Below are 70694 nucleotides of genomic sequence, written 5' to 3' on the forward strand. Positions count from 1 at the left end.
CTGGCTTTGTGAGGCACGGCAGTTGTTGAAGTGCCCCACGGGGCAGGACCTCCCCATGGCTCTCGTCTTTACCTGGCAACGGGAAAAAGGCTACGGAAGCTAGTTTGTGGAGTCACAGGACGGCTGAGGTTGGTAAAAACCTCTGGAGATCATCCAGTCCAATCCCCCTGCTCCAGCAGGGCCACCCAGAGCAGTAAAACAGTGTCTCCAAGCAAAACCTCTCGTAACACGATGCTCACAGTATCCCTCCGGGCTGATCCTTTTGTCTCTCCAGGGCAGAAGGCATCAGTGAGCGATCTGACGCTTTGGCTGTTGTAATAAAAAAATCTTTCACCCATATGGGAGCGGTTCCTGCGTGTCAGCCCATCTCAGGGCAGCAGAGCAGCACCGGCTGCCTGGCTGATGCTGTTCATTTGCTCTGGGCTCCCGCAGTCCCCAGGGCGCCGTGCTGCAGATTCAGGACCATAATGGGTCTCGGACACGCTTGTTCTGTTCTGTAAGCGAGCACGGCAAGACAAATGGTGCAAAATTTACCCCCGTGAAGCAGGCAGCTCAGATGATATAAGGAGTGTTTATTATATTTCACCATGCTCTTTCTCTGCTGAAGAGCACCACTGCCCTACAGACAGGCGCATCGCACATTTTCCCCTTTTTATTAACACCAAGTCCACTCCCAAGGAGGTTTGAACCAGGCAGGGCATCTCTACGGAGCCGTCCCTCCTCTTGCAGCCGTAACTGATGCGCTGAGAGCATCCCGTCAGGAGCTCTGCTCACAGGGGTTTGCACCCCTTCAGAAGGTTTGCAGTGCAAAGCCCGGGCTGCTCTCTGCTTTTTGGGTGACGTGCGCTGGGAACGTTGCTTCTGGCAGTAACTGGTGGTAGGTATACAGAGGGCTCGGGGCAAAGTGGCACGCACCGAGCTTTCTGGCTTGGCCGCGGTGAGTAAAAGACCTTTTGCTCGTTGCTGGGATTTTGCTGTGATCCCAGAAGGACAGAAGATATTCTTGCTCAGGTAGGACTCAGGGGCATTTCTGTGCTTATTTTTGCTCCTCTGGGGAATCCAGCCATCACAGTAGTGCTGGAAGCCCCAAACATCTCCTGCTCCTGGCTTTGCTGGCAGCGTGATGTCTCAAGCTCACAAGAGGTTCAGCTGGCACAGGCTCTTGGAAAAAAAAAACACCACCACGACAACCCACAGCCCTAATCACGGCGCTGACCTGAGCATCCCGAGCCCGCTCCCTGCAATTTCCATTAGCAGCCGTCCTCCGAGTGGTCTCGCAGCTAAATCAGCCGATGAGCCTCTGGAAAGTGATTTGATGAAAGCATTTTACAGCAATCGAGTGAAATGTCAGCTGGGTGCCAGCAGCGGGGGGGGGGCTGTCATGATTAATGAGCTGTTTAGGCGTTTCGTTTTGTAGGAGCTACCTGAAACACAATTCACGTCGAAGGTGGTTTTTAGTCCTGCTTTAATAAATTAATGTTAATGCTGGTTTTTTAATTATTCTTAACAAATTGGTTACAACAACTGCGGGGTTATATTTGGGTTGAACACATTAGCGAGCCTTTCAGAAAGCTCATATGCAAAAAAAAGGGTTATGTTTAGATCATTGCACATCACTTTTCTGATATAACATGACCCAAGAGAGGAGGGAGGGTTGAAATAACCTGTAATTTGTTGAATGCAAAGACTACTGCAGCATAAAGCTTTTGAGGATGATACTAAATCAGCATCCGTCCAAATATCAGGATACATCTTACTGCGATTAGAAGCACTGACATCCAATAAATGAAGGTAACTTCTTGCCTCTCTGCTGGCGAGGGGCCTCTCTTTTTAAGGGAACGGGAATAATAAAGGTATTTTAGGAAAAGGGGGAATGGCTGCGGGCATTCCTGCAGGGGATGCTGGCAGAGACCGGGAGCTTCCCCGCACGCTGGGGGCGAGCAGAGGTATGGGACCCGCAGAAAACTGCCCTGCAAAGAGCAGAAATAAAGCTTCGGAGCTGAAATAGTTGCAGCTTTCTAGAAAACAGAAGCGCTGATGATAACAGAGTTTTCTGCTAAGCCCGATGCGTTGTACTAATGAGCAGCTGGCTGGTTTTTGTCTCCGAGCATCAAGTCACAGGGCAGGACAGGGATTTTTTACATTGCTCAGGCGACAGAGAGAGTAAGTGGGATACAGATAAAAGGAGGTTAAATTCAGCTGGTGAAAAGCCCTCTGCTGCACAGCAACTTATTTTTTGCTGACCTTTAACATTTTTTTAGGTTCTTATGCATGCCTGGGATTTTTTACTCTTTGGGAAGCGCTTAGCCCCTGTTACATTTTTCCCTGGCATTCGTTTCTGCATGCTTTGTTGCTCGGCTCTTGCTGTTTCCTGGGGCTGAGGAGCGGTGCTGTGCAGCCACACGGGTGCTGGGCTCATCCTGACCTGCCTTCCGCCATGGTTTTGGGCAAGCGTAGCAGGGACGTCGAGTAAGGCGGTGGACCAGGGACATCAAGGAAGGCATTTGTGCTGGGCTCAGGCCTCCCTGTTGCAGGGGCTCGGACGTAACTCTGTACAGACCTTGTGGGAACGCCCCGGTAATTACTTGGGGCTGTGACACGTAGGAGCACCCCCTAGTGAGGCTGTCTCAGGCTGTGGTTCTGTCCTGCTGGACATTTTGGGCTCGGGATGGGAGATGCTCCTCAACCCCTTCGTGGATCTGCAGAGCGGCGGCAGCATTGCTCTGCCTGGGCATTGCTGGGAGGCCACGACAAAGGCTGGACGGGATAAGATCCAAAAATCCACCGTGATACCCGTTTTGTTTTCTCTCCTAAATACACACTGACTGTCTTTCGGTGCGTCAAAGGCTCTTGCTTGTTGCTGGGCCTGTGCAGGCCACCCGCACACCACGGGCACTGTCACAGGAGGGGACAATCCTCCCCCCTCCTAAAAACCCAGATAAAAGCATGACGTTCACCTTTTGCCCGTGCTGTGGAGTACTGAACTTTCTGAACAAGCTTGCAGAGGCGCACAAGCCCCGATAAAGGTGGAAGGAGTTGCTCTGCCAACCCCGTCTCACTGGGGCCCTGTGACACCGCTGCGGAGAGGAACGGGGAGGGAGGAGGTGCTCCCACATCATGTTAACTGCGAGGGTTAAACAAAATGGGGTGCTTTCCCAGTAGGAGAGGCAAATCCAGCATCTGGAAGGAGTCCAGCGGGGGGCCACAAAGATGATACGGGGCCTGGAGCATCTTCCCTATGGGGAAAGGCTGCGAGACCTGGGTCTGTTCTGCCTGGAGAAGAGAAGACTGAGAGGGGATCTCATCAATGTGTATAAATACCTGAGGTGTGGGAGGCAGAGGGATTTGGCCAACCTCTTTTCAGTGGTTTGTGGGGACAGGACAAGGGGCAATGGTCACAAAATGGAGCCCAGGAAGTTCCGCACCAACATGAGAAAGAACTTCTTCATGGTGAGGGTGACGGAGCACTGGGACAGGCTGCCCAGGGAGGTTGTGGGGTCTCCTTCTCTGGAGATACTCAAGGCCCGTCTGGACGCCTGCCTGGGCAGCCTGCTGTAAGGAACCTGCTTTGGCAGGGGGGTGGACCCGGTGATCTTTCGAGGTCCCTTCCAACCCCTACGATCCTGTCGTTCTGTGATCTCATCCTCCCTCTGCCCTTGTCCCCTTGCCCCGTACAGGGTCTGCACCAGGCAGGCAGGCTCGCGCGGGGCTGGAGCTGACGCGGGTGCTCTCTCGCTTGGCAGCAGCTGAGCCGGGCTCCGGGAGAGGATGGGGAAGCAGAACAGCAAGCTGCGCCCCGAGGTGCTGCAGGACCTGCGCGAGAACACCGAGTTCACGGACCACGAGCTGCAGGAGTGGTACAAGGGCTTCCTAAAAGATTGCCCGACGGGCCATTTGACTGTGGAGGAGTTCAAAAAAATCTACGCCAACTTCTTCCCCTACGGCGACGCGTCCAAGTTCGCCGAGCACGTGTTCCGCACCTTCGACACCAATGGCGACGGGACGATCGACTTCAGGGAATTCATCATCGCGCTGAGCGTCACCTCGCGGGGCAAGCTCGAGCAGAAGCTCAAGTGGGCGTTCAGCATGTACGACCTGGACGGCAACGGGTACATCAGCCGCGGGGAAATGCTGGAAATCGTGCAGGTGAGGAGGCTCTGTCTTTTATTTTATGTTCGGTGTTGTAACTTCTTGGCTTGAGACATTTGGAGCTGGAGACGTTCGGTGTGTGGAGCTGGGTCCTTCCCATGTCCCCAAGGGGCAGTTTGGGGCCACGATGGGACCGAGGAGGTGCAAAGGTCCTGAGAGACAAATGAGGCTCCATGCAACTGCAGCAAGGCCAAAGTCTTGCAGCTCTCCCTGAGGATTCCTTGGTGGGGTTTTGGTGGGGCCATAAAGACCTAAATGCGAATTCTACTCACCTGGTTAATCTCAAAATCGATACCACAGGCTCTGAAACTTCAAATCTGAGTCAACGTGAGCTCAAAATTAAAGACTGTATCATGTCTTCATCCCCTGAAGGCTGGGAGCATGGCCCCATGGCTGGCTCTGGGGCCAGTGGCACCTGCCCCGGCAGTGGGATGTTCTCCATCCCGATACACAGGAGCACCTCTGAACACCAGGGGCCACTTCTTACTGTGCAGGTGGCCGAGCACTGGAGCAGGTTCCCAGAGAGGTGCTGGGGTCTCCCTCCTTGGGAGAGATACTCAGAAGTCGCTTGGGCATAGAATCATAGAATAAAATCATAGCGTCATCTAGGTTGGAAAAGATCTTCAAGGTCATCAAATCCAACCATCAGCCTGACCTGCTGAGTCCCATCACTAAAGCATGGTCCTGGGCAACCTCTTGTAGGTGTCCCTGCTTGGGCAGAGGTAGGACCAGATGCCTCCAGAGGTCCCTTCCCACCCCAGCCACCCTGTGACCCTGTGGTCCAGCCCCTAGCTGAGGTGTGTCCAAACCAGCTTGGTGTCCCCAGCGCATTCCAATAGGGTAAAAGAGGTCTCATCTCCGAAAGCGGAGCCGTGCACTGGTGCTTTGCTCCCATATTTTGTCTCAGACCTGCTTGCACGTTAGCCTAAACCCCAACTTTCTCTTAAACTGACCCAGCAGCGTGGGTGCTTCTTTGAAGTGCAAGTGAACACAGGAAAGAAAAATAAAAAACCCTGCAGTCAGAAATTCATATTTGTTTTGGTTTATAAAGTCCCGCAGCTGCCTGCTGGGGTCAGCTGCCTTTTTTTATTGCTGCAGGCTTAAATTATTTTTCTCAGTCCTGATGCTTTGTAGTTTGGGTCATGTTTTTCCTATGTCCTTTTTTTTTTTTTTTTTTTAATACTCAGGCAATCTACAAAATGGTTTCATCAGTAATGAAAATGCCAGAAGACGAATCCACTCCAGAGAAGCGGACAGACAAGATCTTCAGACAGATGGACACAAACAATGACGGTACGGTCTCAGCCTCGTCCTGCTCGAGGGGGAGATGCTCAGGGGCGAGGATGTGGTTCTCATGCTGGTACAGAGACCTGTAACAATATGGCTTTATATCTAGAAAGGCTATTTCTGATTTAAGAGCGTTTCATGACAAAATATGCAGCAAAACCTGCTCTGTGCATCCTCCATCTGCTGCACCTTGTCGCTGAGATAAAGTCAGCTTGTTCCTGGTAAAATATCGCCCCGTGAGCCGCGCGCTGCCAAACAATAAAATCTGCACGGGGGAGAGGTAACAGAGAGAGGCTGGTGCAGGCTCCCACGTTAGCAATGCTCGCTCCCTGCCAGGAAGCCCAGGGAGCCAGGGATGGATCCCCCGCTCCTCTCGGTGGCTTGAAATGCTTCTTCTGCCCCACTCAGCTGTGGGGCACGGCTAATAGCTTCTCCTTTGTGCGCTGCTTTTAAGCATTGCGAGGAAAGGGAAACGCTAATAAACTTCCTGATAGTTAGGAGTGCTCTTTTTCAGACTGACAAAAAGTTAAGAAAACAATTTTTTTTTTCGGAGACGTTCGCCAGAAACTAGGATTGAACCCTGAGCTAGGGGGTTTAATGAACAGCAGAGAGGAACCCTCAGCATCTCCCACAGCTGAAGCCTTCCCTTTGGGATGCCCCTCGCACTGTGTAGGTATCAGAGCTCAGCGAAAGGTTTAACATCAGTGATGCTTCTGCATCAGGACACGGTGTGAGAGAGGCAGCAAACGCTCATCTCCTCCTTCCTGTGACACCCAGACACATTTTTGGGAGCGAGGAGCTGCATTTCCAGCAGGAACTGGCACGGGTGGGTAGGGTAGTAGTGGCTCCCAACCCTGCAAGCACTCACACATGGTTTCAGCAGCATCCCGAGGGAAGAGCTCTTGGAGCAGGAGGAAGGCAGCGAGGGGCTTGGAGGGGCAGCAGGGGCTGCCACTGCTCACACCAAGCCCCGGCGGTGCAAAGTGGAGAGATTCGGCACGTTTGGGTTGAAAACAGCGTAGCACTGTGAGCATCGCATGCAAAGCACACACACGTGCAGGTACCAAGCCTCCTGTTCATGTTCTGTGCTATTTGTACGGCCCAGTTCTGGGACAGAAAGCTGCTGATATTAGAACCATTGTATTTTTTATTTTATTTTTAATTTGGTACTGTCTTTTTAAATAAGAAATGACAGGTTTTTATGCTAGATTGTTTTGCAGAAGGAAGATGCATCCAGGCTTAAGGGCTTGAGCGGGATTTGGCTGCTGTGCGTGGCACTAAATTCCCCGAGATGCATTTGCAATAGATTAAATATACGTGCATTGTTTTTTGTAAGCTACAGTGAGCGGCAGCAATGAATGACTGTGGTTTTTTTTCCTCTTCTGTTTTGCCTTTCCTCCTTTGAAGGTAAACTGTCCCTGGAGGAGTTCATCAAAGGTGCCAAGAGCGACCCCTCCATCGTGCGGTTGTTACAGTGCGACCCCAGCAGCGCGAGTCAATTCTGATACAAAGCGGACAGTTTGCAACGAGAATCTCGGCTTGTCCTTCAAGCTTTGCTCGCAAATGGATGCCTTCTCAATCATTCCTCAACAGTTAGTGGATAAGATACCATTGCCAGATTGTGTGTGTCTGAGTGAAAACAGCCCTCGCTCCCCTCACTAACACCAGTGCAGCTCTCCTTCGGCAGCTCCATTTCTGCTTTCCAGTAATGTTTTGGTTCACTCTGCACGTGTTAACGGTAAATGAAAGGTATGTTTACATGCAGATCCGAAGGGTTCAGATTTCCCGTGAGATACCACTTCGCTTAGTCTGGGAGGAAGAATGGTGTTCCCGTTGTCCCAGGAAGACGCTAGGTAGGACTTTGACCCAACGTAGCAGATGGCAGGTAATTTATTTTGCTTCGGAAATGACTATGTTAAAAAAAAATAAAAAATGAAAAAAAAAAAAAAAGGTGGACTGAATGGAGTAGAAAGTTTAAAAAAAAAAAAAGGAAAAAAAAAAACAACAAAACAAAACGCAGCTTTCCTGGGCATGGTTCCAATTTTCTTTTTGAGGAAAATTGCTTGCACTTATCTAATGGTCTTTACTTTCTTTTAATATATATATAAATTATATATATATGGTGAAGTAAAATTTTAAATATTTAGGTCATCTATTTAAGGCATACAATAGAATTCAAGCTTTGTTTCTTCTAGTTGTCTGTGATTTATTCCGATCTTGGAGATGATTGTTTTTTGTGGTATTTATGCATTAGCCAATCGCCGTTCCAAAAGAGATGCATGACTAGCAGTTTGTGGATACTTCACTCTGTTTAATTACTGAATGCAAATCTTCGTTCGTTTTTACTGTCGGTTGTTCCAGCGTTACTGTATTAACGGCAGGCCTGAAAGGAGCAATCCTCATTTTGTATTTCTCAGTGGAGTCCTACTTTACGGTGGTCGCTGCGTTAAATGGCTTCTGAGTGAAATGAGGTGACGTGACTCGCACCGCTCTTCTCGACCTCGCTGCACCTCCTCCCTCTTGCTGTCGATACGTTACTAGTCTCGTGCATTCCAGTGTTATTTAATATCTGCCTAATGCCAAGAAATATCAATTGAAATAAAAGACTACTTTTCTTGTCAATAGCTGTCTTCTTTTCACCCCTGCAGCAAATCTGTGTCGTCACCTATTTGGTGGAAGGTGGAGGCTGGCTCCCTGTCTCTGCTCTCTCCAGGACACGTTTTGGCTGCTTTGAATTTCACTATTAAATAAAAAAAGATGTGTTTGCACTATATCCAAACAGAAATGCACCGGTAGGTCAGACCCAGCACAAAGTACAGCCTTATGTCAGTGCTGCCGAGCAGAGGAGCGCATTCATTATTTTTTTCCACAGAAATTCAGATTTGAGCCATTAAACCAACCTTCCTTTCAACTGCAACGCCCTGCGGATGAGCGCAGCCCTGAAAGCGGAGTTATTTGGGAATCTGCAAGCCAAGAAAAAAAAAAAAAAGGTATTGGGGAAAAAAAAAAACACACACAAGAAGTCTGGTGGTTGCTTTCAGCCCGTCGGCAGCCCCGCTGCTCATGCAGGGAAGTCCTGCAGCACTGAATTCACCATAGATGAGCTTCCACAAGCGGCTCTTCTCGCAGGGGATGGGTGGCTGGGGGTTGGAGGTCCCGGGGGGACCCCAGGGTCCTGCGGCAGAGGTACAGCGGCCACCCCGGGCTCACACATGTGGCCACGCTTGGGCGAGCGTGCGGAACCGTCCCTGCGCCTGCAGCGGGACCGTGCCCCGTGCCCCCGAGGGGACCACAGCATTTGAATCTTGGCAGGTCTGTGGGATCCTAAAATGAGTCAGGCGTATTTTTATTTGGGCGCTGCACAATGACCCCTTTTTTTGGGTAGCGAGGATGTTAAGAGTTGTCTCGATGTAGCATTCGGAAATACATCAGGTCTTTTTTCTCGTCGTTTGTCTGAGTCTGGGCGTGGTCCTTTTTTTCAGGTTTTTCTGCCATCTGTCCTCTTCTGGTTTCCGACTCTCTTTTTGAGAGTTTGAGTAACAGTCTGACAAAACCCAAACTGTTCTCATTTAAAAAAAAAAAAAAATCTCCTTACAAAAAGCTCATTTTGACTGGTTTTCGAGAAACAAAATGAAAGCTGACTTCTAGTGGTGAGAAAAAAATAAAAAAAAAGTCCTATTTCTTTGGCTTTACAGTTTTTGCATTAAAATGTGCCGAGGTGTCCGGGAGGGAAGGCTTGCGGCTGGCCGCCCCGTGCAGATGGGATCGTGCCCAATGCCTGAGTCCATCTGCCTGCACATCTCTCCACAACATGCATGGGTGATGCTCCCCAACATCTCCCCCAGCCCAGCTCCTTCTGCCTCTCACAGGATCGCAGGGGCTGAGGTCAGAAGGGATCTATGGAGGTGCCTTGTCCAACCCCCAGCTTAAGCAGGGCCACCCAGAGCAGGTTCCGGCCCCGTGTTTGGGTTTTTTTAGGCTGCTTCTTGCTTTTTCCACCACTTTCCCAGCCTTTAATCGGACCTGCTCCAGATGCTGGAGCTGGGCACCCACGGCCACTAGCTAACTTCGAACATCTCGGCTCTGCTGTGGCGAGCCCCTCTGAGGCCGTGAGTTTAACTGAGCAAAAGTGGAATTTGGCACAATAAATAAACAAATAAATAAATAAAAACCCATCAACAGGTCCATTTTTACCTCGCTTTAATAAGCTGTGTAATTATTCTCTCACCATGGAGATACCTGGCACTCCAAAAGCTCTGGCTAATTACCACATCAATTCAGGCTCTTCTGTACGAGTCGCAGGCCCTGTTAGGCTAATCCTAAATCATGGCCTTGCCTCCCAAATGAAGTTAGCGCCCGCCTGGTGGCCGCCCAGCTCCAGCCGGGGTGGCAGAGGCGCAGGGATGCGGTCTTGTGCAGCCCCTGGGCAGGTGGTGTTTGCGGAGCCGTCCCCGCTGCGTCGTGCAGGGCACCCTTGTATGTAAAGGTTAGGAAGCAGACGTGGGCTTTAATGGTCCAGTGGGCAGGCTGGCATTTTGAGGCTGCATGAGGTCAGAGAGGCTGCTGATGAACCCGATAATCACTGTTATGTCTTCTGAGATGGGGGGTGTTTCTCTGGAAAAGGGATAAAAAAAAAAAAGCGAGCAAAGCAAATCTCTACAAGCTTTGTTGCTGTAGGCGGTGCCTGGCCCCGGCCCTTGTAGGTAGCCCCTGCGTGTTAGGTGTGATGTTATGGGGTCTGCTGTGCTTCTGCATGCTCTCCTGGAGGTCCCAGCCACCTGCGGGTGCCTGGGTTCCTGCCAGCCAGTGTGGGGACAAGGCAGGAACCCCCGGCCCCAAGGAGGAGGCGAGGAGCTGTCCTGGAGCCTCGGAAGGGGTAAGTCCACAGCCAGCATGGGGGGTTTGAACAGACTGACGGCAGTTGGGCTTGTCCTGATGGAGAAGTGATTTATCCTAAATGAAGTCTTCACTGGTTGGGATGTAGCTGGAGGGAATAGTCTCTGGTCTGACGGCGAGAGGCAGGGTCCCCTCCTTGCTCCTGGTTGTTCAATGAAGTGTGCCAGGCTGCTACCCTCACACCGTCCTTCGCTGCCCCAAGCCCATACAGAGTCACAGAACCACCTAGATTGGAAAAGACCTTCAGGATCATCAAGTCCAACCATCGGCCTGACCTACCAAGTCCCATCACTAAACCCTGTCCCGTAGTGCCATGTCCACACGTCTCTTGAATACCTCTGGGCATGGGGACTCCACCGCTTCCCTGCACAGCCCCTTCCAATGCTTCACCACCCTCTCAGTGAAGAAATTCATCCTAATGGCCGAGCTAAACCTCCCCTGCTCTTTCGTTTCAAAGTAAAAAAATAAAAAATAAAAAAATACATAGCCAGCCCCTGTGGGGGTGCAGATTCAGCCTCCTCGTTTGCACCCGCACTGCCTTCCCCAGCAGGGAGACCCACGGGTTTCTTCTGGGCCTTACAGCACCTGCCACACATCCTTTGGCTTGTCTGCACAGGAGCAAAGTGCGACCTGCCGCATGGCCCGGAGCAGGCAGGTGGCAGATGGCACCTCCTGGCTGAGCTCTGTCACCTCAGCAGGACGCCGCGCTGCCTCTGGGAACTTCTCTCCGTTGGATGCCTTCCTCCCGCCTGGCCCCGCTCAGCCACGAGCCAGGTTGCTGAAAACCCTTAGGGTTCCCTCCTTCTCTTTATTCCTTTTTTTTCAATACTTCCCTGGACCCCTTTCTGGGGTAAATCACCGATTGCACGTCTGAGCGGCTGCCGCTGGCAGCAGGCGCAGCGCTGGCAGCTCGCTCCTTGGGGAAAGGTGAGCGCAACGCAGCTGCATTAATTTGCCATTAATAACCAGAAACAAAACACAAACACTGAACACTCTTTCCTTGGAGAAAATAAAATAAACTCGGCTAATTCAGATGTTAGTGTTGCGCAGCCATGGTTATCCCTGTGCTGTTTGCTGCCCTTCGGAATTATTGATATTTGCCAGCAAGGTCTGGTGCCTGCTGGGGGACGTGGGGAAGGAGATTTCAGAGCCACCCCTCCCTGAGATGCAGGTGATACCAGCCGCACAGCAGCCACACTGCCACGAGCCCAGTGTGCCCTCACGACCTGAGCAGGTCACCTGCTCCCCTGCCAAAATCCCAACATCACTTGGGACCGAGGCATCACAGGCTGCACCACTGAAAGCTGCAGGACTGATGAAAAAAAAAATGAAAAACAAAAAGTGTGTCTTTGTAAATGATTTCCTCGGCGTGAGAGGCCTTCCCGTGATGCCTGTAAGGGAGCTGCTGCCCACTCTGTGCCTCTGCACGGCCCCTCCTGCGCCCACCGCCTGGTACCCGGGTGATGCTCTTCAGGCAGCACAGGCTGGGGCAGCTTCAGTTGCTATGGCAACACCCAAAAAGGAGCAAAGGGTATTCTTTCTTTTCCACCCCAAGCAAAGCAACTTGCTTCTAGAAAAACCTTACTTTCCGTTTCGGATGACTTTGTAGCCCCCCGCCTCCACCTTTGGGAAGTCACAGCGCCTGCGCGCTGCAGGAGGTGTGGGCAGGGGGAACCAAAGCCCGCTGCAAATGCACGAGAAGTCAGCTTAGGTGGGGTGGCAGCTGTCCCTGCAGCATGCCCAGGAGCCCCGGGATGTGGCGATGGCACAGAGGACACCAACTGATGGCAATCCCCTTCCCACCCCAGCTGGATTTGGATTTCTTCTCTTGGATTTCTCTTTGGATTTCTTTCTCTGCAAGACCCCTTGCAGCTGAGCTTATCGTTGGGCATGGGGTGGTGGTGACGGCCGTGCGTCTTGCCAGGACAAAGATCTGCTCAGGGTTTCCCTCTAGACCATGTGGCAAGTTCAGACATACCCAGAAGGCAGCAAGTGGTGCCAAGGCAGCAGGAGTTAAGCCCTAGCTGCAGCAGGTGGCACTGGGACGTCCTCAGGACATCAAGCTCAAAGGCACGCAGAAGCAGGAGCACGACGGCTGGGGTGGGAGCGAGCTGCGGCTGGACCAGCCTGGCCTATTTTTGCCTCTCGCAATAGCGATGTTTGGCCATTACGCCACCAGTATGGAAGCGAGAAGCCAAGTTGCAAAAATTATTTCTTTAACCAGACATCCAGGTGGAAACAACGATTTCCCCCAGCTCTGGATGTCAGAGAACCAGCCAGAGCAGCCGTGCCAACCTGAAATGCCACAGGAAAGGTTTTACAGCAGCCCATTAAAAGGAACAGCAGCAAATTGCTAGGATCAGGTGGTATCCACCCGAGTGCACTAAAAGAGCAGGAAGATGAGAGTGTAACCTCTCATTTTTATCAGCCTTTGGCAAACACGATACCAGATTATTATATTTTTTTAAATGACTCCAGGGACAGTCACAGAAACTCCAGAGCCGTAAGCTTGATGTCTGAACCAGAAAAAAAAAACAACTGGTAGAAACTACAGCAAAGTGCAGACGTTGAAGATCCTGGGATAAATGTGATTTATTAGGGAAGAGACAAAATGGGCTTTTACAAATGAAGGTCTTGCCTCATGAATCTATTAGCGGTCTTTGCAGTAAGGCATCGTTAAATGATCTGGAAAGGGATGGAGAGGTGCAGTGAGACAAAGTTTTCCAGTGATACAGAATTGTCTGGGATAGCCAGAGCTGGTGGAAAGCTTGGTGCTGCTGACTGGACAGTGAAAAAATAGCCCTAACTGTTCGTAAACAGCAAAGAGGTCCAAATAAGCGTGATGTTGGGATCACCTTGGGTAGGTGTGAAAATATCAGCTAAATTCTCAGTCACAGAACCATAGGCCACCCAACGTCACCTTGAGCACTTCCAGGGATACACAGCTTCTCTGGGCAACCTGTGCCAGTGCCTCACCACCCTCTGAGTGAAGAATTTCTTCCTTATATCTAATCTAAACCTACCCTCTTGTAGTTTAAAGCCATCACCCCTTGTCCTATCACTACCCTCCCTGACAGAGTCCCTCCACAGCTTTCCTGTATGCCCCCTACAATCTATACCATGCTTGGGCTTTGGGGGAGCCTTTGGGTTTAGGATGTTATTAAATTGTGAACCAAGCATCACACAGGGCTGCAGTGGCCTCCGAAACCTCCTTCAGCTGCTGGGGCAGAGCCAGGGCTGCCCGGCCTGCCCCCATGGCAGTGTCCTGGGCCCTGAGCCTCCAGGCCTCAGCAGCTGGTACCCACGGCTGCTGTCGTGTCAGGCCTGTGCCAAATAGCTTCACAGCTTCTTCACACTGGCAGGGAACATTTCGATCCGCCTGTCTGACCCTTCGGGTGCCACAGGTTGGGGAATTTTTGCACCAGGCCGGGGCCTTCGGCCTGAGGGCGCTGAATGCACGTTGGTGGTGTGAGGGCTCGTTTCTCTTCAGCCCAGCGCTGCCTTGGCTGCTCCCGGCTCTCCCAAAGGCGAACAAGCTGCCATTTCTCAGGACAAAACATCTCACTATGCACTAGCAATTTAGCACTTAAAACTCTGGGTCAGAAATAGCGGGGCCAAGGAGGCTTTTTAATCCCTTCCCACTTGCTGTGCAGGCACAGGAGCCCCAGCCCCAGGAGGCACAGCAGGCTCACGGGGGGTCTGGGGAGCACAGGGGATAGCAGAGGGTGCTTTTTCTGTGCCGCTGGGCATTTCTGGGGACGGTGCTGGGGAGCCGGGCCTGTGGAGATGCGCTCTGCCTTGCTGCAGGCCTTCTGGCATCACCCCCCCAAAAAGCAGCGGGAAGCGCCCAGCCTCTCCCAGGGCACTTTTTGGGTACCAGCCCTCCTGGTGCCCCCTGCCCTCCTCCTCCCTCCCCACCACCAACAAAGCTGGAGAGGTAAGGAGCCAGGGCAGGTCAGCGTAGCTGCTGGCAGCACCAAGTCCCCTCCCCGTGCTGGGGCTGCCCAGGAGCCGGTGAGAGCAGGGAGCCGAGGCAGGCGGTCCCATGAGCTGCTGCTGCCACCTAGCCCTCGCTCCCACACCTGCTGCTGGTTTTCCCCTTCAAATCGCCGGTTTTCTGCAATGTTCCTCTTCTGAGCCACCAAGGAAAAAATATTTAAGGTCTAATTTTTCTGTTCTCTTCACCTCCTTTTCTGAGGTTGCTGCCTTGCTTGCTGCAGTACTTAGGGCCAGGGCATGGTCCTAGTAAAAGCTCATTAAGAGATGCTCCTGTGGATGTTAACTTGCAGCTGCTTTTCTCTGTGGGGGTTTGGCCTCCTCCAGCACGCTGTGGCTCTCTTGAGCCCACACGGGTCTCACCAAGGACAGGCTGCTTTTGCCAGCAGCCAAATCCCTTCCCCCAGGACCGTCAGGAAATGTGAGCGTGGAGGAGAGGGGTGAGCTAGTGACATGCCTGGATCCAGCTCTCCATTACAAGCTAAACTTGTGAGCTTGAGATCCCAGCTTAGATCCTCAAAGGGAGTGTACTGAAGATGCTGCTCATGGGCTGCTTCCTAAATCTTGAAGTGCCTCTGGGCATTCCCCTTCCAGTTCTGTTTTGTGATGAACGTACAGGATGTTCAACAGGCAAACCAGAGCAGGAGAAACCACTGCTTCCCCCTTTCACCATGGCCATGGGCTCAGATCTAGCCAGAATTTTGGGGCCATGATTGCTGAGCTGCCTCCTTCCACCCAGCACCTCGCACTCATGAGCATCCTAAACCTGAGGCTGGGGACATTTTTTTCTGAGCCATTCTCATCTTTTTGCTGAGCCATTTGCTCCCTGAAGCATCTGTAGCCGCCGTCTGACCCAGGAGGGAGTGGGAATGGTGTTCCCAAATCTCACAGGTGGCACATTCAGTTGGTAAAAGGGGAGAGTGCCATGGAAAGTGCTTCAGGAGGGCTCATCTCCACCTTGTGAGGGTCGGGGCTCCTGGGTGAGGAACCTTCGTGAGCCTTGTGTCCTCATGGTGGAGAATTCTGCCACCCAGCCCAACCACCGTGGTCCCAGCTTGTGTCTTCTGCCTCTTGGTTAACATCAGCTGTTCCCCAAAGCTGCACTAAGGAAGATGGCATGAGTCAGTACTTACCCCAGCAAAAAAAAACCCTGACGGCAGAGAGCCTAAATTAAGCCCAGGAGCAATAGAGGCGAATTAAAACATCTCTGAAATAACTACTGGCAGAGCCAAGCCTTGGGCTGGACTCCAAGCAGAAAGCTGGAAAATGAGGGGATACTTGAGGTAACAGCCTTAAACAAATAAAAGAAAAGTCACCACTTCTGAAGTGTCCTGATATTAAAAGTCCCCAAACCCTCTGTTTCCCATTTCTGTTAGCAGATGGGGAATTTTTGTGTGGGTTTGTGTTTTTCAGTTTTAGCCATGCAATGGCTTAATGACTCCTTTGTGTGCACTTTTTCCTTGTACTTTCTCATTTGTGTTTGTTCGCTCTAATGCTTCTTGCTCATGGTGCAGTCTTGCGTTGGGAGTGTGGGAGTCGGATAAAGCTTTCCACTTTCCCCTGCCTCCGTCAGACAAACTTTCTGATGCCTTTGGAGCCGAGCTCCATCTTGCGGGCTTTTGCTTGGTGAATTACTCAGCCCAGCCTTATCTCGGGGCGCTTTGCTCTCTGTCGGGCATCATCGCCCCGCGGGGGGCACAAAACACCCGTGGCACGGGCACACGAGCCCCAGCCAGCCCAGCAGGCTGCACGAGGAATTTCCCTCCCCCAAATCAGCAGGTCTCAGTGGCAAGCTGGGTTTTTCTTCTGCTTTTCACTTTGGTCGGATGCTCGAATGGTTTAATGTGAGTTTCAGCTGGGAGGAAGACGGACAGTCATTGCTGAGAAATAGTTACTGGGATGGGACTGTGAAATGCTGCTGCTGAACTATAATTAACAGTGAGGAAGAGGAGTTTTTAAGCAGGATTTTTTTTATTTAACCACATAATATACATCTTTTTTTTTTTTTTTCTTTTTGTCCTCAGAGAAGGAAGCAGCACCTCCATTACCTTACTGAAAACTGCATCCACACTATTGTGGTAAAGCATTGCAACCCCATTTGCTGCAATAGTGCCAGCATAGGGCCAATACCTTGTTGTAACCATGGAGCTGCTTCCCAGACAGTGAGCTTAGGAGACAAAGAGACAGGGGTGATGCTGAAGCCCACCAAGTGCCCATATCCAGCTCTTTTCCTGAAGCTGGCCGCTGCGTGGTAATGAAATGATACCCTTGAGTGTGAATTGAATGGTATAACCGGGAAGGGAAGCATTTTTTTTTTCTTTTATTGCGGGAACGCTGTGGGCAAGGTTGGGAACAGCTCCCTGAAACAAGGGAAAGAAAGAGGGGGGTTGGCTTCAGCACAGAGGACCACAAAGTCAGCTGAAAACCAGTAGCAAAACTTGCCCAAAAATAAGTCCCAGCCCCAAATGTGCTCTCTGTTCTTAGTGTGTTTCCAGTATAGTCAAATGTTGTGTTTTAAATAGCTAAGGATGAATTTATGCTGAAGGCATTTGTGATGTGGGCACTTGTGGGTTAGCCCCGGCAGGCAGCTCAGCACCACCCAGCCGCTCACTCGCTCTCCCCAGGTGCCATGGGGAGAGAATCGGAGAGGTAAAAGTGGGAGAACTCATGGGTTGAGACACAGTTTACTGGGGCAAGCAGAAACTGCCTGTGCAAGCAGAGCAAACCAGGGAACCCGTTTGCTGCTTCCCCTTGGCAGGCAGGTGTCAGCCCCTGCCCGGAGAGCGGGGCTCAGCGCGTGGAACGGTTTCGTGGGAAGACAAATGCCATCGCTGTGAACATCCCTCCCTTCCTCCTCCTTCACCCCGGTTCTGTCGCTGAGCATGACACCACATGGAGTGGGACACCCCTTTGGCCAGCCTGGGCCACCTGTCCTGGCCGTGTGCCCCCCGGCTCCCGGTGCCCCCCCAGGCACCTTGCTGGCAGGGCAGCGCGAGGAGCAGAACAGCCCCGGGCAGTGTGAGCACTGCTCTGCAACAGCTCAACCACCCCTGTGCTGTCTGCATCATTCTCATCCTAAACCCAAAGCACAGCACCATGCAAGCCTCTGCGAAGAAAATTAACTCTATCCCAGCCAAAACCATGACAATACTGAAACCACAGCAGAGCCGATGAGACACCAACTGCCTTCAATACCAGGTGACACATGGCCAAACCAGGGACGCTTCTGTGAAGCAAATCACTCTTACTTCTTCTGGCACCAGTCCGTGTTTATTTCAAGAGAAAATTAATAATTATTGCCATTGCAATTGCTGATGTCCTTTTCCTTTTTGACAGTCAAATAACATAGTAATCTAAGATCTTCACACAATGCTTTTGCGTAATGATTTTATTTTATTGGGGAGGGGGAAGAGGGTTGGTTTTGATCCGGTAAGGAAAATCTTTCCCTTTCAGTCTCACTACAAATTGATGCTGTGTTTAGCCGCGAAAGACCGCTTTAAATGGTAACACTGGCTGGTGGGGAGGTCTGTGAGGTGCGCAGCTCTCCCCCAGCCCCAGCTTTGTTCCTGGAGCCTGCAGGAGCCGTGCGGTGCCTGCCCAGAGCAGCTCTGCAGGCCCAGGGTGACTTGCACTCACCTACCTCTTGCCTGAAAGGCACGTGTTACGATGTGCAGCCCGCAAGTTAGCAGCTTAACTGTGAGTTAAGTGCTCATGCATAGCGTAAGGGAATTCTGCTCCACGGCACGCTACCTACTTGTCTCTTACAGTCTGCTCCCCGTCTGCTCCCTCTGCTTCAGCATTCTCCACCCTCGCTGACACGCTCCCACCGTTGCCTTTCCAGCTGCCAGGATGAGGGATGCAGTTTTAGAGGATGTGTTTCTCAACTATTTCTTTCTTTTTTTTAATATAAAACCACTTTTGCACCAACGGATGTCAGCTGACTCCGGTATGGGCCAGGCAGAGCCACAGGTGGGTTTATGGAAGGAGTCTCAGCTAGGCTTGTTTCAGACCTCAGGCGGCTTCACCACTCAGTGAGGAACGGGACGCTGAGAAGCCATGCCCTCATCCCAGGGAAATGGGTTTGTATTTCACTGAGGTATTGCCCCCTTCTTTCCAAGAGCGACCCCAAATGACCAGACACTACCACTGGTGTTTATGAGAGCAGTGACCACCAGGAACATTTGGAGCAGGAGAGCTGCGTTGACCTTTCATACTTGTTGAACTGCTTATAATACGCTTGCAGCTGACCTCAGGTTTTTTGGTACACAGCTCCTCCTTCCCTTCCGAATCAGACAGTTATACCTCCCCGGAGAAAGCCTAAGGTGTGCGGTTAGGACAAGCAGATTTTATCAATGGATGTTGCAAAATAGAGCAAAGGCTCTGATGGCTCAAGACTTGGGGAAAGGAAAGCAAAACAAACCCCAGCAGTTCACTGCAGATTTTGTTACAGCTTTGCTGTACTACGTGGTTTGCTGTAATAAACGTATTCCCAGTGTGGATGGTACACAGGTAATCCCCACAGTCAGGACGGCCTGATTTAGCACGCGACAGATTGCTGTCACTTCAGGTATTTTAATGTCTATAAAAAGTGGAAATGGAGCACTAAGATCCTGTGGAAGTTGGGCTATGGCTGCTGTGAGATCAAACAGACAGGTTTATACAGTCAGTACCTGAAAGCCCAGAACATCTGCTCAACACAATCCAAATTAAAATGACAAAGTTGTGTCCTGCTTAAAACCACACCACTGTTACTGTGAAGATTTATTATTTATTATTCCTACAAGTATTAGCAATAATCTAGTAAAACCCATTGATTTTTACATAAAAGATGCACAAGGAAACTAACAGCTTTTTTAAGCACTAGATATTCTTTTCCTTACTCGTGTCTCACAGAGCACCAGCTGAAGCTACGACGTACCTGTTGTAGAAGGTGGAGAGCTGAGGCCAGCTACATCTCTTCGAGGGAACATCACCAAGCTCATCAAAATGCTTAGCATGTTGCCGCTGTTCCGGCCTCCAGCAGAGAGAAGCAGATGGAATTTTGAGACAAAAGACATCGAAACAGCTAAAACAACTAATCAAGTTAAGTGCAGATCAAGAAACTAATTGGCAGCCTGACAAATTCCTCTCAGGCAGCTTACTAATTAGCTTCCACACCCTATTGTGTGCAAACTACCTGCTGGGAACAGTCTCCACTGGCTCAGAGTGGAGGAAGCCAGATTGTGCTGGCTGCCCATCGGGGCAAGCGAATGGATGCTGGCAGCGGCTGACAGCGCAGCTGTTATCACCTAAGGTCTCACAACAGCCATACATCTGGCTCTTCCGTCCCCGTTCCCACACAGACAGGCTTACCAGCAGTGCCCTCAGACACCTGCAGACCTTCCGGGAGCACTTTGACTATATACGTGCTGTTTTTTTCTCCGCAGTTCAAACACACTTACCTCTTACAGAGCAAGATTTAGATGTGAAATTGTTACAGCACTAGTTTTTGGTTACCATTCATTACTTCCGCTTTCACACTAGGAATCACATTTCTGTGAATCTGTAGAAGCTAAAATGAAAACCCTGGTTTGGTTGCGGGGAGTTTCTCTGGCATCAGACACAGGCCGTCACGCTCCTGTATGCATGCACCGCAGTTTGCAGAAGGGTATGTCAGTAGCCAAACAGCTGGCTCCTGCACGCATCAGAATTATGGCAAGTGCTATTTCAGTCACAAGGTTGAAGCTAGGAGTGAAGCAGCTTCAAAAAACGAAACATGACTTCAGCTCAGCTGCTTCAAGAGAAACAGGAATGAGTAACTTGCTCCCATTTACCCAGCTCATTCAGCTAGTGGAGAGTTGAGGCTCAGCTGAAAGCACAGGATGAAGATTAAACACAAGCTTTCACAGCTACCTTTAAGAAAACAGCTTTGTATTTCTTATCTTGCTAGATCCCCCGTTTATCAGGGATGCAACCCCTCAGCAGACCTTTCAAATTTAAGTTAACTTAACATGTTAAGGATTTACATACTGATTTGGTGAAGTTAAGGTTTTCCTTCACACTACAGGAGGCATTTGCTAAGGTATGCCAGCAGTCCAAGGCCTTCTGGCCAACAGCACAGACCTGGGACTGCAGAGCATGCTGCAATTATTTTACTGTTTTAGCCTAAGAAGTGGCATTAAACTAGCATCAAGTTAGGTATAAGTCAGAATGCTCTATTCCAGTAAGCAGACATACCCTATAATGGCTTTTACTGGTTACTACTTAGTTATCACATCTACTCTAAAAACTGACGCTTATGTATTTTCCCTGAATAATAAATATTATAAAATAAACTTCTAATTGTATTGCATGCACAAAGGACATAGTCTCATCCCTTGCCTATTTTATACTAAAGCCCTGAACAACAAGCGTCAAACACAAGTAATATTGTACTATAGTCAGCCACACAGTGGGAAAAGGTAAAAGGCTGAAACTATATTTTAATCCTTCCATATGTAACAAGCAACTTGTCAATGGCAACCAGGGAGCCTGTGCTGTATTCTCTCATTACTAACCAGATATGATGTAGTCATTATGTCTGGCCAAAGCAATTTATACCCGTTGTAGACCAATATGAATAAAACCTGCATGGTTTACTTGCTATACACTACTGTTAACCCTATGTTCAACAGCTAAAAACAAGTGTGATCCTATGGGAACTTGCACGATATTATGCCATTAGTCAAGCTTTTGAGGTCACATATAGGAAAAGAAACAAGCTAACTTCCCTACCCATTATGGGGTTTCCTTACCTCAGTAACATGGGGAAGCTTGGAGAGATGGCAGTTTTGTTACTCACAATCTCAGAGGCTAAGGGCTCACAGCATGTGGTCTGCCTTAATGTTCCTAGCGTGCTGGTTTAGAGCAACTCCCACTCTTTGTGTACGTGGCAAGAGCCATCTAAGAGAAATTTGCTGCAGATTAACCAAACGTGGCCACTTATTTCAATATACTTTATTTTAAAACAGGTAGGTCACAAAACACTAAGCTTAGCCCATTCTGCCATACACAAGCTACAAATACTTGTTTGACAGTTGAGGGTCAGTCTTTAGTAGCATACATGAAAAGTGAATAAAAATCCATATAAAACAATATTCAAATAGTTTCCATAGGAACACAGATAAATGTGACCCATCTCCTAGTCATTTTTGTTGCATTTATGCCAAACCTAAACTTTAAAAAAAAACACTTAAAAATTCTAGCAAGAATTAAGTTAATGGTCCCCCAAATGCCCTAAATTCAATGACTAAACTTGCAGTTAGTTACTAAATATTATCTATACATTAATACTAGCTGAAGCACAAGTCGCTGGATATTCGATTCCGCTTTCCCAGGCACAAGAGAGTGGCAGACTAGCAACATCCTGCTCCTCCACTTCAGCTAGGAACCCTTGCTCCTTAATCTGCTGCATTAGTTGCCTGGAAAGAAAGAACAGCAAAAGTCAAAAGTCTATTTCACTACAGCATGTAAAAAAGATAAGAAAACATTTTGGTTACTGACAGCTACAGAACTTCAGGTAAGTGAATTTTGACCTTGTTATCTTGCACTACATGCAAGGTGAAGCTGTTTTACCATACAGCTGCCCACGTGGTATACTTTCTTACCTTTTACCTCAACCTATGTAAGCATCTTGTCCTTTACACCTTTCAGTTAAAAGCCATGAATTTAGCTGTACACATAAATATATAGCAAAAAGCTTTTGCCTATGCTAAAGAGATCTGCAGCATAACCTCACTAATACATTCCCTACAGTTAAGGAGCAGCTTATACTAGTACTCTTGTTTGGAAAACAAACAAACAAACAAACAAACCCTAAGAGGTCATATGGGGTACAAAGAGTGCTGCAGCCTTGGGCAACAGTTATGTTGGCTTATTCAAGTTCAATATGCCCCAAGCTCAAGCATTACATCTTAACAGACACAGTGCTACAGTGAACAAGCTGATTACTCTTCTGCAGAGCCATCTGTAGTTCAGCCAGACAAGTCTGGACTCTTACAGGAAGCCTAAAGCTTCACGTGGCTTAGGGAGTGTTCCAGTTGACTGAAGGTGTCGTGAAAGGGAAAAAAAAGACAATACAACTCTTGCTTGTACAGAAGGCAAGGCTAACAGGAGAACAGAGGAAACTTCCTCTTACTTTTAGAGTCAGAATTCCCCCAGATTGAAGTTTTCCAGAAAGTCTGGGAAGAATCTGCTACCAAAGTCAATCATGCTTTTGGGCAATACTGCTGCCCAAATGCTTTCCATCACTTTAACAGGCAAACTTCAGTACAGAGACAGGGACTTCCTCTTATGAAAAAAGACTTTTATAGAAGACTCAATCCATTACCTTGTCTCACACAGAAGAGCATCCAGGTTACCTTCACCTACTCCTTATAAAGAAGTGCAATTTCGCAGTGTGCCGGTACTCGAGAGGTAACCCTGCTTTCCTCACTTACCTGAGCAGTAACTTCCTGTGGAGATCTAACACACTGCGCTTTAAGCAATGAGCCAGAGCACAACCTAAGTCAACAAACAGCTCTCAAACAGAACACACTGTGAAGCTGCACAGGTAAGAACTGGTTTTATATTCCTGTTCCTTACAGTCAGGATTTAGCAAGCTGTCAGTTTAGAAGACAGCATAGTAGCAACGTGGTGACTGACTGCTGGTCAGAAAAACTAGCTACAGAATCTGTAATCACTCTGTTGTACCAAAGAAATATAAGCTAGAAACCCAAGTTAATGAAAATAATGAAAAAACTCCTAGCATTGTCCCTTTAAAAGGGCTTCTAGACAAAAGTACATCAGAGAAAAAGCCATAACTGGAAGCACTGATTGTTCTACTAATGTAGCAAAAGCCTTCCAAGGCATTGCCCTCCACACCAAGATGAAGTTTTCCAAGGACTGCAGCACCACAGCTGTGGCCCTGTTTGTTAAGGAACTGCCAACTGACTCAAGCTACGGTTTCTGTACCAAAAGTACTTGATGGATCAAGTTATCACCACACATTTCAGTTACTAACCATGCTGGTCTTGACATCACATAATGTATTGTTGGCCTCTGGAATCCATTGAAAGTAGAAGCTGCTGCAACAGTATAGGCACCCATGTTTTCAAACAGGATCCAGTCACCAACTTGCAGCTCTGGCATGTTAAAGCGCTCAACAATACGATCGAGGCCATCGCACGTTGGTCCCCATATGCTGCAGGAATAGCAGTTGTCGTCTGGCTTAGGCCGCTAAAGGAAAGAGTATAATTAGTTTGACAGCCAGAACAGAGCTTCCAGAAGTAACATCATAATTGATGCATGCACAGCATTCCATTTCTTCTCTAAGAGGAGGAAGAGCTGATTGCAGTTCCTTCTACACCTTTGGCTCCAAATTACTTCGCCTGCATGCTTCCTAAGTTTATTGCCAAATTCTGTCTACATGAAGGGAGCAGTGAACAGAAGCGACTCCAGTGGAGAGGATTTCCTACAGCCAAGCTACAAGCACGAGATACTTCTGAACTACCGTACCTTTTGCAGAACTGGTTTAACATGTGCGTGGTCATACAAGATGCAGTTGAACGATCCATAGACTCCATCGTTCACATAGTACATAAGCGTTTTGTCGTTCACATCGTCTTCATCTGGAAGTAGAGCCACCAGTTAGAATGCTTGAAAAGACACGTACAGTTGGGCTAGAAGTAACGTTAAGTCTAAATTTACATACCATCAGAACCTGTTTGCTCCTTTAATACAATTTTTTTGGCAATGATATTGACTGCCAGTGTGAATGCTGATGCAACATAGTATCTTCCTGGCTCTGCAATAATTTTTATTCCGGAATCCAAAGGAAAGTATTTATCCAGTGCTGGGTTGATTACACTTGTGATCTAGGGAGTAATCAGTTGCACATATTACTGCTTCAGCAGCTACTCAGATGCTGTTTTAAGTCTGGGATGAAGTCATTCTTTCATGCTCAGGATAATATGCTAGCCAAACATGGATTAAAATATGCAAGTAGCTAACTATATCGATCGCCTTTGCTTTATTACATTTTCAAAGTTTAAGAAAACAAAAGCAGACACGTGCAGCTTAAGAAGTTATACATGCACTGTTTGGTGACTTAAGTTTAAGTGAAGTCATCCCTCCTAGATTCACTAAAACAGCATTAGTGACCCACAAGTCACTGTCCTTCAACTTTAATTTCTAGTCCACTTCTGGTTCTGCTCATCATGCAACATCCCCAGTTTACTGCATCCTAAAGAAGTAATCTCACAGGATTTTACGACTTCAGCAATCTTTGTCATCACCTGTGAAATCACGTTGCCTTCATGAACACTGTTACTGCCAAGTTCTGAAGTTACCAGTGATGAAGCTGTCTCCAACTGCTGCACAACTGCATTACGCCATGGAGCCCAGCAACAACATCACTTGCTCTTGATGCTTTGCATAAGCCAATACTACGCTAGGAGAAGCCAACTTGCATTAAGGGACATAACAAGTGAGGTAACATTAGCCCATGTTATTAGCAGAAAATTCACTTTGTGGAATCTATTTGCTCCCTCCTTGTGTAAACCTGTAATATCGTTTAACACCACTTTAGACTGGCAGGTGTTCTGACAACACTGCTTTAAGTTAGTCCTATTAATATCCAGCCACCTTGTTTCTCCTAAAAACACAAGTATTTGTGTGAAAGTAAACTACATAATTATAACCAGCACTTGGATGTGTTTTTTTGATCAAAACATATCAGACGCTGACCTGTTGGCTGCAACAACGCTCATGCCACTCAGAACCACATGGGTTCAGGACTACCTTTTCCTCCCAGCTGGAAGCTTAACTTATCTAGAATGTCTGAAGATCCTCCTCACTGGCATAAACTTTTTTCAGCTCATTCTCAAGTCCATAACTAAAGCTTGCTTTACAAGTTTGATACCTCTGCTTGTTCATGTAGTCGTTCAGCTCTATCTTATGAGCTAATCTAATTTCCAGTTGTCAGATACATTCCCCTCTCTTCTAAAACTCAATTTCTGACCACACAAATTGTATTGCCATGAAAAAACACAGGAGAAGAACAGTATTTTGTTTAATGCAGAATGACATTCAGAAAGATCCACAACCCAAGAATTTCTTAGCAAAGCTATACCTCTTCAAACTTAAGCTTGACATCTTCAGAGCCAGGGAAGCCACCACCGATGTCAAGCAGATACATGTTGAAGCCAAGTTCAGCCTAAAATGAAATTAATTGGAACAGCGTTTAAGAAAAGTTTAGTTTTTCAGCTTAAAAATTAACATGAAGTCGCTCTATTAAGATATAGCAACAGAACTAACTCACTGGGTTCAAGTAACAGTCATTTGAGCTGCTGATTTTACTGCACCTGTAGGTGAGTTTTTGCAGAACTGTCAGTCAGCCAAGACCTCAAGAACTCCAGCATGAAATTAGTGACTTAACAAGCTTTTAACCCTCTAACAGTTTTTACAATTGATTCAGTTCTGCCAAAACAGTTGAGTAGTAGTCCCAGATGAAGTAGAATTAGACTTACTCCCATATCGAACACACAGCGGGCATCAGAAATGGCTTGAACAAATGTCTCTGGGTCTGTACATCCACTACCAACATGGAAACTACAAAGAGAGAAAAATATTAGTGGCTGTTTTATAAGTCAGTCAGTAAGTTTATACAAAACTCAAATCACAACATGCAAAGGCATCTCTACTGTCAGGTAGATGAAAGGAATCTTAAGGTCACTTAAAGGAATCTTATTCATTATGACTGCATTTTGCAGTTATCAACGCACCTAACACCAACAATGGCAAGGTCCAGTTCTCTTGCACGCTCCAGAAGCAGCCTGCTTGTCTTAAGTGTAGCTCCAAATTTGACACTCAGACGACAAACTGCTTTGGAGTCATCAGTTGTGATGCGCAAGACTAATCTAGATACAGAAAAAAAAAAAACAAGTGTTTAAGTTTAGTACACAATACATCATTACCAGGCACTTTTAACTTTAGAATAAGGCCAAACTTAAGCGTGCAAGCTTTCCTGTCTGTCTCCTCCTAGTGTCAGTAAGCTCTACAGACTTCATTGGCTGAAAGCAGACTTATTTTCTCATAATTTTACATCACTTCTTAACTAAAGAAGTTGCTGGTAACAGCAGCTGTTTAATTAACCTAAGAATTCAATCAAGAATTATAAAACTTACTTGGCTTTTGGATGGGCCCTTGCAACTTTCATTAGTTCTACTTCACTATCAAACGTCATCATCTGTACACCACTGCTAGCAGCATGTTTGATCTGAGATATTTGTTTGCAGGGATTTGCATATATTATTCGCTCCGGAGGCACACCGATGCTCTGTATCAGCTGTATTTCCGTCTGAAGAAAGAACAGATTACACTCATGAAGGATATTCTTTATTTCTAGACGAATGAGCAAATTAATCAATAAAACTGAAGTGACAGTGCTTGGTTATGCTTTACTGGATACAAACCCACCTCATACCACACACCACTACCACAGATGAGAACGCAGTCCAGATCTTACCTTACTGGCACAATCAAATCCTGCACCAAGAGCAGCAAGAGTCTTCACTACAGCTTTGCTGTCATTACATTTGACAGCATAGAAGGGGGTTACTCGAGGAAGGGCTTTATGCCACCGCATGTGCTTCTTTACAATATCCCCGAGGTCAGCAACATAGAAGGCATCTTTATCATCCTAGAGCAAATACACATCTTAAAGTTACAACCAAAGGATAACAGGATAAGCTTGGAGATCAGCATTTGAGGAGAGCACCATGAAATGCGGTCATTTTCTTATCATACTTACAGAAGATGACACTTCATTTATTTTTTGGTCAAGGATATCCTTGGCAGTAAAGCCTTCCTCAAGGAAGGTGAATTCAAATTCTTCATTGCTGAAGTTAGTCATGACTTCTGAGTTTTTGGGTTTACACAGAAGGACTTGGGTACAAATTGCTGATACAGGAAAAAAAACAACACAAAAATAACGCATTAATTCATTGAAGTCTTATTGTTCACATTTAAGATTTCAAATCCATAGTCATTATATGATCACTACTTAGTGGTCATATAATTGACAATTATGATTTCTATAGCGATCACTAACAGCATTAGATAGATGACATCACATTTAATCAGAACCAAAGAGACACTCCACAAAACAGATTACATTGAAGACACCTTATCTTCTATTCATAGACTGTATGATGTTCTGAACCCTATTAAAAAAAATCACATGCTATTGAATATTTTTAGTCAGTCCCTGGAAGTTTTCAGCATCTTTTCCTTGACCTCCACAGCGGAGTTACTGCTAGTGTTATGGCTAGTGCCTGTGTCAACACACTCAGCACTTTTCTAATATCTCTTAAGCACTACAGTAGCTCTCCAGTTTCTGGGGAAAGGGTTTACTACTTATTACAGACAGAGTTAGAGCGTATTACTGACCTCTGAGCAGTAACAAGTCTCATTAGGTCACTACAAACTGAGTATCTGGACTCTCACTACAGTTCTGACTGCACCTAACGTAGCCTTGAAGTTGCGCTGTCAGTGCTTAGAGCTCCCCTGTTCTTCTGTCCACAACCTCCAAGCTACAAGAAAACTTCAGCTGTCAGGAGTGGCAGACGCACACGAGAACAGCGGTTCCTAACTGTGGTGTGCAGGCATACATAAAGCCTTGACAGCAACTCCAAGTAACACTTTATAACAGGATTTTACAGCAGGCTGTAGTAAATCCATATGGTTAACAAACCAAGCAGCAAGCTCCCCCCGAAACCCAGAACTAAAAAGCAAAAGCACGTTCCTCTGCCACCCAAAGCCTATCAAGCCCACGGCAAGTTACCTGGGTCACTTTTCCTGGGGAGTCCAAATATAGCACGGCAGCCTGCTCAAACTGTTAGCTCAAGCAGAGTGTGTGCTGCTTTGTAAAGAGCTCAGCGGCGCAAGGCTGCCAGTGAGTCATAGGAAGATATGGTTTCATGTAACTGTGTCCAGCCCTCTGCCTTCTCTCAGCACTTTTCCTACTTAATCTAGTCGTACAGATTAGGATTGAGGATTATGTCAGTTGCAAACTATTCAGTAATCTTGAGTTACATCACTGCTTGCCCTCTTTTGAAAAAGGTCATTTATTACACATGCCAGATAACCTGTTACATTTCACAGATTTTTTTGATTAACAAGGTTCAAAGTCCAGCAGAATCATTCATTTCATACAGTGTGTACACTAAAATCCATTATACTTCAACCACGTAATGACTTGGGCAAGAGATTATAAAACTTCAACCCAGCCTTCAGAAGCATATGGCACCTGAACTGCCCCTGCCAAGGACTGCTTCTCAAGGACAGTTTCCTTTTTTTTTCTTTTTTATCATTTCTCACCTACCAGGCAAACCAGATTTGAGATTCAAACTAGATTAAGCTCCAACCCTAATGAAATGAAACCTAACAATCCTCATCCTCCCCCCGCTCTCATTCCCATGCGGCGTTAATTCTCCCAGAAGCTGGATTAAAGTCAGCCCTTAAGGTTCTCCCAAAGAGGCTTTCAGAAACCAGCAAGTTAAACGCTTCTCGGGAAGCTGCTCAGGCACTTGTTCTTACAGAGAGAGGCTGCATCTCGTCACGGGATGGTTTCAACGAGATGCTGCAGCTTTGCACAAAGCAGCCCGGGGAGGCCTGGCTAGGGCTTTTAATAAGTTAAATTCTTAATGATGGCGTTCACATCCCCCTCCCTGCGTGGAGCAGCACACCAGCCACGTTCCCTATCACAGCCCAAAGCAGGCTGCACTTTTAGCGGTCGCAGCGTGCTGTAGGTTCCCGCAAGCTCCCCATCTCCCCGTTATTGCACAATTACCGCGTAATCACACCCAGCGCAGCCAGCCGATGCGGAGCAGAGCCTCCCAGCGCCTATTTCTCCCCGGATTGCGCTCAGAGCCCCTGAGACTACCTTAAAGGACGGCGACCCGCTCGCTCCAGAACATTCCCGTCCCCAGCGCGCCACCGGGCACGGCCAGAGAGGGGCCGCCGGGGCACGGGGCCGCCCTCAGCCACCCCACAACCCCCCCCACATGGACGCCCCGTCCCTTCCCCACGGCCCCTCAGCCCCTCCTCGTGCCCCAACCCAGCCCCTCAGGGCCCTCCGGCAGCCACGCGGCCTCACCTCAGGCAGGCCTCGGGCCGGGGCCTGGCTCCCCGGCGGGCCTGCTGCGGGGGCAGGAGGAGCGGCGTGAGGCGGAGGTGCAGCGGCGGCGCGGCCGCGTCTGACAAAGCGGTGCCGGCGGCGCGGCGCCCCTATATATAGGCCCGGCGGCGTTGCTATGGCAACGCACCAGCTCAAACCAGCCCCGAGCGGCTGCGGCCGGGCCGGGGCCGCGAACGGCCGCTATTGTGACGTCGGCGGCGCGGAGCACGCGCCGGGAGGGACACGCCCCCCCGCCGCTCTAAGCCACGCCCTCTCCCTTAAGCCCCGCCCACCTCTCTAAGCCCCGCCCACTGCTCTAAGCCCCGCCCACCGCTCTAAGCCCCGCCCACCGCTCTAAGCCCCGCCCACCGCTCTAAGCCCCGCCCGCCCCGTCCCTGAGGTGCGCTGAGCGCGACGGGGCTCTGCCCTGACAGGGAGCCCTGTGCGTGGGTCTCTGTGTGTGTTTCCCCAGTTTTTTCCTTCTTTTCTCTCAGTTTCCACATAAAACATGGTGTTCCAGTGCGCAAGCAGCTGTGCGTTGTCCCTGCCGTTGCACAAGCAGCTATACATCACCCCTGTTAATGCACAGTTCCTGCTATACGTTGTCCCTGCCGTACAAACACAGTCACGATAGGAAGCGATACGCCTCCAAAATACATCCCGGGCATCTTTCACCACACGTTTTCCAAGCATCTGAATGCAGCTTCTTTGTAGTATTACGTGCTTTTAGCAACAAACTAAAATAGCCCCTCATCAAGGCAAGGTTACAGAGCATACAGCTCCTCGCAGCAGGGAGGAGAAAGGAGGCCGAGTGGCCAAAAACCTCATGAAGTTACTGGAAACCCTCACCACATAGCTCAGTTTCCTAATTCTGTTTGCTAATTTGCCTTCGCTGGGGGAAGCAGCCCCCGTGCACCAAAAGGAGCCGTCCGCAGGCACGCGCCGTGAGGTGAAGCGCCCAGCTCTGCTGTCCCCGCAGCTGGGGCAGCTCTGGTCCTTCATGTTTTTGGACCCGAGACCAAAAAGAAACTGAAAAAAGCCAGTGCTCTCAGACACATCCCTAAATAGACCTGATACTGCAAGGTGTCAGCCTCTGCGTGAGCTCAGCCCTCACAACTGAGGCAGACTGTCAGGTTTTTATTCGCTATATTTAATACAAGGGTTCTATATCTGTTCTATAGGCAACACGTAATGGTAAAACAGGCGTAGACAGAGTCATCTCGCCTTGCTGGCATTGAAGACAATGTCAAAATTCCCCAGGAGCCGGTGAGCTCTTAGTAGCTTGAAAAACAGAGGTCAGCCTGCTCCATGGTGGGGGGAGAGAAAAGCCCCTGTGTGCATCCCCTCCAGCACACACCGCGAGGGTCGCTCGGAGAGGAGGACACTGCTTGGGAGCAGAAGGCAGCAGGGATTTAGGCTTAAAATACATCACTATTTGCAGAGATGAGCACACAGCAGTATCAATCACGTCTCTGAAGCCACAGATCTTCAGGTGCTGTGCAAACACACGGGCTGCTCCAGCACACTTGCAGTCCTTGGTGAGGTGGCAGGGGACGAGCCCAGGAGGTGGCAGAGCCCGGCCCCGCAGGGTGCCGTGTGTGCACGCGGTGCCTACCGATGTTTGCTCACAAAGGTTTGGCTTTTGGTTAATGTGTGTCTGAACACAGACCTCTGAGTATGCACTTTGTGCTTTGTGGTACAAGGACGACTGGGAGGCTGCGCCCCTGTTTTCACCACAGCCTTCCCCTCCTCTGGCTTTTGCTGTCTTCAGATTGACAAGTGACAGGAACGTGAAGGACATCTTTTTCCTTACAGTAATGCAAAACAGAAGAAGCTTATCAGAAGTCTTCCCTGGGTTTATGACATTAGACTTGAGTGATCATCTCCACTAGCAGGAATTGATAACGTGGAGGCTAGAAGTGAGTAGACTGGATAATGCATCAAATCTGCATCAGACCCTTTGGAAGAAAAGAGACACAAGGGTAAAATTAGGAAAATTGTAAAGTCTGGATGTGTTAAACGTGAGAAATGCTCATTCTTGTCTGTGATAATGCTAGATGTGTACATGTAGCCAACAGTTTTACAGACCAAGTGGGATCTTCCAAAGGTTTCCACGTCAGGGGAAGGGAATAATGCAGTATTTGGAGCAGATGTTTCACTTCTGGAAAGGATTTCATGCAACAGAAGTATTGTGAGACACATCAAATGTTAAATGGATTTTAAGAGAGTGTGCTGGCTGTTTACTTTTAATTCATCTTCTGGGAGATGTAAGTGTTGCAGTTTCACCTATGCAATACCCACAGAGCCATTTTACATCTATTCCAGTGTCGTCAGCTGCAAATGGCCATGAACCAACACGTCACAGCTGAAAGCTCCAAGTTCTGGATTGTGATTGCACTTTAACTCAGGATTATTTTAACCTAGGGAAGAGCGATTTAAGAGGTGGATAGCTGAAGGGTAGCTACAAAGATGGTGTGAAATTCTTCTGGGTATTGCCAGACAGCATAGTGAGGTGCAATGGCTATAGATTGTGACACTGGAAGATCAGGTTGAACATCAGGAGAAACTTCTCCTGGAGGGTAGAGCAGTTCTGAGGCAGGTGCTTAGAGGGGTGGGATGTCCATACCTGCAGATTAAACCAAGTATAATTTGATCCATTAAAGGTGTGAGTAGGGAAGTGCCTGTGTGCTGGGGCCAGGGCCAGGAGGGCATCGAGGGATGGCGTGATGGAAGGTGCCTGTTGCACAGCCCAGCAGCCCCGCTCCTGGCTCTTCTTCAGATGGAGGTGGTGAGCAGGACAGATGGATGCCCTCGCAGGCTGGGGACAGACAGCGTGGTTCTCTGAGCTTGTGCTAGGGGGAAGGAAGAGCAGAGAGCTCTGTTTGGGAGGGGGGTGCACCCATCTGTCCTCGGGCAACTTGTGCAATAAGTGCCTGAGAGACTGTATTCCTCATTCTCTTGCAGAAGCACCAAGCAGAAGGACCAAGAGAGCAAATCTGGTGTATCACGAAGCACGTTTGTTGGTGCCAATGAAATCCTATATCCACTGCAGATGGCAACAGGTTGTGGCTGAGCTGGACGTAGCCTCCACCACCTCTCCCATGTTAAAGAAATCTGACAAACTCAGCTTTGGGAGAGTCAAACCTCAGATCTGAACTTGGTGCTCTGCTCAATCCTTTCATTAGCAAGATGGACGTAACTATTGGCAGCAGCAGCAGCAGCTTCAGGGCGTGAGAATAGAAATTTGTCTCAATGTGATGCCCGGAAGCACACAGAGGTCTTTTCGTTTCGCAAACACACTCAGTCCTGCAGTTGTCCCATGCACAGGACCTGCCTGAAGTCAAAGGGAGCTCTGTGCATGAAGCGTTAGAGCAAAAGGAAGGATCAGGCCCTCAGAGGTATATTTTCATCATAACGTTTGAAGATTTACGTGTATAACTACGCAACTCAGGGTGAGACTGTGCCTCTAAGGCAAAACACATGAGCTCATATAAAGAATTTATCATTATAATAACAATTTGCATTTCTATAGAACCTTTGATCTTAGGATCTCAAAGTGCTTAACAAACACAAATTAATTAATCCTCACAACTCTCCTGCAAGGTAGACATGTATTATGGAGAGACGCTAGCAGCTAGCTTTCCATTATAAGTCTCATTTTAACTACCTCCTAACTTTGCCAAAACTAAACCAATACACACAAAAATTTCACAAGCATGATCTTGTCCTTGGGTAGGATCTTTTTAGAAATTCTGGGGCAAATAGGATAAGATAGTTTAAGATAAGTAGGTTAAATGGGGAGACCAGGAATATATCCCTGAATGAACTAATGCACATGCTCCAGTAGTCCAGAGGGGAAGGAAATGCAGAATTTGGGGTAGACACTTGCTTCTCCATAACTTGCCAGCACGGAGATTCCAAGGTGGTAAATTCATCATCCATGACACCAGTTATTAAATCAGGGAGCCAGAGGAGTGCAGGAGGTGACCTGCTTTTCCAAACAGAAGGGTCCTTCTCCAGGAGCTGCGTTTAGTCCTGGCTCCAAAGGGGAAATCGCTGAGAGCCACATATTACCTCCTTCATGCAGCTCCTTTTTAAAACGGGGCCACCTTGGGAAGAGGCCAGCTGAGCAGCGTCTCGGGTGGAAGATCACCTTCGAGGAGCGGCTGCCAGAGAAAACCAGAGCCTGGCAGTACTCCCGCGTGAGGGATGGAGAGCGAGAAAGAATTCTTCCGCAAGAAAAATCCCTGTCAAAAAAAAAAAAAGGAATAGAATAGAAAAGAAAACCAGCCCAGGAAAAACCACCTCTGACTACTCAGAGCTACCCAGACCTGGGGCCCGGGTGTGGAGGAGCGAGCAGGAGTTTTTTCCTGTTCCCGTCCTCCTGCCATAGGTGGGCAAGGTGTAGGTGGGCAGCGGGGCAGAGGCTTGTCCGCTGGCCGCACGGCAGGGCTAGAAATTTGTTCCTGCAGGTCTACGCCAACAGCGAATTGCTGCCACTCCCAGGAGGAAGGAGGAGGACAAGGGATTATGACTCAGGTGTCTTTAGGGTGGTACAGCCTCCAGGGACTCTTAGCGAGCTGGTGGAGCCCGTGCCCTGCGCTCAGCCCCGATCAGCACACAACCCCCGCGGAAGAAACGGGTGCACGGCACAGGCTGTGCCTGCTGCAAGCCAGCCTTGCTCTGCTTATCAGCTGCGAGCTCTCAGGCAGCCTCTGGACCCTAGGAGGTGACTCAGAGCCTGCTGTAAGGGACGAGGGACAGGGTGACGATGCGCAGGGACAGCAGGCACCTGTGTACCGGTGATGCAGCACTGGGCTTTGTCCCACCACGCGCCGCTGCCTGGCTAGGCAGCGCTGGGTTTGGGTCACTCGCTTAAAACCACACTTAAAAAAAATAATAAATAAATAAAGCAAAGTCTGAAAATGACTCACAGAGGTTTTGTAATATCTCTGTTAATGAGCTGGTTGTCGGAGCGGTTTTCAAGGGTGGTTAGGATATGCAGCAGATAGCGCGTGCAGTGCGGGAAGTGTTGTTCGCCTGGGGTATGGAGTCGTCTGAGGGGTCCAGCGGGAGCCGACTGGTAAAGAGAGGGGATTTCATCCAAAACAGAGGGCCAGGGGAGTCTGCTCCCAGCACAGAGTCCTTTAGATATAGACAGAAGGAAAAATCCCCTTCACGAAAGCCGTCAAAGCCTAAATACTAAATTATTACTAATAAATTAATACTAAATATTAAGAAGGGAAGGGGGAGGTGGAAAGCAAGCATTGGCTGCCTTTCCCTGGGCACAGACAGACCTAAAACGTGGCCTGCAGCACAGCTGGGAGCTGGTCCGCTCCCAGACAGGGTCCTGGGACCTCCCGTGGAGGTGTTGGGTGGCCGCCCCTCCTGTCCCCTCGTCACCCCCACCGAGTGCCACCTCCCGGAGCAGCCCCAAGCCAAGGTTTTCCCGGGGGCACCACGCACCAGCACGGCTGCCCTGTCACGGCTGGAAGGTTGTGCAAACGAACGGGTGCGTATCGAAACGAGCTCTGCGAGGCGTCGAGGCAGGAATTGTTTATGTCTCAGGACAACAATGGGTCGGTGTCGTCGGCTCTGCAGTGATACGCCAGCACGCGGCTGTGATCGTGCTGTGCTGTCGGCCGAGCCCCTGCTGTGTTTTCTCCTGCTAATCGTAATCGGGTGACCTTGCCCATACGTGGGCAGGTAACATCTGCCCCTTGTTTTTGTGGGATATGTAGCTTTGCAGCAGGTACGACATGTGGCCCGTTGTAATCAGTGTTGTTGCAGCGCTGTTATCACGGGAGAGCTGAAGCGCTCTGCGAGACCAAAGTATTTTTCAGGCTTCCGAGGCATGAAGACCTTGATTCCTCTGCTCTTGCCCACGTCAAATTGTACCTTACTCCAGCTGGTTTCAACAGGCTGGGAAGAGAATCAGTAGGAGTGCCACTGCTGGGTCTTACTGAACTTGAAACATGTCCTTCAGCAGACACTTAACATTTCACATGCATGGGTTCTTTCATACAAAACTAGACCAAAAAAAAAAATCCACAATAAAAATCAAACATGGGGATTTTTCTCTACTAACACTTTTGGTCAGTATGGGGATACTCTGCAAATGCTGCTTACATCTGAAAGGGACCTGCACGTACCGCAGTGGTCTTCTCTGCAGACTGTTCTCCGGGGAAGTGCTTGGAATACAGCCCCAACTTTAGGATGAAACAGCAGGAGAAATGCTTCAAGCTTTGGTCCGTGAGGACCAACCTACGGAAGCAAGCAGCAGAAGAGGATTACTCAATGTAAGCAGCTTTGCTTGTCCTGTTAAACCACACCGGGAATTATCTGCTTGCTGTTATTTCCCTGAGTCCTTCCACGTGTTAACACTGACACACCTCAGGTTGATTTCTGTGGTATGACAAAGCCTGGGATTTATCTTCGGTTACTCCTTCAGCCCCTGAGCCCGGTGGCTGCAGGGCACACCTACCTTCTCTGGAGATATTCAGGGCCCGTCTGGACCCTACCTGAGCAGCCTGCTCTAGGGAACCCGCTTTGGCAGGGGGGTTGGACCCGATGGTCTCTGGAGGTCCCTTCCAACCCCTTCAGTTGTGTGATTCTGTGAAATGGGATACCGAGATCTCAGACATTTCTCAGCCTGAGGGAGAAGAGCCCAAATCTCCTGCGGGTACTCTTATCACCAGATAATGGTGTCCTCGGTGAAAGCATTTTGCTTTTCCTGCTGAAGCCAAGAGCTGTGGGACCAGAAAGTGGGCCTGGGAGCGTGGCTGCTGCTCACAGCTAGGCCAGGCAGCTGGAAGGGGAAGGAAGTGCACAACCTGCCCCCTTGAACGTGTAATGCCTTTTACATCCATTCATCATTAGAATAAAAGCAGTTTCAGGAGCAGGCATTATAAGATCATAGGATAATTCAAATTGGAAGTGCTTTCAGGAGCTCACCTAGTCCAGCATCCTGCTCCAACCAGGGTCAGCTATGGGGTCAGACCATTTTGCTGGGTGCTTAGGTTTCCCTGTCCCCAAGCCGTGAGATGAATGCCCTAATCACAAGGCTGGAGAAAGGCTTTCTCATTCTTCCTTTCCCCACTCTCGTGCCCGGTTGCACAGCTGTGGTGGCTGCACACCGGCAGGGAGCTCAGCCGCACGACACCGCTCTCGCACTCCCCCTCCTCAAAAAGACAGGGGGAGAACGTACAACAAAAAAGAAGTTCACAGGCTGAGATAAGGACAGGGAGATCACTCACCAATTACCATCATAAGCAAAATGTAAGGGAGATTAATCTAATGTGCTATAGGGCATCTCAGTGGATCGGAAGCCATTCAGAGAGCATTAATGCAAAGCAGATTCAGCGTCCTCTCTGCAGGTGGGTAGCGAGACTCCTTGGTCTGTTTTACACATGCCTACATTGACATTTATATTAACATTAAAGTTAGCATAATTGTATCTAGAATTAGATGAATAACTCCATTATTTTCTCTATTTTAACCATCATGTTCCTTAAACTTTTCCTACTTGGCAGTCACGGTGTTTAAAATATACTTGTGATAACATTTCCCAGGAGAACTGCCGTGTAATGCACCTGCAGGAGGGAACACCATACCAGAAGTACCCGGGGAAGGCCATCACAGTGGGTCGGCCCAAGCAGTGAATGAATCACTGGCATCGATGCTGCCACCGTGAAAGAGAAGGGGCGATTAGGGAAACACGGGTGGTGTTGGCATTATTTTCACCAGGACCTGGAAGACCAGGTTTCTCATCGGAGGTAAAACATATGGTTTGGATATTTGGGAAAGCAGGGCTGTAGAGTACACTCGATACACTCTTGTTTCTATGATTTACCTATTACACCATCATGCACAGGCAGACAAAAATTGTGCTGCCACAAACCAGGCATTAAGTCTTGTCTATGCACAGAGCCGCGCTAGGCTGGCTCCACTGGTCACGGCAGAAACACGGTGCCATCATCCTGGAGGGACACCCCCTGTGGGAGTCACAGAGGATGTGTCCCTTCCACGAAGCAATTCAGATCTCCTGGCAAATAACTACGTCACTCTCTGTCTTCACTGATGCTAGAAGGATCCTAGATGCCTGAAGCTAGAGGTAACAGCTTGGCCTTTGTCTTTTCTTTTTCTTTTCTTCTTCTTTTTTTTTTTTTTTTACAGCCATAAAATAAGGATAATGATGCTGACTTTTTTAAAGAGCTTCTGACATTCACAGATGAAAAAAAAAATAAACTTGTAAGAGGCAATTATTATTGTTATATACCTTTAGTTAAAGAGAGCAATGACGTTTCTTCGACATTTTACAATCCACATGAAATGCTGCCGTAATAAAAATAATGACAAGTATGATCAACGGAGAATGCTTAGTTGTGGTGTTTGGCAAAATGACAGTTTGGCCTGCATCTTTTCCTCTGTATTTCCTACAGGAAAAAATAATAAATAATAATTAAAAAAAAAAAAATCAGCAGATGCCTCTTGCTAGTAAAAGCAAAGCTCTTCCAAATTCAATATATCCAGAACTTTTTCAGGCTGTAGAGAAAATACACAGGTTGAGTTATCTGCTCTCCAGCTCCCTATGGTAGCAGGAGAACAGAGTCACAACGTCTTGGTCCATGGCCACTCATAGATTGGTACTTCCGTTTTTCCATCCTTTTCAAACAGTTTTTTATTAGCTATCTTCACTCCCTCCTTTTTTAAAGCAAGTTTAGCTGGGCTGGATTAGGTTATAAAGAGAGCCTTGGTGTAACCAAATCTTGAGACACTTACATGGCAGCTGACTCCGCTAACGAGGCTTAATGTTGTACGTCGCCACCAATTTTGTGGTTGAAGAGAAGGCATGACAAAATGCGGATGCTACAGTGAAGGATGTAATCCTCCAAGACCATTTGGCAGAAACTTGTTCTTAGGAAATAGGAGACAGAGGCAGACCACGGGATGAACTAAATGCGAGGCTTAAAATACATATAACAGGCTCACTGGTACTCGGTGATCTGTTATCTCACTGCCAGAAAGTAACAGAAAGGGTTTTGAGGTTAAATTTTGCAAGAAAAGCTCTCATGAAAATCAGTGCCTTCAAATCCCAAACCAAAACTTTGATTCATGCCCTGGCCTCATCGCTGAGTCCTAGCCTAAACCTAATCTAGGTTTGAATTTACATACAGGGGCCCATCTCCGGCCACAGCAAGGCTTTGAAAGAGGCGGCAGAGACTTTGGAATGAAACTTTTCTGGGATTTGCCAGATAGACACTTCACCACCAGACTTTCTGAAGACGTCACTAAAACAGCCACTGTCACCCTGTCCACTCCCTGAACTGGAGACAAATGGAAATGTGGGCGGGAGGTGCACAGAGGAATGAACTTTTCCTCTGCAGGTGCATCAGCAGCTTCTGTGCTGGAAAATAAATGGGGCCGTGGGCTATTATTCTTTGGTCCTGAGGCCAACCGAGGGCAAAACCACTCAAGGCTCTGAAACAAGGAGTCTGCATTAGGCGATGTGCTGTTAACTGGCCCTGGCCCACACCTCTCCCTGAGCTGGCCCTGGGCAGATACCGGCCAGATACCAAAGCCCAGGCCCAGCCCCTGCTCCCATTCGTGTTCCCTGTATAAACGTGGCATCATCCTCCCCACCTTTTGGAAGCGCTTCTCTCCTGCCACAGGAATGGATTGCACTGCGTGGGCGAGGTACAACAGGGCAGAAGCAGAGGGCAGCTGCAGTTCACGGCTGTGACTCAGAAAAACGCTTGACCCACACCAGCTCACCTCTCTTGTGGGAGCATTTGTGGACCAGGGGGAAACAGAAAGATAAAGGCACTTCTGTTCCTTCCTAAAGTCATCTTCCCGCTGGGCTGAGAGCTCAGCTGATAAAAATGCACTTGCAGTCACTCAGCCCCAAAGCTGCAGGAATGTGGGGCGTGAGCGCGGCTCACCGCACGCCAGCAGCTGCTGGACGGAGCTTTGGGTCCGTGGCACAGCACCTCTGGCTGCTCTGGGAAACTCTGTCCTGCTCCAGGACCTGGTGGCTCAGCTGCACCCCAGCACAGACGCCTTCTGCCTTTCCAGCTGGGCCACCAAAAATGATTCACAGCGTTTGAAATGGTTCATAGGGTGAACCGTAGAGACTAAAATAAACCAACTTCCTTTGAGCAGAAAGAGGTAACTGGATGAAGCAACCCTTCATTTTTTTATGCCTGTTACAAGATCACAGAGCGAGATCTGCTGTAAACAAATTAGACCTCCATTCCTAGAAATGAGCTAATAATTCACTTGGCCTTTCAGTTTTATCATGTCCCCGCAGAGTACTTTTGGTATGACATCAGTGGCTGGTAACTCGTTTTCGTGCAGTCCATGGGAGCGCTATTGAAGTCAGCGGCCACCAAGGCCATTAGCCTCCTAACCCCCTGAGTTACACTTACACTTGGAGCTGAACATCTACTGCAGGTCAGGACGTGGTGGGCACGTTGGGCAGGGAGCTCAGAGCATGGCAGGTGGTACTGGATGGAGAGGAAGTATGAGCCTGGAGAGGTTGCTAGTGACAGTCCTCAAAGGTTACTCCTGGGACTACTTGTGATTGAGTCTTTTCACTTGTCTCCCACTTGCCCTCCCCAAAGCTGGGTGTCCTTGTTACCATTGTCCCTTGGGGGCATCTGTCCTGCTCTGCATCCTGCCCTGTGCCCCAGGAGAGTGCCTGAGCCATGGTCTGCCCTGTTAGATCCCAGTCACAGGATCCCAGAGCACTGAGGTGGGCAGGGACCTGAGGAGGCCCCGGCCCAGCCCCTGCTCCAGCAGGGCCACCCAGAGCAGGGTGCCCAGCACCACGTCCAGGCGGCTTCTGAAGGCCTCCAAGGAGGAGACCCCACCGCCTCTCTGGGCAGCCTGGGCCAGTGCTCCATCACCCACACAGCACAGAAGGGCTTCCTGATGGTCAGAGGGAGCCTCCTGTGCTCCAGTTTGTGCCCACGGCCTCTTGTCCTGGCACTGGGCACCACTGGGCAGAGCCTGGCCCTGTCCCCCCAGCACCTCCCTTCAGGCACTGACAGGCCCTGATGGGATCCCCCTGGGCCTCCTCTTCTCCAGGCAGAGCAGTCCCAGAGGTGCTCCAGTCCCTTGATCACCTTGGTGGCCCTCTGTTGGACTCTCTCCAGTATGCCCAGGTCTCTCTTGTACTAGGGGGCCCAGAGCTGGACACAGCACCCCAGGTACAGCCTCACCAATGCTGAGTAGAGGGGAGGACTCATGTTGCCAGCCATGTTCAACTTGGTGTCTACCACGACCCCCATGTCCATTTCTGCAGAGCTGCTGTCCAGCTGGGTGCCCCAGCATGTCCTGGTGCCTGGCATTGTTCCTCCCCAGGTGCAGGACTTTGCAATTCTCCTTGCTGAACTTCACGAGATCTTTGTTGGTCCCCTTCTCCAGCCCATCGAGGTCCCCCTGGATGGCGGCACGGCCCTGTGGTGAGTCAACCATTCCTCCCGGTTTCGTGTCATCTACGAATTTACTGAGGGAAGTGCCATGCTAGGAGGATTGTGAGCTGGGGGTGGCTATGAAAAAAACATGATCCAGAGATGACTCAGGCTAGGTATTTCCTGAGTAAGCTTTAAAATCACAAAACCTTGCAGAATAATACTGAACTGCACTCATTCTCTCATTTTCCTTCAAACTCAATTATCCTCTGCCAATGTGCCTGCAAAATATATATACCATAGTTACGCTCTTGTGTTGAAATCACCTACGGTCTGCCATTCTGACTGGTCCTGCTTCATTTTGTCTAACTATTTCTCCTTCTCTTATCTCTTGCTTTACAATGTTTTGGAGAAACCTTTCTCCTCTGTTTCTGTTTCTATAGTCAGATGAGCTCATGGTTGATGACTACATCTCCTGGACCCTAGAATCGGAGTAATTACAGTAGTGAGTGTCCAGAGCTAACAAGAATAACAGCAACAGGGAAGAAACGAAGAACTTCGCATCCAGCCTGAGCAGCAGGGAAATCAGGTAGCAGCAAGGGGATTTATCTGAACCAGGATTTGTCTACATCGTGTGGTTTATACACCAGGAGGCAGAGGGACTCTTTAATGACCCCAGGTCCCAGATCTCAGGTCTTTGCTATATCTGGAGGTTTCCCTTCAAGAGTTTCAGTGTCCCTTGCTCAGTGCTGGAGGGCTGTGGAGCACTGTTTATGGTGCTCTCCATCTTCCTGCCTCTCCTGGTGGCAGAGGAGCTCCAACACCACCACTTCCTGCAGACAGGAGGAACAAAGCAATGGTCTCAGCTAGAGATGCTGCTCATCAGCCCACGTGTGACGATGGGCTACTGATTGGCCTTCTCCATTAACTTACTGGCCTAATTCGGATGGGTTCAGAGATGTCCAGGGTCATAAGCAGAAGTGAAGATCTTGCTTTCAAGAAAGGAATAAAATTAACTGCACAGCACCTCATAAATAAATAAATAAATAAATAAATAAATAAATAAATAAATAAATAAATAAATCCTTCTGTTGTCTACATTTGCTTCAAAGAAAGTTGCTTTGAAACAAGAAAAGATAGAAAATGTCTACCATAGGCAATGAATGTGGTCAGAAACCCACCAGTGCCAGTACCTAAGTGACTGCAGACCTTCCTGCATGGAATTGGTGGGATAACTGTGTTCCCTGAGGCCGATCTATTGCCCCATTTACCAGCCATTCAGGCACAATCATTAGGAGTTTCACTATGGATATCCAGATGTAGACTTTATTCAAAGAGGAGATTTTCTCCAGTCTTGTGCCAAGCTGACAGTGCTGTCCCTGTTGTGCCATGCCCAATGTCCCTAACTGTGCTTCCCGCCACAACCATCCCATTCTCACTCATCCCCTTCGCAAGCAAGGCCAGCTCTAGCAGCTCTGTCACATCCTTCTGCCTCTTCAGGCTTTCAGTGGCATCCCTCCTGTCCTTAATTTGGACAACCACCTATGAAGCCATAGTCTTGGTGCAGAAAAACACTCGGCACATGTTGACTTTGACCTTGAGTGCAAGTCCTGTAAGCTACATTGCTTCTGCAGACTTCCACATGCTGGTCTGAACTGGGGCCTTTGGATCTGAGCACTGGAAACTGCCACCTTCATGACCATCGCTGCGAGATTTGAAGCCTTCCCTCCCAGCCAGTCACCTGCAAGAAAGGACCAAATTCCTCAGAGCTGATCATACAAGGGAGCCACAGCAAACATGCTGGCGGGGTTCCCAAAGTGGGTGTCTGGATGAACACCAACACCACCTTCTTTCCGCCTCTTCCCAGTTGCCACCTGAGACCTTTGCTTTACATCAGATGTAGAATTCCTCTTGGTCTTGCAGCAGAAGTGCAGGGGAGGACTCTGCACACCCCATCGCACGTCTGGGGAGCTGCTGGAGCACGACTGCACGTACAGATGTTGGGGCTGTAGCTGGCAACCCCTGTGGTGCAGGGACCTCGTCGGTGGGGAATTCTGTTCCCGACTCGCGCACCGGCAGAATCGGGGCCCTTCCAGTGCAGGGGAGATTAGGATCAGGTTCTGTGTGGTATCGCTTGGAGGCCTGCGCCCTGCTCCCATCGCACGGTTGAGAGCGATGCACTCACCAGGAGGAAATGATTGCCTTGGAATGAGCTCATGCGGCAGCGCTCGTGTTCTGCACGTGTCAGCACTTTTGTGGACGCTCACGTTTGCAGATGTATGAATTATCCCTTGGCAGGCGTAGGTTTCACCCTCCTCTATGTACGCATGGATTTAAGGCGAGTGTAAAAGCGTATTTATTGTCGTAAGCTTTTCACTCATGTTCTTTTTAATTTAGGCGGATAAGAAAATAGGTTTTTTTTTTTTTGTATGTGCATGTTGTCAGCCCCAACAAATCATTCTGCTGGGCAGAAGCAATGAAAGGGGAATGGACTGGGTGATCTTCTGAGGTTCCTCCAGCCCTATAATTCTCTGAAAAGACCAGGGGCAAAGCTGATCTCATAAGACATTAAATAATCATAGCATGTCTATTATGTAAACCCCTTATTGTGTAAATCTGACAACTATGGATATATTTTTTTCATATTCCTTATAAAGGAAGCATACATCTGGTCTATCATCGTACACGGATGGCTGTAGGTAAAGGCAAACAAAATCATCAGGTTGAAGTCCTACTGCTTATTCCTGATTCTGCTACTGTATATAACTCGACCGAGGACAGTTCACTTGTTTTCCTTACCATAGGCTCTAAATAAATCTGTTTTAATCTATACTTATTTATTCATTAGCCCATACAGGCTGGGGCCATTTCTGGAGCCAGGGTTTGTCACACAGCTTCTGAAGCTCCCGCTGGGTCTTCGCTGACTCTGTGCACCCCCAGGTCCCACCGTGACCCCAGTGGGACAAGAAGGTGTCCCGGGGGCCCCGGAGGCACCCGCTGGGTGCGTGCAGGGTGCCCGGCCGCACCCCGGCCGCGCGCACGCAGACGGCAGAGCACACACCCACGGGTGCCTGCTGAGCCCATTAAACTCTTTAACAGGGGAAAAGAAAAGCCTTTAAAACATGATGCACTAATGACAGATTAATCCACCCAGGAGAACAGTCATAAAGGAAAACGGCACATAAAATACAACACATCATTAAGTGCAAATGAAGTATTAAGTAATAAGGTTGGAAATTCGGGGCGCCGTGCATGGGACCAACGAGTGCCCACTCACCCCATGCCACAGGAGGATGTTTTGCCCTGATCTGTGAAGGCTTTACCCCCTGCCTGTCCCTTGGGACAGCGGTGACCACCCTCTTGTAACCAAGCGGGTTAGGTGGTGGGGGTGCTCGGGCAGAGCAGCACAGACAGTGCCAGGGTCCAGCCCATGGTCCCTGTGCTCCTCTAACTGAGAAGCTCCTGAACCCGTTTGCTCCCCAAGCTTTCTGTCAGTTGAGGGGTCTGGAACAGGTGACACCTCCCCTGAGCAGTGTGGCACCTAAAACCCCTTATCTGCCCTGTTTCCAAGGGTAAGGGATCCCCCACGCTCAGTGCCACGCTAGTTAGGTATTGGGACGGGTTGCCCGGGGAGGTGGTGGAGTCACCGTCCCTGGGGTGTTCAAGGAGAGGTTGGACGTGGTGCTTGGGGACGTGGTTTAGTGGGTGACGTTGGTGGTAGGGGGATGGTTGGGCCAGATGATCTTGGAGGTCTTTTCCAACCTTAATGATTCTATGATAGGAACACAAGAGAAGGAGTCACACCCAGTGCTGGAAGAGCACAAAATGGTCATGGGGAGGGAAGGAGAGCACAAGGCAGGGATGCCTATAGTGAGACATGCTGCTGGCAGCCAGGTCGGCTGAGCTGCTCGGTGCCTACAGGTGGGATCACACTGCTCCGACTGCAACTTCGCCTACATCCCTTCCCACCAGCACCAGCTTGCAGGGCCTTCTCCTGGCCCATCCCTTCAACTGCACCACTACAAATGCTTCATGGTTTAGAAAATAACCAGGTGAAGGACCCTCTCTTTTCTTCTCTTTTCCTTTTTTTTTTTCTGGCCAGGGAAAGAGGGAAGAGTTTGAGGGCAGCTGCTCCCAGCACAGAAATATCTTGAGGAAATCACAGCTTGAGAAGATAGGAAGGCAGGAGACCCACAGCAACAATGGAGAGCACAACTTATGAATGCAGAAATCTGAGGGCGTTAGCAGCGTGTTATCATGTAAGTATATATGAATGAGTGCATAGTACATGTAAATAAACCTGCTAAAACACCCACAGACCTTTGTATTCGTAAGTGGATGTAGCTTACAGCTCTGGGAAATGGAGAGGCTCTGGGCTCTGCATGGTTTAGGAGTCACACAGCTGAAAGGCTCTTCAGAGGCTCATGGTGCAGGAGAGGTGGCCGTACACTTTTGGTGACCCAGACGGGCAGCCATCTCCTAGACACACACCCCAACCCCATGTGAGCACTGCTATTTCACATAAGCAGCATTATCAGCTGTGTTTATCTAATGCTTTTGCTGGATTTTCCCACCTTCCATGAAGCCTGGTGTTGCAGAAAAGCAAACGTGGCCACTTTTCTTTTTTTTTTTTTTTTGTCGTCCAACTTAAGTCCTGCTTTGGCTTTTCCTTCCTTGTCCTGCTCAATCAGTGAGAAGAAGCTGCAAACACTCAGGATTCCATCATTAAATCTCAGTCGCTGAAAGTTTAATTGCTAACTTCATCCCAGCTACAGGAACAGCTCCTTTCCTCCCCGGCACCTGCAGGAGCCCCCCAGCATGCCAGCACTGAGTCAGATCCCGGACGGCAGAATATGCCCCATGGATCTTGTGTTGCTGGTGATGATGCATTTGGCAGGGAGAACCCCATCGAGTTTTGGGGAGCTAAGCCAAGTGTGCTGGAAAGGTGCTAGCAGATGACACCACTTGTAAATGTAAACCCAGGCAAACAGACCGGTGAAGTCACTGAGACCTTTTGAGCCTGAACACTCCTGAAACCCTACAGCGCTATTTTTAGAGCTGTATCCTAGATAAGAGCTGTGTGTTACTGGCTATCATTATAGACATGTATTTACCCTTCCCTAAGACAATTCTAATTCATTTTTTTTTTTCCTGACAGTCTTCAGGCAAGTAGGCAAAAGATCAAAAAGGCTACGCCTTGCAAAATAAAATAAATTTGATTCTTTTTTTTTTTTCTTTTGATCTTAGAAGATGTCTGTCCCAGGTTCTAGGTGCCCTGGAAAATATTAGAAATGCAGGGTGGGATTTTCAGAAGCACTCCATATCGCCTGTTAAGTTGCAAATGATGACATCCACTTGTAGGTACAAACTTCTTGTTTCCTGCTTGTGATTCCTCATGTCTCCTCTGTTTCAGAAGCAGATACTCATCCAGCTCCTTCTCAAAATCATGCTTGTTCTTTCCCTTCCACAGCATTTCTACCAGAGGAATTGCAGTGCAGCCCTTCCCTTGAGCCTGTGCCAGGCTTTGGGCAAAACAGCCGTCAGTGGTAGAGGCTCCCCTGGCTTCCCTGTCTTCCAGCCTCCAACCCTCCCCACCCTGGCATCTCCTGGCTTCCCCACTACATCCCTCTGGCAGCGATTTGGCATTTTGTCTACCATTTGGCAAGCAGATTTTGGCCAACCACAGTAGATCAGGACCTCTCTGAAGAGTTTCCCCAAATGCCAGCCCTCTGCGCCACCAGCAGACACTGGGGGACTTCTGGGGACAGTGCCAGCAGGGACAGCAGGACGCCCCTGGCAGAGGGCTGTGCTGTGAGCAGACAGAATGGGAGTGCCGGGGCTGCCAGATGTGGCTGTGAGGGCATCGGCAGGGACAGCAGCAGCTTCGGTGACAACTGTTAGCCCAAAGATAAACCCTTCTGAAAATCTCCTTCAGATGCCAGGAGAATGGTGACGATAGGGAACACGGCAAATCTCACCTGATGAGAAACAGGCACTCAGTAGGACACGTCCATCTCTCCATCCCTTGGTTTTCACCAAGTGCCCTACGTGCTGGCTCTCCATCACCTCCTTTCCGCAGAATGATGGGCCCTACAGCAGGCAGAGAAAGGGGCTGAGCGGGTGGGGATGGAAGAAGGGACGTGTGCCTTACACACAACCCCACTCTTTCAGGAGGAAATTTTAATTGATGGACCCTTATTTGATTGATCGCCTTGGCAGGGAGGAGAAAACAAGGCAGAATGAAAATTATGAATCAGCTGGCAGGTGTGTGAATGCAGAAAGGGTGGGATGTGGTGAGTCACTATCGCAACCTATTTCTCAGCTCTTCCATAATCAATCTTTTTGTCTCTCGCGGCTTGACAGTGAGTCATCCTTTGACATGCCCTGGTAGTGCTGCCTGCCAGCCGCCCGCTGCTGCTCGGCTTGTAGTGCCAGCAGAGCTTAAGGAGCACTGCACCTGATTGCCACGGGAAGGCTCCCAGACATGGAGCAAACGGCTCCAGCAGTAACGCAGGTAAATAACACAGCGGCATGGACTTGAGAAGTGCTTGGTGCAATTCTGAAGATGCGCATAAAGCATCCTCCCCTTGAGCACAGCAGAAGGGATGCCAAACAGTTAGCACTGCATCCCCAGAGCATCGTGGTCCAAGAGTGCCTTGTGTTGATTCAGCCTGCTCTGCCATGTGCTGCCGCTGGTTCCTTTGATCCATCCTTCATCGTCTGCTCAGCGTTGGCAGCAGCACTAAGCAGGCCTGAGACTCGTGGCAGTCACATTACTTGGCATAGCAGCAAGTTCACCTCTGATTTCTCCAGACTGGAGCTAATTCAAGGCTCTTTGTGAGTAGAGGCAAAGCCGAACTCTGCGTGCCCATAGATGAAGTCTCAGGACTTGGCTGCTCCTGCCACCGTGATGATCCAGGCCAAAGAGAGACACAGAGCTCAGGCATCCCTCCTGGCTGGCTGGCTCCTGAGGACACCCACGTAAGCCAAGGGGGACCACAACTGTTCAGATGCAATTTCCCTGCAGCCCAGTTCTGCCAGACCCACAGCAGCCTGACCTTAAACATGTCCCACTTCCATCTTCCCCACGCTGCAACCATTCCCATGACAGAGACAATCTCCATGGACTCCAGACTGCAGCTTGCTCCTTTGTTTCTTCTCACTTTCCTTCATTTCCACCATCTCACGCAGAGAGTGACAGACCTACCCAAGAGCTGTTTATGTAACTCTTACCTTTATGCCCAGGCTGAGATCAGAAAACCGAGCGTGACATCATTGTGTTCATCAGATCTGCCCTGCAAGTGCCATGCGCAGGCCAAAATAAATGTTTACTTTGCTCTTCCTCAGGGTAATGTGGCAAAGCCAACCTAGCCAAGCCACAGTAAGCTGAATTACCTTCTGACATATACCTCCTGCAGAACAACTTATTTCTTTGTCAGTGGAGATGAAGACAGAAACATTAAAAATGGGAGGGTGATCCAACTTCCCAGGGCTCTAACAAGTCTGCAGAAATGGCTAAAGGAAAAAAACTGTTTTATTGTACTTGCAAACAGGAAAAATTTACTTGGTATTAGAGTGTCCTTGTCTACACTGATGATGGACATCATCGTATTTCACTAATGCACTCTGTTTTTTTTTGTCATTCCTGCCACAGTCATTCATAATGTTATCGAGCATTTCCCATATGGATTCTCACCCTCCATAGAGGGATTTCTCCCTCCAGCCCATCAGTTCCACGTGTGACGTACCTGGCTGCCACCCTCTTTTTCACAAAGTCTTTTCACCCTGTTATAGTTCATACTATCTTATTTGGTTCAATAACAAAGACCTTAGTGAAATCTAAGTAGGCTAGATCCGTTGCATTTCCCTAAGGTATCATTTTTCTAAAAACTCAGCATGTTATTTCTATGCTGTCCATCTTTAGATAAATCCCCATAGCACTTTTTCATTTCCATTTACCCACATGTCTTTAATTAGTCTTACTGTCACACTTTTTTTCTACAGCCTATGTACTTCTGTGGTCAGACTGACTCAAGCTTCCCAGATGGCTTTTGGGCCACCCTTCAAAATATGCACGATGATTGCAACTCTCCAGCCAGAGCATACCAAGCTGGATTTGGTAGCATGCCTCCTTCTTGTTGGAACTGCAATTTCATGTAGCAGCTCTTTAATATTGCCAGTTCTCTTTGGTTTGTAGACAGCGAACCCTTTGGATTTTGCTTATACCATGACTCCACTGAGACAGAGACCCTCTCATTAAACAAGTTGTGTTTGCCCACGGGTTTTATGACAGTGTCCTAATGAGAAACTCAAGCAAGGTTCTTATTTAGTTTTGGAGCCAAAATTATATTATCTTTTATCTCTATTGCTTTTCACTGCTAAGCAGAACCACTTCCTCTTCCTTGTTCTATTTTTATTTATAGAGTGAAGTTGTCTGCCGCTGGTTTCAATCCTATTTACAACGTTGAAATCAGTTTGATTTTGGTAGTTCTCCAGACACCAGTTTCCTTGCTGATCCATGCAGTCTCCCATGCTTTGTAGGCTAACTGCTAATTTCTAATGCCATGTATCTCATCTAGTCTGGCATTACACTTGACAGGTGTGTGATTTACTCTGGCCACCTGTTAAAACTGGCTGTCAAAAACAAGGCCCAGAACAGTGTATGTGGCCAGCCAGCGTGCTTTGTTGTTCTCCGAAAACACGAGGACAAACAGAATAGCATCTCTTCTTGGTTAGCGGTGCCCAGTTGGATAGACCTCGGTTTTGCCTAATTCATATTTTTTGGATATCTTCTCGTCTTCTTGTTCTTCCTCCTGCCAGCAGGCCACTCACGATCTCCACAATTTCTTTCTCTCTGTTGTGTTGTTACCTCATTTTCCTCAGCCCTCTCTCTTTTACTGCGTCGTGTCTTTCCCTTCTTTGCCTTTACAGGTACATGCCAAACAGATGGACCTGGACGAGGATAGATGCATCACCACCACATGGAAAAAAACATCTTGAGATTTGGCTGAGTATGAGTGACAAATGTTGAAGTAAATTTAGAAAAGGAACAAGGAGACGAGACAATGAAGATGAAAATCACATCTTCAGATTGTTGTCCCAATTCTGTCCTTGTCTCCAAGATCTAAAATATCCTTAGGCCTTCTCTTCCATTATCTTTATCAGGCAGCATTAGTGGCTAAACAGTTTTTTGCCTGCTTAAGCATAATATGCCAACAGCATGTTCTGTACCTCACAATTTTCATTGTTTTCTCTCATTCTAGGGTCACTTCTAAGACTCCCCATGGTGGCCATCAGTTCCTCCCAAATGTCCAACAGGAATAAGAGAACAAGGACATGAATGGGAACCTCTGAAAATTATGGTAAATTTTGGTAAATTTAAAATTTATTGTCTTTCCTTACAGACTGTTGGCTATACAGATACAGCATCACATCTTTAAGAGTGCGAGGCTATTACAGATCCACCTAAGACAAAATTTGGTAGTATAAGCATCAGTCCTGCTGACCTCCTCCTGACTTCAGAACACATAATATATCAGCTTATTACTGAGACAGACACCACCTTGCTAAGGCAACAGGCACACCTCAAGACACTGAGGGAAGATTGGAGCAAAGGTGTTTCATCTGTGATAAAGGCATTTTTGATGGGGAGAGGGTGGGCACTTGACAGGCATAAGTGGGAGGCTGTTCTAGGAAAAAAGGTGAGTGTGGATGATGGTGCCAAGTCAGCAGTGAGACAAAGCCAAGGGAGTGGTTAAAGGAAGCACAGGGAACAGGTGAGTGTGAGGAAACAGGATCAGGCAAGATCGTGTGCCAGTGCCGATCCCATTGACAAGGATTGACAGTTGCCTCAGAATTTGGTATTTGACTGACAGCTTAAATTCAGCCTTGAAATAAAACAGAACAAAAAGTTAGTTCTGAAACACCTGGTTTCATATTTTTCTCAGTGGACCCTGGATATGTCCATGATGTCAATTGCTCCCAGCACCAAGGATGCGTGAAGAGATCTTACAAAAGCTGCAGGACCTTGGTTTTGGTGGTCTGTCTGCTTCTACTTACCTGTGGTCCTTGGGAATTTTGGGCCGGCTTTGCATGTGTATTTTAGTGCTGAAAGGTGTAAGTCGGCAATTAATGGGAATTTTAAAAGCAGCAACTTGTCTTCAGTATGCTGTTAGAAAAGGACAGTACTAAACAACCTGTTTTTTTTTTAGCTACCTAACTACTAGGAAATGGCTTTGGGGTTTCATTTTAGGCCCCGACAATCGGGAATAAATAAATAAATAAATAAATAAATCTTCCAGTTTTCTTTAGTTTACAACTGAGAAGTTGTCTGGATTTGAAATAATATCCCAACAATATCTGTTGAGAAGCTTCTGAGAGGTCCCATTCCCAAACAATAAAACTAAATTAAACATTTTTGCTTAGCTGCTTCTGGAGAAAAGTACCCAGACTGTGCACTTTTCTTGTGGAAAGAGGCTGTTTTCCTTTAAATGTCACAATCTACCTCGATCCAGATGAACTCCCCTCTGTAATATGGCCTTTAGGACAGACCCACATTCACTTCCAAGTGGCAAAGACCTTATTGTTTTTAATGAGGACAAGATTGTGCCAACAGCCATCACTTCCACCAGAATAGACATGCCCCCATGGGACGAGGGAGAACGGGACAAGGGGGAATGGGAAAGGCCAGTGAATAGCCGAGCAATTAATGCAAACTTTGACTACATGAGCTCTTTGAGGTGGCTTCAGGAGGGCATGTGTGTTCATATACTTGAAGAAAACATCCCAACAGTTTCAGCAAATTTAATGATAGACTTCAGAACACTAATGCTTCTCAATAAATAATGACTAATGTATATAATTGGTCTTGGCAGTACACTGCATCCAGTGGCTCAAAGGCAAAGAGAAAGGATGAATGAGCTCCCTGTTTGGTGTCGTGGTCAAGGAATAAGAAATCAGCTCTGTACTGCCTGAATGACACATGGGTAAACACCAGTTACCAGTCGTACCTTAAGAGCTGTAGCCGATGGATTGCATCTCAGCTTTTCTACAGCACGTCTCTGAGGATTTTCCAGACTGATCTGCAAAACATTTACAGGAAAACTGCAGTGGAGCCGCAGTTGAACCGCACATCTTATCCACTCTCCCTGCCTGCCCCATGGACCCATCTCTCCATGTGGATGTACCTACTGCTGTGATTCCCAGAGAGGTTAAACGGCATAGCCCGTGGAGATGCTGTGGATCTAAAAGCAGTTTTAATCTATGCATCTTTCTTCTGTAATCACAGGCCCTGAAGCAACATAATGCCCACAAAAAGTGCTTTATTTGCATCTCTATATGAATACAACCTATGGCAGATATTCAATTCCTGTAATCTGCCAGAAACATCAACACCTTGAAGGCAAGCTCAGATAGGAAATGGGTCATTGACTCACCCTTCTGGCTTGATAATAATAATACTTAGTACTTCTTTAATTCTTTACACACATTAAACAATAAATCAATCCTCACTACGTGACTGTAAAACAGACAGACATCCCAGTTCCACAGATGGAGAAACTGAAGAAAAGTAGTTCAGTGCTTTGTCCAGCTGATCCGTTGGTGGCTCAACAATTAGCATTCCTGTCCCCCAGTCCCATGTGAATTGAGGGGTTTAGAGAAGTCTCCAAAACATTAGTTACTCGGAGCTAGTGTCCACACTGGGAGAAAGACCATTCCACAATCATAGTCAGCACTGACATTGCATTTATGGTCTGTATAAATTATCTACACTCTAAATAAAGCTGCCTGGCATCAAGAATTCACTGTCTCTATTTTCCACGGGGCGGGGGGTGGGGAGCAGGGGAAGGGCAGTTAAATGAATTATACTGTATCTTAGAGACTCAATATCTAAACCAGAAGAGCTCGCAGCCTCTTCCTTTCTTCTGGTGACCGATTTCTGAAAGAAACCACCACCCACTCCAAGTTCTTCTTTGAAAAATCTCATCTTTTGAAACATTTTGCTCGAACAGCAGCTTACATAAGGGATGACCTCTGTTAGTGGCCAATGTGCCACGCAGAAGGCTCATCCAGACAGGAGAGAGCAAAGCGTGTGTGCATGTGTAGCTTGAACATACACCGAGCTCTTGTTTAGGGTGTCTCCAGTGAGACATCAGCACCAGTGTCACAAAGCACCAGAAGGCCACTGGTTCTGGCTGTGCCATGCCCTGGGGCTCAGCTGTCCCAGCCTGCTGTGGCTGGTGCTCGTCTGAGGTTTTCTTGGGCAAAGCAGCCAGCTTAGGGCTCTCTGTTCTGGGTTTGGAGGAGATGCTGCCTATTTCCCATGCGTCCTTTGGGATAACCTCACCCATCCAAGGACCCCCACAGCTGCTTGTGGCAATTGTTTTGTGCCACCCGAAAATGCAGCATCTTTCCCACAGAGGAGCAGCAGTCGCACGGACCCCAGCTCTCCTGAAGCTTCTTTTGTCTTGGCTCTCTGTGCAGTGGCCCTGCTCCGGGCTTCTGGCAAGCCAGGCACTCTTGTTCACAGTGTCAGTTGTGCAAAACATCAGTAGATGACTACTGAAAGAAGGTCCTCTGTTTGGAGCAACAGTTATTTTTACCATGAGGGTAAAACGCTCATTTCTACTCATAGCAATTGCTCACGAGTGAGAAATAAGTGTTCGGAGAGCAGCTTCTTACACTTGTCTCTCTGGGATGAAACTACCCCTGATCTGAATTCCCAGACCCAGACTGGACTTCTCAATGTATCCCTCTCTAACAAACATCGTCTGTTCCCTCACAAATGAATTTCTATAATCCCAGTAGTTCTCCAACCCTTTCACCACATGATCAAGTCTGTTTCAGACAAAGTTTAGCTATTATATAACATACTCATGTTTTCTTCTAAAATTACAACTTCCATTTCCTACTTTTTGAGCTTTTTCACATCTATCCTCCATTTGACTGCCTTCCGATCACTCCTCTTCATCTTGCTCCAGCTGCTTCCTGTGCGTTTGATAGGTTTTCCACCAGCTCGTTGGGTTGGGGATAATTGTGCTTACCGGTTTCATGTCAAAGCCTGTATTTCACAGCAATGTGCTTAAACAGCAGATACTAGTTTATAAAAATAGATTTGCAGGATTACCTGGTTAAGTGCCTCTTTAATCAAAGGACAGAAGTCTCTGTACCTACCTCATTCTGGGGAGTCTCTCATCTTGCATCTCTAACGTTGACTTTGTCATTCCACTGGGCTGTATGTTTGACAATGGGAACTTTCCCCAGCACCTCCATTTGCTCTTCTTTCAGGATTAGGATAAAGCATCTGAGGCCTTTTCTACCTTTACGTGACTTTCATATTTTATTATTATTATTATTATTATTTAAAATAAAAGTCTTTCACAATGATGCAAGAAACCTCCATCTTGGGTGCCTTTCAATAAAATGTCAACCAGTTTTGAGAACCTCCACTTTAAATTCAGAGCAGAGGCACAGAATTACGAGCAAAAGTCATCTTTCTTTGTAGCACCTGGGGTCCCACGTGTCAGCACACTGTCTGTACTCCATGCTCTTTCATCTGGGTGCGATGGTGCCCACTGCTTAGCAAACTCCAGTTGCTTCATTAGAGGTTCGTGTGGCAAGGGCCAGGAGGAGACTTTGTCCATCTCATTCCTGTCACGTTATTTTTAGGGGGATTCAGTTCCTCTGACCCAGCCGAGTGCCAGGGCACCAGATGGGCTGGGGGCAGTGGGGGTCCCCAAGGGGCTGTGAGGGCAGGGCCTGTCCCCAGGGCCTGTCCCAGAGCCCCAGACAGGAGCAGGGCCTGGCACCTGGGCCTGTCCCATCCCTGGGCGTCGGGCACCTCCCTGGGGACAGGGTCAGTGTGGCAATATCTCTGCCAAACAGTGGCAATATCTCTGCCAACCACTTAAGCAGCCATGAGCTCAGGTCAACTGCAAGTTCTCAGGTGCCGTCCTCTTGCTCTGTTTAATGCCCTGTTGCTCATGAGCTCCATTTCCATGTGTCATCCCGCACCTCTCACAGCAGTCCTCTGTCAGATGAGAATCAGCGATAGCGCGCTCCCGTCTGTTACAAGGAAAACCACAATCCAGTGCTGCAGAAGCAGTTGTTGCCAGAAATGTGGTTGCTTCTTGACTGCTTTCCTTCTTCTGGCACCTACAGCTTGACTACACACAACCAAGCATGGGTTAACTTTTCTCTGTTTCTAGAGACGTGTTTTAGATTTCCTATTTTTTAAATCTTGGTTCTTTCTTTCCAGAAATAACCCACAGCCAAGAATTCTGCAGAATTTACATTTCAGGCCAAATTCAGGCTAAGAAGCAGAGCAGGACCTGCTCTTCCATCTGACTCTCCTCACAAATGTTGCATTCCCACGACATTTTCATGGAATTGTTATTATCCAGCCATTGTACCATGGCTGGTTTCATCACAGACCTGGTCCTTGCTGGGTCCATCTGTTTCCATCAAGAACACTCTTGTCCAAGAGTGTTGTGACTCTGCCTCCAAGGCACAGGCGAGTCACCTGCAGGAAGGAATTCTCCTTTCTCCCAGCCTGACATTCGCTGCCCCATTTGTAGATGAAATAAGTATAGCCTAGGAAGGTTTTAGCTTTTTTCCAGGCCAGAGGCAGTCCTATCACACCCCAGAGTGGAGAACCGCCTGCCACCCCGCGAGCTCAAGGGGTAGAAATGACTGAATTGTGGTTTAGTCTCCTGGGGAAGCTTGTACAGAGCCATGGGAGGGGTGGGACACACACCCTCGGAGCAGCCTCATGGCTCCTTCACGCAGCTCAGCACCCTCCCTTATCTGCACACCACCAGGGCAGCATCCCACCCCACGGCAGCTCCACGATACGTCTCTCCCCACAAAAACGCGGTGCTTCTGCCCAGGGTGGCAGAAGAGGCTTGGCACAGCTCTTCGGTCCTGTACTTTGAGCAAGAGGTTGTCCAAGATAACCACAATCTCTCCACGTCCAAGGTTGCCAGAAGGGCAATGAGCAAGTCCTGCACATGAGGAGGTAAAAGGGAGGGGAGAGTGGGATGGACAGATAGGACAACACAGATGCCACATGGATTCACCACGTTGCATCACACAAGTTTAAAACAAAGTTCTTTTTTCTACCTGTCCTATTACAAGCCATAGGACTCCTTTGTTTTGCTGAGGAGGGAATCTCCATTGCTGTTTCAATATGCTGCAGCGAACTATATTAATGTGCAATTAATTATAGTGATTAATCATCAGGCAGTGTTATCAGATGAACAGCATGACATACACGAGCATACGCTAACCCCTGCTTCATGCTTTGGCAGGCTGAGGAAATGACTCCTGCGTGGCTGAGCCAAGCTCTCAGGCTGGGTGGCCTGCATCTCTGGGTGACCTTGCTCTTTGTGCGAGCTGCACCCAGTCGGTTTCACACACACCAGGTATCTCAGCACCCATAAAGACGATGTCATTTCACGCAGCGCCTCTTTCCGAAGAAAAGCCCGCTATGGAAAAATTGCTGTTGCGTCCCGCAGCACTGAACGCACGCTCTGTTGCTGTACCTCCCAGATACGCATATTTGGAAAGAAATTTTGAAGTAGAAGGCTGTGATTTGACTGCTGACGCTACGTGACACGTGGTGATTTGTTAGGCTGAATGATCTCACACAGCCAGATCAGCCTGAATGCTGAGCAGAGGACACGAGCAACCAGGACCATCCAACACATCTGGCTGCCTTAGGCAAAGTCTACCAGTTTTTCTGGCTGCAGGGCACTCTTCCCTTCAAACAGAAGAGTTACTCCTCTTTGCTGGACCTGGGTGACACACGGGCAAGTCAGAAGCCATTTTGGGCCAAGATCTGTAGAGGGGAGATGCCTTTTGTGCGCTGGTATCCTAAGCACTCATCTTAATCTTATTTCACTGGCTAGGTAAGATCAGTGGGATCAAATTGTCCAAAGTGCCAAAAGAGATGTCTTTTGCCTTCACATGAAGAACACACCTGCATTCCTAAGAAAGCCCATGTGTGCCAGATCAAGGATCCATCTATCTCAGGATCTTTTCCCTTCCTGGCAAAAAAGAGGTGCCAGGGAAGAGTATAAGAGGACAGACTTGTAATACTGCTGCTCTGGGACGTTCTTCCTGACTCCGTGGATATCCTGGAGGAGAGGTTGCGGTTTTGTATTTAATAACTATCAATAGATATTTCTTCTGTGAATTTGAGCTCATGTAAATATTCGGCACCTACCACCTTCACCTCCTTCCTGGGAGCACAACCGTCTCCTTTCCTCTGCGCTGACCTTGCCGCCTGGGAGTTTCCTTTGGTGGTGCCCAGTTCTCTTACTGGAAATCACAGTGATATCCTGCGTGCTTTCTCCCTGCCATTCAGGATTGTGTGGACTTGTACCATGTCCTCTCTCACTCCTTTCTCTTCCCAGTCCATTCAGCCGTCCCCTGGCCAGGAGCCTTTCCTTACTTTGGTTCAGCCCAGCGGCTCTTTCTGTGCTTTTCCAGTACCGCTACCTGCACACAGACTTTGGAAAAGCCTCGCAGATGAGAAAGAAAGCCTGGCTGTGGGCTACCTCAGCACACCAGCCAGCAGGAGACAGCGCCTAGAGCCAGGGGAACAAACAGACCTGTCACACTTCGGGCTGAGAGCAACCACACAACAGGCTCCTGCTCCCCTGCTCACCCAGGCTCATATTTCGCTCTTCCGAAGAGCGGTGCCGTGGCCTCCTTTGCCCTGTGTCCTCGCCTGTTAGGTGCACGTCATCAGCTTCATCTGTGCCCTGTCAGGCAGCTGTGCCAGGCACGCCGAGAGATTTGGTGAAAAATCATCCAACCCCAGATAACTTGTACGAGGAGTTGTGGAATTCATTGCCACGCGCCACTGTGGAGCCCAACGCCAGGTTCAAAGCGGGGCTTTAAAATTTGTAGTTCCTAAGTGGCTGAGACAAATTCACAGGGGATGGATCCACCTATTCTACTATGTCAATCGTCCCAGTCTCCAGAGCAGAGTCCCTAAGCCACTGACTAGTAACTGAGATGCCCCATATATGTGTGCTCCTGACCCTAAACTCCTTACCTGAGCAGCCACGTGTGCCTGGGCAGCTCTCAGGTCTGACAGCCAAAGGCAGTTCGTACTTTCCTATGAGGCTCTTTGCTCTCCACAAAGCAGCATTTTAATGAATGCTAGCTCCAGCAAAAAGCACTGCAAAGAAGATTTCCTCTAGAGCTTTGCTCCTTCTTGTCTTGCACCAGGGATCTTCAGGTGAACTGCTCCGTACTCAGCTCAGCCCCACTGGTACGACTTTGTTCGCAGACAAATAAATGCACACAGCTTTTCTCCAAAGCCAGCAGGAGCTGTGTTTGCCAGCACTGGCTTCTTTGTTGTCTTTTCGCGAGCGTACACAAACAAATGAGTGATTGCATATACACAGACACGCTTGTGGCCAGGTAAGCCACACTCAAAATCAGACAGCCCAGGGGAAGGCAGGGTGGGGTGGAGCAGAAGCTTACACGCCGCAGGGAGACGGCAGGAGCCGTGAGCTCCCGTCTCAAGAACTGCTTGGGGGAGCAGCCGTGGAGGTTTTAACACCGTCTGTCTTTGCTCCCGGAGAAGAGAGGAGACGTGAGCGGGGAGACGCGTGCCAAAACGCTGCGGCAGGCTTTCTGCTCTCACCTAACCCAGCCCTTGCTGCTGCCCTCCATCGCCACCCTCACCAGCCTCTTTCCCACAGCAATCCCACACCTTCGCCTTGGAAAAGCCACAGCTGGGGAAACTGAGGTCTGATGGGGGGAGGATGGAGGCTGCGTGAGGGTTCGGGCACCTGCAACTTCTGGTTGTGAGCACGAGGGCTGGGGGAATCCACTTCTCCTGGCTGGCTCCTCAGTGGATTCGCCCTCCTGGTTTGCAAACCACACAATCACACTGGGCAATACGGAAAACTTCATGAGTTATGTAGGAGAGCAGCAGTTTTGATGATGCCTCCAATGAGCATGATTCAGACAGAAGAGTTACACCAGATTTCTGTGTCCTCTGTGTCTAGACTAAGAACCAGTCAGAACCATCCACGAAATCCCTGGTGTGTTTTGACCCAGGCCAGACAGCGCTTTCCCAAGCTCTTCTTGGGCACAGTCTAGGAGTTTGCATTGGGAAGAGATCCTTCCTGACAGGTGGTTAGGATGTGGCCACTGTGGTTTGGAAGCTAAAGGGAACCTAGCAGGGAGGCTGTGGTAGGGCCATGCCAGCCAGCTCCAGTGGTAGAGGCCAGACCTCGGCCTTTTTAGAGTTTTTTTGAGGAGATTTGGCTTAGGAGCTCCAGCCTCCCTTGGCCCTGGAGCTAATTCATCACCCGTCACTCCTCTTCTGCTGGCCATCCATCCATCACACACGGGCCAACGCTGCCGGTCAAGCCTGTTGAGATCTGTTTGCTTATTGCTGTGCTGCACCAACCGATCTGTGTCATGGAAAGGCCTTGACCTTCCTTATTTAGCTTTCCTAAATGCTTCATTTACACTTGCGTGCGCTGTTTTTTCCTGCTTGACGCTAAGGCTCCTTGTTTCCACATTGAGCCTCTTTGTGCTAAGATTTCCTGCCTTTTTGCTGAGTAGTTTTGACCTTCGTTCAATAAATCAATAATCTTCCCAGAACTTAACCATCACAGCCCCCCTTACTGCCTCTGCCTTTTGTTCCAGCACTTGCCTGGAGCGTTGATGGGATGTGTAGTGGCTGCGTTGCTCTTGGAAACAGATTAAACAGAGCACCCCTTTGTAGGGTGCTGCTGCTCAGTCCCTAACCCAGCATTTCACATTTAAAGCCCACTTGCATCACAGTCAGCTCGTCTCTTTCCCCCAGGTGGGTTTGCAAGGCCAGAGCTGTGACCAGGTGGATGATGTGCTCTGATGTCCAGCTCCAAGGGTGAAATCACAGCTTGCTTTACACCACGTGGGGACAGGCTGCAGAGCCTCGTGGGAGCGAGCCACCTCCTGGAGGCTGCTTCCAAGGACGGATGCTGGCTCCTGCGGTCTTCCTTAACCTTCTTCAAAATGCGGGTGAAGAGCATAGGTTTCAAAGCATGCCCAAGAGAATTTTTTCCTCTCAGATCAGCCTTCCTCTTTCCCATTTTCCCCTAATTTATGGAGAACGTGTTGACAGCTGCAGCTTCTCTAATGCAGCAAACTTGTAAGGGGGTCCACATCCACGGGGTGCTTGGTTTCCCTGGGCGGCCAGATCCCCTGGGTTTAGCAGCTGTTCCTCTTGGCCCAAGGTGACACACTCATGAATAAATCAGTAGGGCAAGGTTAATCTCATTTCAGGGAGGTCCTGAGAGTGAAGGGCTCCCAGGACCTAAAGAGCTGATACCACATTAAAGCACAAGTCCTGTGCTGGTTCTGTAGAAGAGAACCTGGCTAGTCACCTTGGCTGGATCTTGAAAGCCTGAAGTCTCAGCAGCCCACAAAGCGAGCAGGCAAAAAAACTTGGGGAGGTTCCTGGGATAGAGTCTGTCTCATCAAGTCCTTCACCAAAGCTAATACATTTCCACAGGTCAGTCTTTTCTGACCGTGCAGTCAACACCAAGAACAGACTTCCCAATTGAAAAGGAAAACATAAAATTGTGAACATTTCTCAGGGTGTTTCTGTCCCTCCAGAACATGTCTTTTTGCCCCAAACCAAGTCCAGAAAGCTGTATTTTTTCAGAGCTCATCCATGGTAACCCAGTAGCAAATTCTCTTCCTTTAGTAGACTGCTTCCCACTTTGACTTAAAATGGGAAATAGGCCCTCAGCCAGAGTTTAGATCTAAATTCAGATCTACAGAGTGGTGCTCTTTCCATCTTTGTTTGTATTTGGGCCTGTCTGGCTTCCTAGGGTGAAACTCCTCTTCCAGATCTGCACAGCAAATACCAGCTCTGCTATTGTATTCTCTGCTACCCCTTTGGCATACAACTTGCTGGAAATCAGCACATCTACGGAGATCGGTCCAAACTGCCATGGGAAACTGGCTATTTTTCTAAAATACGTGATACAGATCAACCACAGGTTACTGCCTAGATTACTAGCTTGTGGTACTCATGAGATCAGACTAGGTGATCATAAAGGTGCCTCCTGGCTTTCAAATCTATCAGCCCTAAATAATGCAGTAATGAAGTAACATGGAACAAAGCCACATTTGTTCATGTGCAAGGCATGTTAATGATGTTCCTTTTAAAGTTGGGTAGATGGAGCAGCGGATTGATGCACTGAATTTCACCTCTAGGGACTCGGAGTTTGGTTACGAGACAAATGAGTTTGATAGCATCAAGTAAATACTCAATGGATATTCGTCTCCATCCCCAAAACCGCCATGCAATTTGGCAGGAGCAGCAGTCTGTGCTCACGAGACGTCTAGAGGTGCTCAGGGCATTGGCAGTCCTTTGGGAGGAAGCATCTGACTGCGCTGTGCCTGGCCTTAGCCAGCACCCTCACCCTCTCGCTTCCCCACGCGCTGGCAACGGGCTACTCCCCAGGACCTCTGCAAAGAAAGCACGAAATTAAAACTGAAGGAAGGGGGAAAGAGACGTATTTGGGTTCACAAAGTGAGCTAATGCTGGAGACTAGCTGAACTGCATACGGTATCGGCTTTGATGCATTATTAGAATTGTGAAAACTTGCAGTGTTTCAAGGAAAAGATTTTTTCCAGGCGTGAGATCAAAGCAAAAGCTAAATAATATTGGGTTACAGAAGAGGGAACTTTCAAATGGCTGGTCTTGACTGTTTATGTATCTAGAAATGTTGTGATAGGAGCAGCCCTTTTCTATAAGGCCCAGTAACAACAGCGTAAATCAAGCATTAACCAGAAGTAGACAGCAATTTATCTGTTTTTTAAAGAGACTTCCAATGGAGCTGCTTTTTAGGGAAGGAGAAAGGGGTTCTGTTTTTAGTAGCAGAAAAATACTCATCCAGGAGGCACCACTGTATCTTTGTCCCAAAGCATAACAATGTAAGATATAAAATAACAGCTCTGAAACAGCTGATAAAACTACATACGGGCATGTTTTGACACAGAGGCACGAGGACACAGCTCAAAGTGATCTCCCTTGTTTGATGGCTTCACCCCTCTCAACGTCAAAAATGCAATCTGATCTAATTGCATACGTTTCCTCAATAGGTATGGCAGGGACAAACACCTCTGGAGAGCCAGCCATCCCATCCCAAGACAGGTGCTTAAGGCAGGGGATGAACTGCCCAACAAACTTTCCCCTCCACCAGCTCCCGGAGCCAAGGTGCCTCGTGGAGCCAAGACGCCTAATTGCCAGGTGGCTAAGACAAAGCGAGATGCATCACCCCCACAGCTAACTTACCTAATCATCATGACTCTTGTTATGTTTCCAGACGGGAAGAACAGCCAAATACTTTCAGTCTTGGATATGTTTATACGAAGGAACACAACAAGAAAGAACAGAAGTAAGGTCTCCCTCCGGGACACGGCCACAGTTTGTCTCTCTTCTGAAAGGCTTTTGGTGAACAGAGTAAAATGTCTGCTTCCCCAGACTGGGGAGAACTTTGTTTTTCCCTGTGAGGTTAAAAACAAGCCTTTTGTATAGAGTCCACCTTGCCTGGATGGTATCGCTGTCTGAACGACACTGTTCAAGCCCATTCATAAAGCCAAGAAAAAGAAACCTGAAGATCTGCTTCCTCCATTAATTGCAGACTACCATACTTCCAGGCCAAATTCAATTGTTGCTGCAGAGAAGAGAATCCAAAAGTAGCACAGACTCTTTCCTTAGCCCATTAAGGAAACACGGGCTGTTCTGAGAGTGACTTTTTCAATGACAAAGACCAAAACCGCAGATGAGGATGAGGAATTTAAAAAAGACATTTAAAAATATCTCTTTAATTCCAATGTCTCTATAAAAAAAGATGGTGCAATTTGCATCCCTCTACTTACAGCCAGACTGGTGGGTTTTAAGTAGCAAACATACCAGGCTTGGCCACCAGCCTATAATTCCTAACTGTGGCACAAGTGATACCCAGCCACCAAAACTCAATAAACCCAGTTGGTAGATGTGGTCATTATGGCTTACTGACAGTGTGTAGCCACTGAGCTCATGGTCAGACCTTTCCTCCTGCACGATGCTCCATCACACTGAATGTCCCAAACCTGCCCTTCTCCCTGGGGAAGGAAGTGCTGAGCCCCTCTGAACGTGGCGTTGAACTCTGCTGAACAGAAGGCCGGCAGCAGAGCTTGTGTCTACAGATGAATGTGCCTTCAGGGTGAGAACAGGTGGATCCTCACGATCATGTTTAGAGAAATACAAGGCTGCATTCAGTTCATTCACAATGAGACGGTGTTTACTTGTTTCTTGACTGAAGTCTTGAAATGCAAGTCAAGCAATGCCAAAACATTTCAGAGATCCAGTTTCCATAGCAAGAATGGTGTTGTGAAAATATTTATGCATACATTTATATGAATAGACATATATTTATAAAAGTATATACATGCATACGTTTGTCTAGAACGAGATTTGTTCATAAGACGAGAGGCCACGAAGAGTGTACCTCTATGTGCGCACATACATTTGCTTATCTGTATAAATAAACAAAGTAAAAGAAGGAAAATAACATAGGGAAAATCAAGAAAGAGGCAAAACAAAGAACAGTATGAGACAGACAGGAAAGCCATAGAGTAGCTGAAGTTGTAAACCTGTCTTGGATCATACATCCTGTGTGACCAGGATGCTCCCTCGTCGGAGGAGGGAGCAGCGCTGAACACTGCAGGGCCCTGATGTAGATGTAAATCTGCAAGGTGTTACAGCATCACCCAGACATGGTCCTGGAGAGCAGAGACTTTACTGCTGTTGCTCTCTCTTGCTCAGCCCTAGATCTGGAACAACTTTGTTGGAGTCAGTGGAGTTACTCCAGAATTGTACCTGTGGCAGAGATAAAATCTTCTGAGCGATGGATTAGGATTTATGTATTCCAAGAAAAGGAATCTGTCAAAGGAAGCAAGGAAGAAACAAAGGAGGAATGCGAGCACTCTGCTTCACACTCTTTGAAGTGCTGTGTCTTTTACAAGGGAGTAACCTAACCCACATTTATTCCAGTGTTTTTCTTCCACAATTTACTCCAGAGATTTTCTTTAAACAATAAATAGGAAATACTCTCACATACAGCTGTGCAGGATATCTAGTTTACAAGCTTTTTTTTCCAGGGTGGGAGCTTGTCTGTTAGGCATCAGAGTCATGGAAAGAAACTACTGAACGTGATGCAGGAAGCAACAATGCTGGCTTTCTAATTTAGCGTCCATTCCACACCAAAGTTCAGTGCAGCAGATGTCCCTAGGTGACTACCTGCATGGAAACTAGATGAGCTCCAGCTACAACCATCCAGTGAAAATGCTATCAACCTCCCTGCAGGGGTCTCTTTAATGTTCATAACAAATTAATCAGTGTAAAATGCAAGCCTTCTGAAGTTGCTCTGCAACGGCACGCAGTCTTGCAGACCTTTCGCTAGGAATATAAGTGATAACTTGGAAATTCCTAAGAGGATGCTCAAAATGTCCTGGTCTGGACAGAGAAGTGGAAAAGACTGGATACGGTCTCAGATTTAGACACTAGAAGCCCCTAAAATGTATTATGGGTCTGAGTTGGCAGGTGTGCTCAAGCAAAGCCTACCCAGAGGAAGGCTATGTGCAGCCTGGACTGCAAGATTTATCATGTCAGAAGGTGACCAGGTAAGAAGCAGCCTTGTCATCAGGGGACTGAGATAGACCAGGCTATGTCCAGAGACTGATCACACTGACTTGGAAACACATTTGATAGAAAGCTGGATGTGCTTCTGAGCTGTGTCCAGCTGGTCTCCATTCAGGCTTACAGGACGGAGGTGAGTCTGAACCAGCTGGGTACCTCCTTCTAGTCTGCAGGTAGCACAGCTTTGCATTTCAGGTACCTGGATGGGCTGTATGTTAGGCAGATTTTTAAAGTGTGATGCTGTTCTGAAAAGCAAGGAGGTTAAAGTGGGATGGTAGGTCTTTGAGCTGATTCCCTCTGTGACTCAGATCAGATATGCCCAGCCTGCAAAGGAAGATGATGAGGAGGTTCTCCCTCACCTTAATCTGGGAGCCAGGTTGGTTGTTTTACACTGTAGTCATTAATTCTGCCTGATTTTGCCCAGGGAAAACAGACAGCCATTTATCAAAGAATTATTCAGATGATGCAGTAAAGAGCTAAAATACAGCTTTCTACCCATGAAAACAGGGGCAATCCTCCATGGCGAACATTAACAGAGAGTGAGTAAGTGTGTATTTATATGCTGCGGTGATCAGCGGATAGCAGCCTCAACACACACGGGATATGATTTTAAGAAATAATTATTTTCCTCAGCCACTTTTGTAGTCACACTAGGATTGCCCAGTCACTTCAGAAGATCTGCTTCAGCTCCAGACATGGGCTTTCTTCTCCACAAGGCTTTCATTTGTAGCTGTGCAGCATTTCAAGCTTTGTGTGTACCTGTGGCCCCGTGCACCAGGCAGGGGAAGGATTGAGCCCAGATTTAAAGTCCTGAGCCTGGGAATTTGGTAGGAGGCAGGGGAGCTACATTTGAGCTGCAGCGTCTGCAGCCAGCCACGTTGTTTTTGAAGTGTTCCCAAACACACAGGAATACCATTAGTTGTCCCTGCTTGGCTGAGGCACTCTTGATACATCCCATTAAATTCAGGCAAATTAGTGCTGTTAACTCACCAAGCCGTCCCCGCTTTTGCTTGCAGGAGGCAAACCAGATGAGGTGGCTGGCATCCTGCCACACCGCCCAGGTGGCATTGCCACTGCCAGAGTGACAGCGTCGGCACAAGCCACCGTTTGCCGGGTCCAAGTCTGGTTTTGCTCCATGACTACAAAAGGAGAGAAGCTAATTCAGGCAGGAAGAATATTCTGGCACCGGTTCCTGGCAAGCACCAGGGCCTTATTTATTATTTCATGCATTTTCTTTCTTCTGCTCATACAGTCAGTTCAGATCACATTTTGTCTTCCAGAGATAAATTAGAACCCGCAATGGGCTTCAGACCAACCTAGATGGAAGCTGCTTAAACAGAGCATGAATTTGCCCCTCTACCTTTGCTCTGATTTAAGGAAACATGCATGCCCAGATTATTTCACCTGAGGTAGCCAAGCATTAATTAATTACATAAAAGCATTTGTGAACCTGTTAAAACTATCTATTAGATGAGCAGCACTGCTATCTCCACCATCGCTCTAAACGTTTTAATTAATTTGGGGGAATTTACACATGCACGCTGTCTGCCAAATTCAACAAAAACTTGCTTTATAAACTAATAATAGCATTTGCTTTCACTGTGAAGGAGTTATGCAAGCTCTGTATGTGCATGTAAGGGGAGAGGGTGCTGGGTTCTGCACAGAGCCAACCGCCGCTTGGTGATTTACCAACAAAACCAGCTTTCTCATCAATATCACATTCACGTTAATGTCAGCAGAGGTGCTGACAAATGTGTGCTCAGCATCTGACAGGATCAAGCCCATCAAAATAGTCAAATATATACATATATATTTAACATACTGAGAAAAATAGCAATTTGCTTTTGCAGAGGTATTGGTGAGGCAGCAGTGGCTGACGCTACCCCCTTTTTCTGCTGCAGATTTCACATTGCATGTAGATAACATAATTATAACTGCACATCTGGGCTCAGATGCTGGGAATTTATGGCTGGTGCACGACTTCTAAAAGGAAAAATTACTTCTCAGTTTGACAGAATTTAAGAGGATAACCCATTCATTAGGTAGCCTGGAAAACAAAATAAAATCCTAATCATCTTTGGTGGATTAGCCACACGGGGCAAGAAGCAAGGCCTGGACAGATGTGAGGAAGCTTTGCTAGATGGGGCAATCTCAGCTCGAGGAAGAAAGGCGCAGTGCCTCCTCTGGTGGCACTTTCCTCCATGGCCACAGGAGGAGGAGACGGCTGGCAGCCAGGCCGGGTGGCATGGGAACACTTGCTATGGTATTTCCTCGTGCCCCAGCACTGCCGCCCATGCTGGCCCTGCTTCTCCACGTGCCCCACTGTTCTCCATCTGGACGTGGATGTCCTGCAAACACCCCAAAGATCCCCCTGTCCCCACACGTCCCCACACCGGGGTAGGCCTGGCAGCCTCCAGGCCTGGTTGCCCCGCAGCCTGTCCTCACACAACCTCTGCCCGCTGCTGTCCCGTTCCACAGCACAGAGGCGCAGGTATTTTCGGGAGCACTTAGACGTCGAGATAGGCATCTGGCCCCAGCCCTTCAAAGGTGCCGAGGCGGTGCCGTGCTGCAGCTTGGGTTAAACCCACTGCAGCGGGAGCAGGAGTGCCCCTGCGCTTGAGGTTTCTCTCCAGTTTAACTACATCACTCCAAATCCACCTAGATAAACCGATACAACTCTTCTTGTATAGACAAGACCATAATCTCTGCGTTTCATCTCTTCTCGCTATTGTTACTCCTGGCCTGGGCCTCCTGGCAGCCTTGAGCACTAATCACAGTCAGGTACAAGGATTCCTAGGGACGAGCAGAAAACTACCCCGCAAATTCATTTCCACTTGTGCCTGGCACAGGACTGGCACTCTAGTCCCCTGAGGCTACCTCAGTTTCAACATTTCCAGCCTGCAAGACTCAAATTTAACATTCAAAACGCATCTCCTTAATTTATCTTCTTCCCTGGATATTATCTTCCCCGTGCTTCTCAGTGATTTGTTTGTTGTTATACCTACAGTGGTTTTGACGAAGATCCCCCTTCTCCAGCATCCCGGGACTCAGTACACCACATCACACCGCTGCTCTGTCAGATTGCATCTCCTCTCTTTGAGGGGCCCTGCAAGTACAATTTTCAGAGAAATGTGGGGAATCCCACCCACCATCGGGCCTGTTGCGGTCACCGATGCTGTGCTGCCTGCCCAGCACGGCCTGCTGGTGTGAAGGTGGCCCCAAGATGGTCCTGCTGCCTTGGGCAGCTCTGTCCTTCATGGTCATCCCACCTCAACTGTTTGTGCACATCATATTGTGCACAAATGAGAAGGTCCCAGCCATGCCGTGCAAGGACTGTGTTAGTGCCCCTACAGATGTTCACTCTGGCCAGATCCTCTTCATCCCCTGCATACCGGGAGCTCACACACCGAGCCAGCCTTCACCTGATGCCTCTCACAGCTCTATCCTTTTAATCTTTTGATTAGGCAGGTGGCTCTGGATGTATCGAAATGAGGTTGGGGGTGTTGCTCGAGGTGACCACTGAGCTCTCCCCTGCTCTGACCTCAACCTGGGTAAAGCAGAGGAGACAAATGGGAGTCACATCTGACTTGGGTCAGACTCTGGCCTGGTGGAGGTAGAAGTTGTGTTTTGTAGAAACTGCCATAATAGAGGCTCATGACCACATCTTCAGGGCCTAGGTTATTACAAAAAAGTAATCATCAGAACCTCTAAACCAGTCAATATTTACGCAGCCCCCGTGCCCTCCTAGCCACACTTCCCGTGCAACGTTTCCCAACAGTACCTGCAACTCAACGTGCAGCTGATACCCTTGGAAAGACCAACAAAAAGAATGATTTCCATTTAAACAAGATTTGGAAATCAACTTGGAAATCTTCTGCAGGATGGTCCCCATACCTCAACAGGCTCCGTTCTTACAACAGGCACACATGTGAGGAGATGTCAGGAGACATGCAGCAGCTCTCAGGGCTGTGTGAATACCATTTCTCACTTGCAAAAGCTCTGGGCTCGCAGCAGGGAACGATTTGCAGTTACTTAGAAAGCTAGGAACAACACATGGCATGCGGTCTGCGGGCGTACATGGGTGCACGGAGTCACATCCCCTTCCTCACGCTGTTTCATGGCCAGTAGTTATTTCACTTACCATTAACTGCACTCGCTCTTCATCCAGGTAAATGTGTGCCTGCACTTGACGTACCGTGTCAGCGGGAAATACCAGAAGGGAAATTTGAGCAGACACATCTGCAGGATGTGCAAATCAGCACAGAAACGAGGAATTTGGCAAGTCTCTCGGAAATGATGATAGCGGTGTTTTCTTTTTTTACATCTCATGCCTTTTACTCATTCAGCTGGGACACTATTTCCTATTTCACGACATTTCCACATTGCATATCTACTGGGAATGTAAACACGTTCCAGGATTCAACTGCAGCTTTTTTCGGGAGAGAAGTCACAAACATCTGCTTTCTAGTGTCACGGCCGGGGAGGCACTGCCTGGGTGGGGAAGCGCTCAGCGGAGGAGTGACGCAGACTGAGACAGCCCTGATGGTGAGCCCCGTACCTTGGGGCCAGGCAGGATGAGCTCCACGACCCGTCCAGGGCTCTGCAGCTCCTTGCAAGGAGAGGAGCTGCTCTGGGACCAGCAATGGCAAAGCCAGGGCCTACAAATGGAAAAAGCAGGGGTGCTTGTCGACAGCACGGAGGGGGAAAATAAGTGTCACAACCTAGGATGCTGGAAAAGGTGATGGGTAGAGGCTCAATGGACAGAGATGCATTTTTTTTCCCGTAGGAATTAATGTAACTAAAGGGGAAATGAATGCTTGCAGGGGCTTGTAAAATGCACATCGTTTCAGTGCCCAGGGGCAGCATCGAGGGTGCAGAGGATATGGACACGGGGACAGGACCATAAGGACCTTTGAGGGTTTTCAGAGACTGTTTCTGGGGGAAAATGTGGGTGTCCCTAGGCCCTCGTGGCTGTATTCCAGGGAGCAGAAGCACCGCTGGAACCACCATCCCTCCCCAGTGACTCCTTTGAGGATCAGTGAGCCAGCCAAAGGAGAGCAGGATAATCCCCGTGCCCTCACAGGACAGCACAATAGTTCCCTGCAAGGCGTGCTTCCTTCCGAGGACCACAGCCTGTATGGTGTAACACAGGCAGGGCCGTGCACAGGCTTTGGTTTACAGCTTTCCTCATTTATATGATCTCATTTAGTCTCTCCTGCACTCTCCCCAGTTAGGTATGATGCTACCAGAGCACTTTGCTGTCCCCTCCATAGTCAATCTTGCACTTTACACATACACTCCCTTCCCCGATATTAAATTTTGGCTCCATTTTCTGCTTCTGCAGAGACACGTTCTCTTCAAGGCAGTGCAATGCCATCACGTGGCAAATTTTTGAAGGTTTGGCCCTAAAAATCCAGACAAAACAGCTTCTGAATTGTTGAGGAATCCAGGATTGCTGTTCCAGCTGACTGCTCTGTCCCCGAGCTCTGCCCGCTGCTGGGCTGTGTGGGCACCTCCTCTGCCTCGTGCTGCCTTTGCTGATGGAGGAGGTCACCCCTTCTCCTGCGGGCCTAATTCTGGCTAGTAGTAATGCAAGCTCACTGGATTCTGGAATGGAGATGGCTTATAGAAAACATGGAAGAAATTAGAGTGGGTGCTCCGACAAATCACAAAATACCCCAAGTTGGAAGGTACCCACAAGGATCATCCAGTCCAACTCCTGGGTCCCCAAAGGACCACCCAAAAATCATACCGTGTGTCTGCGAGCATTATCCAAATGCTTCTTGAGCTCTGATGGGCTAATACAGGAAATTCATGCCATCTGCTATTTCCCAGCAGACATTACTGTTCCTTGCCACTCTGGCCAAAGCACACTGAGTCTTCAGCCAACAAAGTTTGCAGCCAGGTACCTTAGATTTAAACTGGTGTCAATCCCTGCTCCATAAAACATGGCTGGGGATGGTGACCTGTGGCCAACGGAGGGCAGCAGCCTCCCGAAGCACCCCGCGATTCATGCCAGTCACCAGCTCAGCCCCACCAAATCAGGCAGTTGTGGTCACTGCCACAGGAC

At 48.4% G+C, this 70694-nt stretch overlaps 3 protein-coding genes across 9 annotated transcripts in view; 1 reads left to right on the plus strand and 2 right to left on the minus strand.

Annotated features, from left to right (window-relative positions):
• The window catches only part of HPCAL1 (hippocalcin like 1), a 58547-nt gene extending 50489 nt beyond the window's left edge, over positions 1-8058 (plus strand). For 2 of the 7 annotated variants that reach the window (XM_080586033.1, XM_080586034.1), the window contains 3 exons: positions 3678-4146; positions 5337-5442; positions 6844-8058. In XM_080586033.1, coding sequence (XP_080442159.1) covers positions 3769-4146; positions 5337-5442; positions 6844-6941 — 582 coding nt within the window. In that variant the 5' untranslated portion in view covers positions 3678-3768 and the 3' untranslated portion in view covers positions 6942-8058. Of the gene's footprint in view, positions 1-3677; positions 4147-5336; positions 5443-6843 lie in introns of those variants that run through there. The other 5 variants (XM_080586032.1, XM_080586035.1, XM_080586036.1 and 2 more) reach the window with 3 other exon arrangements.
• A 13230-nt stretch (positions 8059-21288) lies between these two features.
• On the minus strand, positions 21289-29754 carry ODC1 (ornithine decarboxylase 1). Its single transcript, XM_080586029.1, has 11 exons — positions 29483-29754; positions 27137-27285; positions 26852-27025; positions 26511-26683; positions 26109-26243; positions 25854-25935; positions 25457-25540; positions 24038-24200; positions 23842-23954; positions 23348-23562; positions 21289-21767 (listed from the first exon to the last, which is right to left on the minus strand). The coding sequence occupies exons 2-11, from the start codon at positions 27236-27238 to the stop codon at positions 21626-21628; spliced, it is 1383 nt and encodes a 460-aa protein (XP_080442155.1). The 5' UTR covers positions 27239-27285; positions 29483-29754; the 3' UTR covers positions 21289-21625.
• A 3454-nt stretch (positions 29755-33208) lies between these two features.
• Positions 33209-52085, minus strand: LOC308193671 (uncharacterized protein; the record flags this gene model as incomplete). The annotated part of the gene is made up of 4 exons (XM_080588603.1): positions 33209-33750; positions 34438-34648; positions 35656-35767; positions 51927-52085. 4 exons carry the CDS (start codon positions 52083-52085, stop codon positions 33462-33464), a joined length of 771 nt encoding a protein of 256 aa, XP_080444729.1. The 3' UTR covers positions 33209-33461.
• Positions 52086-70694: the final 18609 nt, after the last annotated feature.

This window comes from Anser brachyrhynchus, assembly GCF_964034855.1.
Source record: "Anser brachyrhynchus genome assembly, chromosome: 3".
NCBI classification, from domain to species: domain Eukaryota; kingdom Metazoa; phylum Chordata; class Aves; order Anseriformes; family Anatidae; genus Anser; species Anser brachyrhynchus.

Excerpts from the sequence above, each read along its gene's own strand:
- ODC1 (XM_080586029.1), bottom strand. The coding sequence starts at position 27,238 with ATGACTAACTTCAGCAATGAAGAATTTGAATTCACCTTCCTTGAGGAA. Across the intron at positions 24,201-25,456 it reads TCAAGCTTAAGTTTGAAGAG|ATCACAAGTGTAATCAACCC; the intron begins GTATAGCTTTGC and ends ATTACTCCCTAG. Across the intron at positions 23,955-24,037 it reads GGAGCAAACAGGTTCTGATG|ATGAAGACGATGTGAACGAC; the intron begins GTATGTAAATTT and ends CTCTACTTCCAG.